Here is a 67,737-nt window from a genome sequence, read left to right on the forward strand (position 1 = left end):
AAAAAAAAACTATTGTTTTTTTTTTAAAAAAGCTAATTGTTAAGTCCATTCTTAGTTCCTGCAAAGTCGGGGACAGAAAGTCACTATGCTTTTTTGGTCCAGGCTGTTCCCCCCCCCCCCCCCCCGTCTTCAGATAGCAGATGCATGTAGCCAAACCCCATAGTGAATCTTGTGTGTACTTGCTCCAAATCCGTAGCCTAAAGGCAGAGGCGATGATCGGAAAACTCTTGGAGAGTGATATAGCGCTAGCTTTGCGCCCCGGGGGAAATCCCTGTGCAATCACCATACCCTGGCCCTTGCCCACATTGTGCAGCCTACCAGCCACCGCCACCCCCACATCCCCGAGGGATGGGTAGACCTGCTATGCGGGAAGGCGGGTTGCTGCAGGCATGGAAAGACAGTCTCAAAGTTGGACACTATTCTCTGACACATAGTTTCATAGAGAGCAGAGCTCACAGATTTCTAGACTGGCCGCGGGGCAGCAAGCCCAATGGAGCCTCCTGTCCGCAGCACTGGGATTACAGGCAGGCTATTCAGCACCTGGCTTTTATGTGGGTGCTGGGGACTCGAACTTGTGACCTCACACTTGTGTGGCAAGCACTGTACCAACAGAGTAATCTCCCTGGCCCTCTCTAGGTACATCTTACATAAGTTGAGTCCCAAGAAGCAAACCGGAAGCTTGCCCCAGAGCACGGCTCCTCACTGGAGTTCCACAGACGTCACCCCTGTGGGCTCCTTTTGCTCAGTAAGAAACATGATCACTCAGCCAGTCTGGGCCAGTCTGTGACCCTGGAGGACCTGTTCATGCTTTCTGAGTTTCAATTAGGAACACTAGAAAGGAATTAACCGTGTTATGTACATATGCACGCTTGCAAGCAAAGCGCGCACACGCATGTAGCCTGCAGAGCTCTCAGACAATACATTTCTGTAGGTTTAAGTTACTAACTCAAAAAGATTTGTTAAAGAGCTACATGAAACAAATGCACACCTAATTTTTACTTTCCATAGCTATGTCTGAATTATTGAAGTGTCTAGTTTAAAATTTCAAGCTATGATCAAGTACTTGCCTAGCATGTGCAAGATCCTGTCTGCAAGCCACAGAACTTCAAAGATGCTTGTGTTTGTTGTGGCTGCAACTTGGACATAGAACACTTTCCCAGCTTGTGCAAGGACCTGTGTTTGATCCCAGGACCACAAACAAAACAGAACACAACACAATAGGACACAATAAGACAGACAGGGCTCACCAGGCAGTGGTGGCGCATGAGGCAGAGGCAGGCAGATTTCTGAGTTCGAGGCCAGCCTGGTCTACAGAGTGAATTCCAGGACAGCCAGTACTGCAAAGAGAAACCCTGTCTCGAAAAACCAAAAAAAACAAAAAAAAAAAAAACAAAAACAAAAAAGACAGACAGGGCTCATAGCAAATGATTAGAACATGACCTAAACCTAGTGGGAGAGATAAAGAGCTTTAGTTTCTATGTGCCCAAAATAACATGCATGTACTTTTAGCCAAGTGTTGTGACACATACCTGTAATCATAGCATGCAGGAAGTTCCTCACAAGTCTGAGGCCCGTTTGATGTATATAGCAAATTTCATGCCAGGCAAGGCTAGATAATGAGATCCTGTCTCAAAGAAAGAAAATCCAGATGGTCACACACACACTCACATACACACACACACACACACACACACACACACACATACACACACACACGCGCGCGCATAATGAAAAAATTTAAGCTAGTGGGTATGTTAATTGTCTTGGGACCATTGATGGATTCATATGGTGTAACAATGCAGCCCGGTGTGTGCTGTAAAAACATCAAATTATGGCAACTAAAATATTAATTAAAATGGGGTAGTCCAATTTTTACTAGTACCAGAACTTGCACACAAAGTAGTTTTGTGGCTAAACCTATGAGAAAAATATGTCTGCATACAGACGATGTGTTGTGTTTGGCCTGTTCTCAGAGTCCCTGCTCAGCTCTCTACACTCCTCTCTTTTTTTTTTTTTTTACTTAAGAACTTTATCCTTTTATTTGTAGAATGTGTTTCTGTAAATTGTGGATTAGGCTTAAAGCTGGATAAGACAAGGAATTCTCTCAATGTTGGCAACAATTTTCTATCCCTAAATTACCAACAGCTTTACATAATGAATCCAATTGACAGAGAGGTTGGTTTTTTCCCTCTCTTTTTAATAGTGCTGTTAATTACCTCCTTTTTTATGTATTAATAAAACTTCTATTTCATTTATATAATAGTAATAGGTACCATAAAATCCTATAATCTCTTTTCCAAAATATTCTTTTTTTTAATATTTTTTATTAGGTACTTTCCTCAATTACATTTCCAATGCTATCCCAAAAGTCCCCCATACCCTCCCCCCTACTTCCCTACCCACCCATTCCCATTTTTTGGTCCTGGCGTTCCCCTGTACTGGGGCATATAAAGTTTGCATGTCCAATGGGCCTCTCTTTCTAGTGATGGCCGACTAGGCCATCTTTTGATACATATGCAGCTAGAGTCAAGAGCTCCGGGGTACTGGTAGTTCATAATGTTGTTCCACCTACAGGGTTGCAGACCCCTTTAGCTCCTTGGATACTTTCTCTAGCTCCTCCATTGGGGGCCCTGTGATCCATCCAATAGCTGACTGTGAGCATCCACTTCTGTCACACTCCTCTCTTACTGCTTTCTCTTTCCCTTCCCAGGGAATCATTTTCTTGAATTTTGAGGTTTTTTTTTTTTTTCAGTAGATTCACTAGACATATGTGTTTGCAAATAATTTTACAAATAGTCATATTGTGTTTCTGTTTAAATTCTCATAAACTCTTCAACTTATCTTTCACATATTTTTTCAAATGCATTCATGTTAGGCATGTGTTATTGATGTAGTTTTATTGAACCTATAGCTACATATCGCATAATAGATTTGCCTCCTAGGAAGAGATTGCATCTGTGAATTGTCTTACATGAACAGCTTTGTGCTTGGGAATAAATGTTGGACCTAAGGAGGAGTCTCTGGGCTTTCAAATCTATCTGAATGTCAAGCTGGATTTATGAGTTTGTACCAATTTATAATTTTAATAATATTTGATGTGAATTCTCATAGTCTACATATACTCCAGAACTGTGGTGTTATGAGATAGTTTCAGTTTGCTTATTTCTTGTTACCAATGAAGACCTATGAATTATGCATGTCCATAGTTTTGCTTTTGTAACTCTCATCTGTTTTCCAGTTGAAGCAGGGAACTAGACCTTAGTAGCCCCCCAGACCTTAGCACAACTGACTCCATGATAAAAGTTCCATTCAGGCTGTAAAACTCAGCACCACTTGCCAAAACTAAAACAAAGACCTCATCCACCAGAGGCCATAATTCTAAGAAAGTCACAAAATGTACTGGCCTTGCCTTTTGGCTTCTGTAGTTCTGCTTCTGGCTAAGAGTCCTTGCTAAAGTGCTGAAGTATGTTCGCCCGCTTGGAGTTCCACTGAGATCCCAGACACTCAGTGTACGTTGTAGGCTGACTAATAAGACTTTCTATTGGCTTAAACCCACGTCTGAGCAGTCCTCTCTTGGGGATACCCAGCAACATGATTGTTTATGCTACTTTGTTTTGTTTTGTTTTTGTTTTGCTTGTTTTTCTAGAAACGCTTTCTCTGTGTAGCCCTGGCTGTCCTGGAACTCACTCTGTAGATCAGGCTGGCCTCAAACTCAGAAATTCGCCTGCCACTGTCTCCCAAGTGCTGGGATTAAAGGCATGCGCCACCACGCCCGGCACATGTAAACATTCAGCTTCATGTTGCTATAATAAAATCTAAGAGACCAGCTGACATACAAAGAAAACAAGGTATGCTCAGCTCATGGGTTGGGAGGTTGACGGATGGAACAGTATGCTGCCAATTCTATGAAGACCTTGTGGTAAGAATGGTGGAGCGGTTGGGGGTGTATGTGAAAGGGTGTATGTGGAGAGGGAGTGAGCACATTACAAGACAGTAAACGGTAATGAGTTAAAATGCTGTTTCTGAGGAGCTCGGGAACACAAGCGCTGCATTTCTTGCTGTTAATGGTCCCAGCTAATGTTGTAAAACTCGCTAATCACCCCTGAGAAGTTTGTTAGACATCCGAGGAACTTTACCCATTATTTGTTGTCGTTTTGATTTTTCAGATAGGGTCTTACTCTGTAGCCCCAGCAATCTTTCTGTTTAATTCTCCCAAAGGCTGGAACTATAGGACTGGGTCACCACGCCCAGCTTCTCCTCCTCAGTTTTTTGTTTTTTGTTTTCCTCCCTCTCGCTCTCCTTAATTTATTTTTAATTATGCATACAAAGTAATGGATTTCATTGTGACGTTCTTTAATACATACCTTGTTTTGTTCCTTTATTTTCCACCATCCCTTCCCCCACCATGCCCCTCCCCTCTCCTTCTGTCCCGCCCCCTTGCTCTCTGAGCCCTCCCCTTTCCTGTTATGGGCACTCTATTATCCTTTTTTCCTCAACCTCCCTTCCCCGCCTTGAGACCACCTCTTCCCACCCCTGTCTTTTCACAGTGACTGGGAGGCCTTCCCAGCGACCCCACCGCCACCGCTGTTCATCCAGCTGTTTCTGTCACATAGCACTGGGCTGACTTTCTCCCTTTTCTTTCCTCTTTTCCTGAGATCCGCAGCACATCCACCATACCCCCGGTCTGAAACCAGGAAGAGATGCTCTGTGCCATGCTAGGGAAGCCGTGTAACAAGCGGCCTGGAGCAATGGCTGTTACAGCGTTCTGGAACTTAGATCTCCCACAATGCTGATCCGTTGCTAAGCTATCTCCTCACAACCAGGGAGGCAGGCCCCTGGGCCCACTGGAGTGTGAGTGGGAGAAACTGACGAGACACCGCTTTGCTCTTTTGGAGGCATCAGACAGTCGGCTGTTTCCATCGATAAAAATCTCCTTAAGTCAGAGATTTAAGGAAATAACAAAAACTCAGCCGAGACCCAATATGAGGCTGGAAGGCCATCGGCAGACCTGAGCTTCTATCAGTTAATTTATCTGCTTTAAAAACTGTTCTCAGGTATAATTTTCTATTCATCGTTAGAAACAATTGCTAACACTTCGGGTATGCTTACTTACGAGTCTCAAGTATGCTTTTTAAGGCGTACAAAAACCAAGTAAGCCATTTTGAGAAAAAAGGATGCTGTCTTTTAAAGTTAGTCACTTGGGCTGGTGAGATGGCTCAGTGGGTAAGAGCACCCGACTGCTCTTCCGAAGGTCCAGAGTTCAAATCCCAGCAACCACATGGTGGCTCACAACCATCCATAATGAGATCTGACTCCCTCTTCTGGAGTGTCTGAAGACAGCTACAGTGCACTTACATATAATAAAGTTAGTCACTTATTTTGAGGAGACCGTCCGTACTAACAGCACTGCCCTATTCATAGAAACATCCTGTGGGGAAAAATTGCTAGCCCATTTAACAGCAATTGCTGAGTTTATACCAGGTGTGTGTGCACAGCAGGAAAAATGAAACACCGGGGTAAATCAAGTTACACCTGATGATGACACCCTATTGAAAGGAGCCATGAAGAGGTGACATGTTTAAAAACAAAATGCAGGGAGAAGCAGGTGCTATGAAGAGTGCTTTGAAGAAGAAAGGGGGTTAGAAGGTGGTGAGGCTGGGGTGACAATGGGGATTGCTACAAGGGAGTGTTAGGACTCCTTTTGGAGAAAGTGCGTACCCAGAACAATACATCCTGTATGAGAAGAAGTCCCAGGAACAACCGTGGTGTGTTCTGGGCTGGAAGAGTGGGAGAGCAGTGTTCATGATTCCAGCAAGAGCTGTACAAGATGGCCACCGCACGTGACTTACAGTGCCTCCTTACTCGGTGTGTTCCCTTTGTAAGCCCGTGTGCTATGTGTGTACTATTTTGAACTTAAGGGTATTAATATTTTATGCAAATGGGCAGGGCATTTTTCTGAATAACATTAACTGGGTTTTTTTTTCCCCAACCTTCTCTTTGGAGGATTGTATTTCCCTTATTTTAAATAAAATTCGATAATTTACTGATACATGGGTAGATTCAAGAGACCACAAGAAAGGAAATTTTGCTTTCGGAAGTATCTTGAAACTTCTGTTAATTAATTTGTAATATATATGTAATATATGTATAGTTTTGCCTGAATGTATGGGTATGCATCACGTGCATGAAGAACTGTGGAAGCCAGAAGGCTTTAGATAAGCTGAAGTTGGCGTTATAGGCTGTTTTGAGCTGCCCAGTGTAGGTCCTGGGAAATGAGTCTGTGTGGTGCAAGAGCAGCAAGTGCTCTTAAGCGCTGAGTCATCTCCCCATTTTGTAGATTTTGGAACGACGAATGTGATGTGCAATTAAATTCTGCTCACAGTCTTCACATTTCCCTCCCAACGTGACAGCAGAGCACAAGCAGAACTCATGGATCTTCTCTCTCAGGAAATCTCCTGGTCTGCTGGCCTAGGGAAGAAGTCTTAGGCAGGTTTTATAACGTATAAATAGTAAGAGCCGGGATGTTTACTAAGAATAACTAAAGTCCTTGTGTGTTTACAAATGATCTTATTTTTAATAGAAGTTAATACAGAACAAGGTTAAGTTCTAGGCCACTCTCTCTTGCTTGTGCTAACTTGATTGGACTGGCTGGAACTACAGCCCATGCAAGCCATAGTCCCTGACGCCACAGTTGAGCTGGTAGTTTTTAGTATTTTGCTTCCCCATGACTTGAGATGTGTACTTATGTAATACAAACATGTCTTCTATGTGACCATCTGACGTAGGGAAAATAATCTGGGGATTGTTTTCTGTAGCATGCAGTAAGAACCTTTGAAATACTACGAATGAATATGTGGCTTCTCCCCCATCCCGTCTCTCTGTCTCTTGGTCTTTTTGTCTCTCTCCTCCCTCCCTCCCTCCCTCCCACAACCACCACCCCCCATTCCACTCACATTAAGCATCACAAGATTTTATATGTTACTTGCTAACTAATTCATGGCTTATGTGTAGAAGTGATCATAACTTTGTTTATAGAATTTGTCTATGGTACATGCCAGTCAGATTAGCACTAACAAATATCTCTAATATTGAGTTCAGCAAAAAGATTCACTGTCCTTACTGGAAATGAATGTCATTTCTCATTTTCCAGTAAAGATATTTATCCAATAATTAAGTAACTTATTTCTTGGCCCCTACTACCATTAATCTATTTTAAGATGTACACTCAGGACTGGAGCAATGGCTCAGCAGCTGAGCACACTGGCTGTTCTTCCAGAGGACCCAGGTTCTGTTCCCAGCCATCACATGGTGCCTTACAACCATCTGTAGCTCCAGTCCCAGGAATCTGATGCCCTCTTCTGGCCTCCAAGGCACTGCATGTACACGGGGCACACATACATGCAAGGAAAGCATAAAATAATCAATAAAAAACTAAGAGTGTTCTTTTTATGTTAAACTTGTTTTGTAAATGTACGTAGACATGAGGATTATCATACTTTCATTTCTTATGAGTTTATAGTTCTTAGGAAATTATCATTCAGACTTATCTGCTATACAGTAAAACTTTGAAAGGAAAATATGATTCTAAACCAATTCACAGACTCTAGAAAGACGTTTAATAAACACGGGAGGCAACGAGGATTCACAGCAGTGAAGTCAGCACGAGCGTGAGGTGGGGGAGAAAAGTGGGGGCCACTAGGACAAAGGTTTGCTTTGCTTCTTTTCGGGTTTAAGTTACATTTATTTTTATTTTCATTAAAGTACAACTTTAGTTTATTATTAATCAACTGCATTTCCAAAAGTGTAAATTTCTCTTGGACTTTCAGAGAACACAGTCCTTATCCATTTAAGTAGATATAACAAAATACCAGAGGCAGAGGTTGTTATCAACAACAGAAAGTTACTTTCTCATGCTTCTGGTGTCTAACATGAACGCACCAGCAGATTCTCAGACTGCTGAGAGCCAACTTCCTGACCACTGGGCAGTGTCTTGGCACATGTGTGGTCTGACCGCTGGGCGGCGTCTTCTTGGCACATATGTGGTGAGGTGGCTCTCTGGGACCTCTTCTAATCTCAGTCTTTGAGGACTCCACCTTCACGAACTAAATACCTTCCAGAAGCCCCATCTCCTAATGTTTGATACCAACCAAACTCCTAATATTAGACATCAACCAAACAATGTTGTGGTGCACAAGAATTCTGTGTATAGCTTAGATTCTGCAAAAATTTGATTGCTATATCTGAACAAAATATTTACACGCTGTCTCCACTCACTAAACACCACACAGAACATGGCATCTGGTTGACCTTCTCACACCAGGCATACAGCCTTCCTTTAGAAAGAGTGAGATGAATCCCGGAACTTTCCGTGGTTTTTCTGGTTTATCTGTCATGCCCAACTCTCGGACAGTGTCCCTTCAAACTGACCTACGAGAACTCGTGTGGAGCAGACACACCAAGGAGAAAAGCTAGACATCCCAGTTGACATTGAAGTCAGTTCCAATGGATTGTAAATGAACAAATGAGAGCCCAGAAAGTTGATTAACTGGTCTGTGTTGATCCCAACACATTTCATTCTTGGTTGTTGCCCCTCCCCCACAGGCTTGAATTCCTCTTCTGTACTATAGATTAAAAATGAATTTATTTGCTTGTTTGAACCAAAGGACCGACGCTGGGAAACTAAATGTAAAGTTTGGTTATAGTTCTGGTGTGGGAGACACTTACGATCCCATACTCAGAGGCTGAGGACGACTGTAAGATCTAGGCCATCCTGAGCTACTAGTGAGACTCTGTCTAAAAAAAAAAAAATCAACCGGTCAATAAAATAAACAGTTTGACTATACAGAGGGGTTTGAGTTACTCCTCCTTGTGATGTTGCCCTAACGGGTTATAACAAAATGTACTCTTTATGTTAAGTAAGGATACTTCCTAATTTACTATTTAAGTATAATTTATCTAACCTAAAATAATTTTAGAATGACATCCTAGTTTTGTCCTGTAGCTGTAACAAATGCCGTGGCTGAAAGCAACATGGGGGAAGGGAAGGTCTGTTCCAGCTTAGAGTTCAGAGTCTGTCCTTGAGGAAAGCCAGGTTAGGAGCTCAAGCAGGAACTTGGAGGCAGGCCTGCTTGCCATTCCAGACAGCATTCTCTCCAATCAAGAAACTCACTTCATAGACAAAATAACAGAGCCATGGAGGGTGTTGCTTACTGGCTTACTTGCAGACCTATTATGCTGGCTACTTTTTTTTTAATTTTTTTTATTGGGTATTTATTTCATTTACATTTCCAATGCTATCCCAAAAGTCCCCCACACGCTCCCCCACCCACTCCCACTTCTTGGCCCTGTCGTTCCCCTGTACTGAGGCAATGCTGGCTACTTTTATGCCAACTTTTATGACACAAGCTAGAATCATCTGGAAAAACAAAACAAAACAAAAACAAAAAACAAACAAACAAAAAACCTCAATTGAGAAAATGCCTCCTTAAGATCAGGCTGTGGGCAAGTCCCTAGGGTGTTTCCCAGTCACTGTGGGTGGTACCACCCCAGGGGCAGGTGATCCCAGGATGTATTTTTAAAAAGCCAAGCTGAGCAAGCCTGGAAGACCAAGCCTATAATTACCAAGTTGCATTTAGTCGCGGTGTTTTATTACAATGATAGAAAACTGAAAACACTCCTGTGCACTGGCTTTCTTATAGAGTCCGGGAAATGGTACCATCCGCAGAGGGCGGGGCCTTCTACAACATTAGCAATTGTGAATTTATTAATACTAAAATAAATACTAATCATGTAAATAATTTGCTCATAAGACAACCGTGATCTTAAACACAATGAAAAATAGAATACGGCTCATTTTTCATAAGGACTACGATTTTCCCTGCAGGGGGATTATGTTCTCTTCAGACCTAGAATGCTTATAAAAGTTTGATTTGACAACAAAACAAGTGCCCACTGTCCCTTTGTTCATTTGTTTATTTTTTTTATCCTTATGTTGTTTTGATATGAGAAATAATTTAATGCAAGGATGGAAAAACATTTAACAGGCAGGCGACTTGATGTCAAGGGTCTTTTCTCGGGATGTGATTGCAAGTCTGCAGCCCACCTGTGAGTGAGGCCAATCAAGTTAGATCCCAAGAAGTTTTGTGGCAATGACAGAGAGAGGAAAGCAAGAGGCCATGAACTCTATCCTAAAATCCTCAACATCTTCTCTTCACGCAGAGTACAAAGCCATACACGTGATGGAGAAAGACGGAGGCTGCTTTATAGTCAGGCACACGCCTCATCCCAGAAGAGTTTGCCACATCCAAGGTAACGGGGCCATGGCTACTCAGATGTTTGTTTCTTCTGTGCATAAACTGTAACTGTTACTTAAAACAGTTAGCCATTGGTAAAGGTAGGTGCTAAGATACTGGGAGCTAGATCCTACTGCCAGTAGTGTAGACAACTGTAGGCACCTTTAGTCCATAGATGGCTTGTGCTGGGATAGGGACCTGAAAAAATGACCAAAGTGCTCAGAGCTGGGGAAGCCATTCAGGGAGCTCAAGGTGGCAAGGACTTAAAAGTATTTTGATATCTTAACTACTTTTAGTCAGGATTCTCTAGAGTAACAGAACTTACAGAATGTATCAATCAATCTTTCTTCTACTATCTGCCTATCATCTGTCTGTCTGTCTGTCTGTCTGTCTGTCTGCCTGTCTGTCATCTAGCTGAAGGGAATTTATTAGATTTATTTACAGGCTATGGTCCAGCTAATCTAACAATGGATGTCTAACAATGGAAGTCCAGTCATTGTTCAGTTCATGAGGCTGCAGGTCCAGATTAGAAGGGGATCTTCACACTTTAAAAAGAAAAAAAGCTACAGCAAAACCAACAGACAAACAATCTTCACAGGGGTGCCCAGCCATTTTTGAGTTTTAGTTAATTCCAGATGTAGTCAAGTTGACAAACAAGAAAAGCCATCACAGCACCCATGCTTGTATTTAAACATCAGCCCTAGGGAACTACCTTTGTGTGTGTGTGTGTGTGTGTGTGTGTGTGTGTGTGTGTGTGTATACATATATATGCACATATGGTGGGTAAAGAGTTCAGGGCCATGCATATACTTTATTTACTTTATATCTCCTTCTTTTCTTCCTCTCTTCTCTTCCTCTTTGCCTGCTTCCATTCCCACCTCCCCTTTCTTTCCCATTTCCTTATTTAACTTTCTGTAGCAAGCCCCTTAGAGATTAGACATTGGTAGTATCTTCTCTTACACTGAAGAATATGTGCTTTGTACATATACGTGAGCTGTAGAGAGCAATGGTGTTTTGAGAGGTAGATGTCTCAAGTTCACAAAGTACATGGAAAACAAACAGAACTGTTGGTACTAGATTCAGTGAGCCAGTCAGTTCATCCCAGATGCTGTGACTGTGGGACACCGCCCACAAAAGCCACCTCAGCTGGTGGGTTAATCCTTAGTCTCTCCTATCCTTCCCTGAGATGCATCTTGCTTCCTCAGTAAGCATATTCAACAAATGTTGACCTGGAGTGACGATGCCGGCAGAGCCTGATAGCAATAGTACTATGTTGTGGCTAAGTATACCCACATGGGAGGTGAAGGGAACGGTGGCAACATGAAAAAGAGCATCCGGAAACTGAATGGAAGGAAGGCATGACCTTATTGAGGAAGACATACATTAACAGTGTATAATGGCCCTAATAGATGAAAATGAGTTGTATTCAAAAAAAAAAAAGTGAGAACATTTTCACAATAAAAATGAGCCATCTCTTGGTGGAAAGGGGCGGAGTCTGGGAATAAAGAGAATTAGAGGCTGCCAGTGCTATTAAACCACACGAGTATCCCTGCCATACAATGGTAACTAAGCAACACTAGAATGTGAGGCTGGAGAAGATGTTCAGGGGATAAAAAATGTCATGGTGACCAGCTGGAACAAACTATGAAGGAGCCATGACGTGAGCCTGTGCCGTGCTGCTGCGCCACCTAACGCTATCAGGTTAACCTGATATTACAACGTTGCAGGACAATGTGCTGCTTCTGGTGAAACAGGGGAGACGCTGGAGCCTTTTCACTCAGCAGCGGCTCCTGTCCCAGTACAGATTAACTTGTATTCTGGCTGTAGTAAATATATCAGCAAAACCCAACAACCTTACAAAGACCACATTCTAGTCAAATGCTGCCGTATTCCATCAGTGAGACAGACAGCACTGCCAGTACCCAGCAGTAGCTCTGCCTGAGCGGAAACCTGAGCTGGTCTCAAACAAGGTGCAAGTGTAGGATGCACACTGCGGAGTCATCAACAGAAACGTAGTGTTTTATGTTGCGGCCCGCCCGCGGTCCACAACACGAACGGTTCAACTGAGAATGGCAGTTCCCTGCAAAGAGAGGTAACTAGATAGGGCGGAAGAAAAGAATGAAGCCAGGACAACAAGTTCTGATCGAGGCTCAATTTAATATTTCCAAACACTCAGTTTATAAAGGAAGGGGGAGGGAACCCAATTTCCCGCCAAGTAATCCAGGGTCCAGTAGCAGGACGAACACGTGTGTGCCTCCAGGCAGCAAGGTCAGGTTCCAGCAGTGGGCGTGGCAGGACGAATGAGCCGGTAGCTCCACCCTAGAGCAGGCAGGTTCCAGGCTAGGGGAAGGGAGGCCACATTTCCCCCCATTAGATAACAAAAATAAAAATAAAAAAGGGGTGGCCTGTGGCAGCAAGATTATCTATGTTCAATAGTTCTGCCTAAGTTCCTAGGGCTAAAGAAAAACCTATTTCCGTGGGATTTCTTAACTATTCTAATGGTAAACTGTATCTGGCTAAGGCTGTAGGCTCTGACTTTATAATGCTAATTAGTGCTGAATAGGTAGCTACCTGTTTGCCTTTTAAGTAGGGCGTTGGAACCCTGGCTGAGTTTAGCTAAACAATTTTAGAATAACACTGAACTGATAATTATCCACAATTTTGGGTGACAGGCAGGGGAAACAGTGAGAAGCGATTAAGACTGGCTGGCTCCTAGTACAAGGCCAATTGGCTTTTTTATTTTTTGGGTGGGAGGCAGTGAAGGGCTTGCTCTTACAACAGCAAGGTCTCCAATCTCTCTCCCCCCTGTTAATTAAGTTTAAATAGGCAATGCTTAACAGAGGTGATCAAAAGATTTTCTCATCCGTAGATGAGTGGGCCTTTAACCTTGACTTGGGTGGACATTAACCTGATTCCTCCCGTGAGTATCGTAACAACTCACATCTGTGGCTCTTGGTATCTTTTGGGGAGGGGAGGCAGAGCCGTAAGTATTTTTAGTGTTTAGCTGGAGTCGGATACCAACCTCTTTCAAATCAGGTGTGTCGCACAGGGAACTCAGAAACGGTCAAACTGGACCTTCCCTCCGCAGTGATCTCCTGCGCCAAGCGGTACCCATACCGTATTCATATGATTATGAATCAGTATCGCAATTCTGAGTTATTGCGAGGTCTCTATGTGAGACTTGTCAACCTCAGATTTAGCAAGGCCTAGACAAGAATTATGTCAGTATTAACACCATTAATTTTGGTTAAAATAGGAGCTGAAAGTCTTTTCTCTTCATCTCTGTTATTCCCAGTAGCCTGAGGAACTAAGGACACCTTGCAGTAACAGCAAGGGTGAAAAGCCAGAGGCCAGTTAAGGGACTAAGCCTATATCTATCAAAATAAGAACTAATCTTTGTAAATATATATGAAATTTCTACTTCCCTAGCTCTCCTGGTAAATCTAAATCTTATCTTAGACTGAAAAGCCACATGCTGGGATGTCCCTGGAAGGGAGATTAGCAGAACCACCTGTTTGCTCTTAGGGGCTGGGCGGAGAACCGGAGAATGTAGATTGACCTGCTTGAGAGAAGGAAGAATACTAAACAATTAGAGTGTAGTAATGTAAATTTTCTGTTTGGAGAAGTCAAGGTACTTTACTTAGATGCAAATTGTAAAGCTAAAGTTTATCTCCGGCCTTTTGTAGGGGAATTGGCTCAGAGGAAACAGTGTTTTTTGAGAGCTTCCACTCCCAGCTCAAGAGGAATTTTAGTTCTCAAGGTGATACTTACGAGGAGAGACAGAATCTGTGTTTACCTGACGAATTAATCTCTCTGGTAGCCACCGTGCTTCATCTTCATCTCGTGAAAAAACACAAACCGACCCTCTTCCCCAAATTAGGACTGGATCTGGACCCTTCCATTTATTAGTCAGGGGGTCCTTCCATTTTACCAATGCATAAGAATTAGAAGTAACTGGGTGCCAGTGGCGTTCCGCTGCAGACTGACCTTTAATGTCAGTTTGCAAAAAGTTTAGGACAAATAAGGTAAAGGCAAGGTGAGCCTTTGGTGACCTTGGGGGATATAGATGCCCCTCTTTTGTTTTAAAAAGCCAATTTTTTAAGGTGCTATGAGCACGTTCAACTATTCCTTGTCCCATGGGGTTGTAAGGAATTCCAGTTTTATGTTTGATACCGAATTCTTTACAGAATGCAATAAAGTTTTTACTAGAATAAGATGGCCCGTTATCTGTCTTAATAAGCTTAGGCAACCCCATGGTATTAAAGGCTTGTAGGCAATGATCAATTACGTTTTTTGAAGCCTCCCCTGTATGCAGGGAAGCAAAGAGAAATCCTGAACAGGTATCAATGCAAACATGTATATATTTTAGTTTTCCAAATTCTGCATAATGGGTTATATCCATTTGCCAAATATGATTAGGCATAAGGCCTCTAGGATTGACTCCTAGATGTGGCACTGGGGATAATGTAATACATCTAGGACATTGTTTTACAATCATTCTTGCTTGCTCCTTAGTGATTTTATGTCGGAGCCTTAGGGTGTGGCTAGAGAGGTGAAACCTTTCATGATCACGTTGGGCCAGAGCCACAGGATTTGAAACTAAGGCTTCTCCTATTAGAGCCCTGTCAATGCGATCATTACCCTCGGCCAGAGGCCCAGGAAGACCAGAGTGAGACCGTATGTGGCCAATATAAAACGGATTTTTCCGGGCAAGAATGATGTTTTGCAATTCTGAAAATAAGGATCCTGATGGCGTATTGAAGTTAAACGTGCCACAGGTTTCTAATAAGGGTACTGATTGAGCAACATATAAACTGTCAGTAAAAATATTAAAAGCCTCATGTACAGACTGAAAGACCTTTAGCACTGCTGTTAATTCAGCTAGCTGAGCCGAGAGACCAGGAGTCTCTACAATAACCTGTTGATCATTAATAAGATATCCAGCTCGCCCTTTAGAGGAGCCATCAGTAAAAATCAATAGAGCATTATTTAAAGGCTGTAAAGAAGTCATCTTAGGAAATACCATATCATGTACATTTAAAAATTTTATTAACCTATCTTGAGGGTAGTGGTTGTCTATAATTCCACTAAACCCTATTTGTGCAAGCAACCAATCTGTACTATGCTGTTTCAGCCAAGTGTCTTGACTTACGCTGTAAGGCTGAACAATGATATCTGGCTCTTTTCCGAAATAAGTCAATGCCTGCCTTCTTCCAGTGATAATCATCTGAGCCACTGCTTCGTGATATGGCAAGATATTACGTTTGGGAGAAATCCTTGAATGTATCCACATTATAGGAAATTTTTGCCATAGCAGTCCCGTAGGCACATGAGTTGTATTAAAAATTAACAGGTGCAGCGGCAGGGAGTAATCTATATAGGTAACGAATTGCTCTTCAATAGACTTTTCCACTAGTTGTAAGGCCAGCAATCCTTCTGAGGTTAGGGATCTAGGGGAAGTGGGATCAGAACTCCCTTTAAGAATATCAAATAAAGGTTTTAACTCCCCTGTAGTAAGCTTTAAATAGGGGCGAAGCCAATTAATATCACCCAACAATTTTTGAAAATCATTTAAGGTCTTTAAGTTATCTCTACGAATAACGATCTTTTGGGGAAAAACAGCTTGATCAGTGAGTCTAAAACCCAAATAATTATAAGGATCTTGAGTTTGTACCTTTTCAGAAGCAATTTGCAATCCCTTATCAGCTAGGGCTTTTTGTAAACCTTTATAACACAAAAGCAATTCTTGGGGGTCCTTTCCCGCCATCAAGACATCGTCTGTGAAATGAACGATGTAAATATTTGGCCATTGTTGTCTAACAGGCTGAATTGCTTTCGCCACAAACCTTTGACATAATGTGGGACTATTAGCCATCCCCTGCGGAAGGACTGTCCATTGATATCTTTTCATGGGTTCCTTGAAATTTACAGAAGGAACACTAAAAGCAAACCTCTCACAATCCTTTGGATGCAAAGGGATGGTAAAGAAACAATCTTTCAAATCTATAACAATCTTATAATATCCCTTAGGAATGGCCACTGGGGAGGGGAGCCCTGGTTGTAAGGTTCCCATAAGTACCATGGTCTCATTAACTTTTCTTAAATCTTGTAACAGTCTCCATTTTCCAGATTTCTTTCTGATAATGAAAATGGGTGTATTCCAGGGAGAGTGAGACTCTACCAAATGTCCTGCTTCTAACTGCTCCTGCACTAGCAAAGAAGCGGCCTCTATTTTCTCTTTGGGTAAAGACCACTGATCTACCCACACCGGAATATCATTACGCCATTGAATTTTTTCCGCGTGGGATGCAGGCAAGATAGTGGTCGCTATTGAAAATACTTTAAACCTCTCATGTTAGAGTGGGGTTTAAGATCCTTAAAGGTCTTAATTCCCTGTCCTTTTTTTTACTAGTTCACGAGCAGGCAGGTGTCCCTGCCTGAATGTCTGTCCAGTCACCATCTCCTTAGAACTGCACAGAACAACACCCATCTGTGACAACAGATCTCTTCCCCACAGGGTCACAGGCAAATTTGACATAACATACGGCTGAATCTTTCCTGATTTCCCTTCCTCATCTCTCCAGGTTAGCAATTTGGAACTACGTTTTGGGTTACTGGCGTACCCAATTCCTTGAAGATGAGTCAAGGAAGCAGTCAAGGGCCAGTTTGAGGGCCAGTCCTGCCCTCTAGTAATTGTTACGTCGGCCCCGGTATCTATTAATCCTTCAAAGCCTTTTCCATCAAGAGTCAATTTAAGGTTAGGTCTCTGATTTGTGATGGATTTCACCCAATTTACGCCCGAGGAGTCAAAATTATTTTGTCCTTCCTCACTTTTAAGGAATCTATACAGTGACTGGCGTAAAGGGATCAAAGTAAGTTGAGCAATTTTTTGATTAGCAGGTATAGTTATAACACCACGAGAGCAAGCGGCTATGATTTTAAGTTCTCCCTCATAATCATTATTTATAACACCTGGAAAAATCTGCAGGCCTTCTACAATAGAACTGCTTCGTCCCAAGAGAAAGCCACAGGTTTCTGTGGGCAGTGGTCCAAAGACTCCGGTAGGCAGAGTTTGGACTCCCATTTCTGGGGTTAATACTGCGTGGACAGTGGAACAGAGGTCCAGTCTTGCATTTCCTGGGTTTGACCTGACAAGTTCAAGAACTGATCTTGTTGGCTGGGCAGCAGATTTATGGCCCCATAAGCTGTCCTCTTTGAGTAACTCGGGGCCTGGGGCTGACCCCTTTCCTCGTTTCCCGGCACCGGGCGGCTCAAAACCCTTGGTTTATGCTTACAATCTTTTGCCCAGTGGCGGCCTTTCCCACACTTGGGACAAATTCCTGGGGTACGGCCTGTTTGTCTACCCTTGGCGCCCTTGTTCTTAGGACAATTACTTCTAAAATGATCCAAACTTCCACAATTAAAGCATGCATTATTTTCTCGTTTCCTCGAGAACATTGCTTGCGCGTGGGTTCCCTGCGAGAACTCGCAGGAAGGCCCGATGTCTGCGCAAAGACGGACATATCCCGCCAAATCTGTCTGTCCCTTATGCGGTTGAATTGCAGCTCGGCAAGCTGCGTTAGCATTCTCATAAGCCAGCTGCATAACAAAGGGACTACCTGTGTCTGGATTTCCAAGGATTCTACTAGCGGAAATCAACAGCCTGTCCACAAAGTCCTGATATGGTTCATCAGAACCCTGCCGAATGCTAGCTAAACTTCCACTAGCATCTCCTTTAACTGGCAACTTTCCCCAAGCACGGCGTGCGGCTGTCGCAACTTGCACGTACACTGCAACGGGAAAATCAATCTGATTTGTCTGTCCCTCATATGGACCCTCTCCTAAAAGCATGTTGGTATCCCAGTCTGGGTTACCAGCGTGAGCATTAGAAGCAGCAGTTTTCTTACTGGCGTCTCGCCATTCAGAATCCCAAAGCAAGAAATCTCCTCCTGACAGGGTAGCCTTGGACAGAGTCTTCCAATCTGAGGGGGTTAAGTTTGACTCCGCCACTGTGTCCAGTAATGCTTGAGTGAATGGGGCTGAAGGACCATATTGCACAACAGCTGCCTTTAACTCTTTTAACAACTTGAAATCCAAGATCTGGTAATGTCTGGTCCTAGCATCTTGCTGATCAACTGCCTCGACCACAGGAAAGGCCAGCGTATTAGACGAATTCTGTCCTTTCCCACGAGTCTGACTAACAACTCTTTCTAGCGGCACCTGGTGAAGTACAGAAGAGTTACTCTTCTCCGCTTCTGAGATCTTTTTTAGTTCCCGAAGCTCATTAGTCAGCCTCTGAAGCTTAATTTCAAATTCTAACTCAATTAGCCGTGTGTCCCTATGCGTAGCACCTCCCGAAGTGGTGACTGTGGGTGGAGCGGGAGATTCGCAAGAGGACCAATTCTCATTAGGGTAATGGGCCATTCCTCTATCTGAGTGATTTTTGTTAAAATTCAGTCCATCATCAGAGTTTCCACAATTATCAATTTTTGAGTTAAGAAGATCTTTTCCTGAGGAGGCCTTCTCTGATAGGCACTCCTCCTGAGATACCACAAGCTCCGCCTGAGGGCAATTTAGCCCTGGGGAAGTTGCATTTTTCATAGCATCATTTACAAGCGCCCAGAGACCTAGGGTAAAATTATCTGTCTGAGCGATATTCAGGGCCTCACCAACTTTTTCCCAGGTTCCACAATCTATCGTTTCTTCTTCTTTGAACCATGGACAACAGCTATCTATCTTATCTAAAAAATTTCTTACTAATTGTACTTCAAGCCTTACTCCTTTTTCCTTAAGCAACTCCTGAAAACTAAACACAATTGCCTGATCCATGTTTTAGAACCCTTCTTTCTTCCACCTAAGCAGTTTTCTAAAAAAAACTGCGGCACACCGCCTGTCTCCGTATCTAGTTCCGATTTACGAACTGCTGACCCCAAGTAGAACCAGTGTTGGGTCAGCACTGCTTCAAACTTGCTTCGTATCCTACTGCATCCCCGCAACACTTTCAAAACTGAAATTTTTTTTGGGCTAGCGCTAGCATGTGTACCTGTCCGTTGCTCCGATGCTCCTCCTCCGATACGAAGATTCTTTCCTTTCTTGTGGAGCTCCACACAGCAATCGTTTCTCTTAGCATCTCTCTGCCATTCTTCAGGTCCCTGTTCGGGCGCCAACTGTTGCGGCCCGCCCGCGGTCCACAACACGAACGGTTCAACTGAGAATGGCAGTTCCCTGCAAAGAGAGGTAACTAGATAGGGCGGAAGAAAAGAATGAAGCCAGGACAACAAGTTCTGATCGAGGCTCAATTTAATATTTCCAAACACTCAGTTTATAAAGGAAGGGGGAGGGAACCCAATTTCCCGCCAAGTAATCCAGGGTCCAGTAGCAGGACGAACACGTGTGTGCCTCCAGGCAGCAAGGTCAGGTTCCAGCAGTGGGCGTGGCAGGACGAATGAGCCGGTAGCTCCACCCTAGAGCAGGCAGGTTCCAGGCTAGGGGAAGGGAGGCCACAGTTTTAATCACAGACACTGATCCTCCAGTTAATCACTCAGTCATAGAGCCATCTATTCATTTTTATCGACAAACACTTGGCCTGAGTCTACAGGCGGAGCGTGGTAGCAGCCATGCCTGTGCTGTGGTTACGGCATGGCTCCCGTGGACACAGGAGGAGAAGGGAAAGAGCATCAACAAACGGAGCAGAAGGTAGACTTGTCGAGGAGAGTACCTGTGGAGGAGGAAAGCCGTCCCTGGCTGCAGAGCACTTACGACGTGCTGTATAGCATGCTTAGAAACTGACATTGCATCCCAGCCGGAAGAGATGATGTGTGGACTCAGGGTTCTCACCCCCTCACCCCCGAGCCACTCTTCAGTGCCCTGTATTTTGGCTGCATCCCTCTCTCATGCAAATCATATTTGCTAACGTTATCACTATCCTTATTTTGACAAAACTGACAAGCATAATCAGGCAGGCTGTGAGGCTGATAACAGAAAAATCAACCAGTCTAGTCCGTTCTCCATGAGAGCACCACAAGAATCACACTTACCGTGTCAATTTGGCTAGGCAGGCATCCCACTAGAATCCCCCAGAAGTGTTTACGACAGTGATGTCTAATCCTGTGCTGTATCTCCCATCTCATCTCAACTCAACTCACATAGCCCCTCCCCCACATGCACGCACCTCGCAGGCTTTTCTGAGTTCCTTGAAGCTGTAACAATCCCTTGGCAAGTTCTGACTTTTCACACATACCTTCTCTAGACAGAAAACTCCCCCACTAATCGCTGTTTCTCATCTTTCATATATTGGTTTAAACATCATTTCAAAAGACTTCCTAGGCCCCATATCCTTAGTCTAGACTGTCACGTGACACTTTGGCACAGTGCCCTATATTTTCCTCCAGAGACGTTTTCTTAAAGTAGGTTCTCTGAAGACACTCATCTCTGAGGACACTCATCTGGGGATTTGGGTCAAGACACTTTATGTGGAAGTGCTTGGCGGAGCAACATCTACGAAGAAAACAAAGGAGGCAAAATTAAGCAGGAAGGCAAGGGTACACATGCCACACGGGTGTCACAGAGACCGCAAGGAAGAGCACAAGGGAGTGCTTTGAGAGCTCCCTTCAGCTAAAAGGAAATCCCCAGACAGAGAAGACTGAGAAGACAGGGTAGCCTGAGCCTTAGGAATCAGCAGTTGGTAGAGAACCCCTGCTTCAGTTCCTGCCTCTAGATTCCTTTCCTGAGCTCCTGCTGTGACTTCCCTACATGATGCCCTGGGGTGTGGCTGTTTAAGCCAAAAAGTGTTTGGTTATGATGTTTTATTCACAGCAACAGAAAAAGCAAAGCAGGATAAATAGTATGCATTTTCTTAATGATTCCTGTCACTTTAAATCTCCAAATTATTAAGGGACAGCCATCCATTAAGGAAACAGTTAGCCTGTATCAAACAAAACAAAACAACACTCTCATTAGAGACTGAGTATCAAGCAGAGACTAAGCTGTGAGTGTGAGGACAGAGCCTTTGCCTGACTCTCAGACAAGGGAGCCATTACAACCTCCACAGCAGAAACGTGACTCCCCATAGTGGGCATGATCCCTCTGCAGCTCAGTTCTCGAACTCTCCTCCACTGAGCTGCAGGGTGGGGCAGAATTCACTGTTCTTCCACACCCTGTCAGCCATGCCCTGCCTCATCGGACCCTCCAACCACTCTCCTGTGGTTCCAGTTGTTCCTTTATACCTTCTAGAAGCAGCTCTTTCCTAACTCTTGAATCGATGGAATGTGAGCCTTTCCATATCATTTCTGTCTGGTGTGAGATTACCGTGTATGCACATTTGTGTGTGACTATGGAAAAAGGTGGGAACCAATAATACAAAAGAAACAAAGTACAGCAGGGGCAGAGAGGGCTGTTCTCCTGTGAAGGTCCTCTGGCATGCACAATACATGTACTGCATGGTTTTTCTTTCAAAAACAAATTAAAGAGAAGTTAGGGGTTTCAATGGACATGTGTGTGTAAGCTTGCCTATATTTAATTTGGTATCCAATTTTTTACTGTGTGCCTGGGCTAGTCACTACACCAGTGTTTAAAATATAATGATAGCATATGATAATGTCTGTAAAATTGACAGTGACTGTTAGGAAAGTTTGAAGTATGTAACCAGATAAAATGGCTGCTAGTGTTAGCCAGCCATTCATTCAACCATCAAAGACCCCGGCTTTTTGCCAAGCACTGGAGTAGGTACTAGCCACAGAGAGTAAAAACCAGGGGGGGGGGGTGTGCACCAAGGCTCACCACCTAGCACAGCTCTGACAGGGAGTTTACAAACATTTAATAAGACTAGTGGGAAGTGCTGGGGAAGACATGAGAACATTAGGAGACAGTGTGTTCAGGACACGTGTGTTCTGAACAGATTTGTCAGCAAACAAATAAATGGTTGCCCCTATTCTTCCAGGTCTGAACAACATCCCAATCTGCACCGTGAATGATGATGACACAGGTCCCAGATCGCTGTGCATCTCTGACCAGTTTAGCCCTTCAGAGAGGAATGAGACCTCATTAACAAAATTCACTAACCCTCCGAGCACCGCATCCCCAGAAAGCCTGAGTGTGCGAGGACTGTCACCAGCCCCAGCCAAACTGCCTGCCAGGCCTCAGTCCGGTGAGTCTCTCTAAAGAGATGGAATGTGTTCGTAGGCCTCTTGCAAGTGGCTGGAGGAAATCTGCTTGCTTAAATAGCTGTCACAACTTATGAACTAAGCCATTATTCACTATAAACAATTTTCATTCCTCTAACCACAGTTCAGTAAGACATTGTTGTTAACAAATACTATTGTTCTTATTAGTTATTTTTATTACGGCGTCTAGGCCAGATATGGTACGGGTGTAGTGCCCAATCTGTAGGAGGGTCAGGGTGACGCCTGCCTTCAAGGGTCAGCTCTCAACTGGCTTTGGAAGGCACACCTCTGGGTGTTTCTGGAGAATGTGGGCGAGTAGGGACTGTGGATGACAACACTGCACACACTGGACATCCCAGGCTGAATAGAGAAATGGGGGAAGAAGAAAGAAGCCAGCAGAGCATGGTCCTCCATCTTCTCTGCTTCCAGACTCCATGTCTGTCTCATACTCCCTCTGTTCCAACGAGGATGGATGTATAACCTCAAACCATGAGCCAGAATAGTCTGCCCTCCTCTAATAGGCCTCTGACAGAGTGATGGGAGAAATAACAAACTGCCCAAGAGGTATCGGATATGAGTGTGCCGCCAGCACTGATTTAAAAACCCAACAGACAAAGGGTAGTCTCAGTAAACCCATCAGGGATGGGCACACGCATACAGCTTCCCACAGGACTCCCATCTCCACACATTCATGCCCTGATGACACTGCCTTTTGTTCTCATGATACCCTTGTCTTTCCCTCTGGACCACATGCACTGCCTGGTCTTTGGTGGATGGTTTAATAAATTCATAGATGTTTACTGTCTCCCAAACTCCCGCTAGGCTGTGCTGCGCCATCAGGCTGTTTCCAGCATGCAATGGCTTTCCTCGATCAACGCTATCAGAAGCTTCCACAGTCTTCCCACAAATTAATCCGAAAGTATAACAGCAACATGCTCAGTCGAAACTTTTTGTTTTTTTGGATTTATTTTGTTTTATGTGTATGAACGTTTTGCCTGCATGCACCCCTGTGTGCCTGGTCCAGAAGAGGGTCAAAAGAGGGCATCAAATCCCCTGGAACTGGAATTACAGAGAGTTGTGAGCCACCACTGCGTGCTGGAACTGAATCCAGGTCCTCTGTAAGAGGATCCAGGGTTCTTCCACACAGCTGCCATCGCTCCAGCCTTTAACCCACGCAGTTTTACCACAGCGATAACCTCACTTCCTTGGTGCTAGTTTCTGTCCTACTTTTGTTTGTTGATGTGACTGAATACTCTGAGAAAAAGCAGCTTAGGGGAGAAAGAGTTTGCTTTAGGTCACAGTCCATCCCTGCCAGGGAGGTCAGAGAAGGACGAGCTTCAGATGGCTGGTCACATGGCATCTAGTCACATGACATCTAGTCATATGGCATCTAGTCAGGAGCAGAAAGAGAATACACTGCTGCTGCTCAGCTAGCCTATTATTATTATTATATCATTATTATTATTATTTACAGTCTAGTCATTGCCCCCATCCTGGTCTGCCCTCCCACAGTTCCTCATCCCATTCCTCCTCCCCCCTGTCTCCTCTAGACAATGTCCCCTCTACCCTGCCAGACCTCCCCATTCCCCACGGCCTCAAGTCTCTCAAGGGTTATCTTCTCTGACTGAGGCAAGACCAGGCAGTTCTCTGCTGTATATGTGTCAAAGGGCTTGAACTAGCTTGTGTATGCTGCCTGGTTGGTGGCTCAGTGTCTGAGAGATCTCATGGGTCCGGGTTAGTTGAGACTGCTGGTCTTCCAATGAGGTAACCCTCCTCCTCAGCTTCTTCCAGCCTTTTCATGGTGGTTGAAATTACCAGAGACCTGGGAAGAGATCTTAGGACTCAGAGGGAGGGGTCTTAGATGAAATGCCCAACAGTGGAGAGAGGGAACTTGTAGAGTCCACCTCCAGTAGAAAGTGGAGGGATGGGGTTGCCATCCCACAGTCAAAAACTCTGACCCAGAATTGTTTCTGTCTAAAAGAACTTCAGGGACAAAAATGGAGAAAAGAATGAGCTTGTGGCTGCGCACTCCCTCCATATTTATTCAATATAGTACTCAAAGTTCTAGCTAGAGCAATAAAACAACAAAAGGAGATCAAGGAGATACAAACTGGCAAAGAAGTGAAGGTATCACAATTTGCTGATGATATGATGTATACATAAGTGACCCCAAAAATTCTGCCAAAGAACTGATAAACAACTTCAGCAAAGTGGCTGGATATAAAACTAACTCAAACAAATCAGTAGCCTTCCTTTATACAAGTAGTGTAACTCTAACTAAACAAGTGAAAGATCTATACGACAAGACCTTCAAGTCTCTCAAGAAAGAAATTGAAGACAACCTCAGAAAATGGAGAGAACTCCCATGCTCACAGATTGGTAGGATTAACATAGTAAAAATGGCCATCTTACCAAAAGCAATCTACAGATTCAATGCAACCCCCATCAAAATTCCAACACAATTCCTCACAGATGTGAAAAGAGCAATTCTCAATTTCATCTGGAAAAACAAAAATCCCAGGATAGCAAAAACAATTCTTAACAATAAAAGAACAGCTGGGGGAAATCACCATCCCTGACCGACCTCAAGCTGTACTACAGAGCAATAGTGATAAAAGCTGATATTGGTACAGAGACAGACAGGTTGGTCAATGGAATAGAAATAAATCAGTTAGTCTTCTTAATATGATAGAATTGAATGACCAAACCAGGAAATGGTTCTACCCACTTTCAGGCTTTGTCATCCCACATCCACTAAGACAGTTAAGGCGCTGCCTCATAGACATGCTCACAGGCCAACCTGCTCTAGAGAATTCCTTCCTGCGACTCTTCCTAGGTGATTCTAGGTTGGGTCAGGCTGTCAATCTGACTTCTAGATCTCAGGACAGAAGTTTATACCCCAGTCCTTCCAATGTAATTACACATGGTCAGTTCCTTATATTAAATTTTTTTCTTAAAACAGAGTAGGTTCTGTTTCCAGCAAGGGAGCACTAACTGAACACACTCACCAACCAGAACGCTGTTCATTACCAGAAGGTAACAATCTTTCTTCAGACAGAACTGATAAATTTAGTTACTCTGGGGACTGTGCACAAAAAGTTTACTTTTTAAAAAAAATGGTGCATAACTATGACTTTGCTTAGAAAAGACATCATCTTCATGTCAGTAGACAGGAGGCTAAGCAAAGCTGTGGATGGTTTCAGGCTGAGAGGGATTTAGTTAGATCACAATGAGCAATAGGGTTGGAAGATGAGAGACAAAGAATACAACTATAGCCCAGAGCAAATCTTCTGTCTTCGGGGCAAACAAAACATATGCATTGTCTGTGAAACATAAGTGACAGGGACATGCATAAGAAACATACAGTAAGGTTCTGCTTTTACAGTCAGTTTAACTGAAACCTTGGGGTAGCCAGGGCTGCTGGAAGAGACCTGCAACTCTAGTCACTTGGGAAGTTGAGCAGGAGGTTCTCAGGTCAGCCTGGGTAGTGGTGTGAGGTGGGACAGGAGGAAGAAAGGGTGGGAGGGAAGGAAGAGGAAGGAACGTTAATTTGCAGTCTATTTTCATCTTATGCTGGCAACAGAATCAGGTATCCTTTTAAAAAAAAAGGTAAATGAACTTGTATAACATTCATTTTTTTAAGAATTATTTATTTATTTTAGGTTTATGTAGCTGTCTTCACACACACCGAAACAGGGCATCGGATCCCATTACAGATGGTTATGAGCCACCATGTGGTTGCTGGGAATCGAACTCAGGACCTCTGGAAGAGCAGTCAGTGCTCTTAACCACTGAGCCATCTCTCCAGCCCAAATGAACTTGTATAATGTTATTATACACAGTTTTACATCACAAGTTTCCTCACATGCACACATAGGTCAGGGCTGACCTTAATTTAAGTTTAGATAGACTAGGCTATTTTAGCAACTAATTCATAAAGCATTTTTGTGAATAAAAAGGCAGTTTGACTTAATTTAAATATATTTTCCCAATTTCTTTCAGAGCCATGTAGAAAATCCAGCCAGTGCTTCAAGACTTCCAGAGACAATCCCTTGGTGACAAATAAGGTAAAGAACTGGCTGCCCACAGCAAGCTTTGTAGTTTACTCTGACTTCTGACTTCTGGCATTCCATCTTCCTCATGGCGCTTCTCAGAAGTCTCTTTCCTACCATTTTACAGCTCTATTAAAGTACAGCTAAAGAGATACCAAGTGTTTACATCCCCAATACACAATTTGATGCACACTGACAAATACACATATACAACTCCCCCCTCCCCCCGGGAAGCAGCACCCAAAACTGAAGTGTGCAGGTGTCTACCAACTCCATAGGTTTCCTCATGTGCGTCCCCAAATGTCACTAAGGTGGCACAGACTTTTAATTGTTATGTAAATGAGACCATGTGCAAGTTCTCTTTCAAGAGTAAGTTTCACTCAGCAAGATTATTCAAAAATCTACTGAAGTTGCTATGTTGGTTCTTAATGCTGAGGGACTCGGTTGCCTCTGGGGTTGAAGTCGCCTGTTGACGGGCACTTGGTCATGCCCATCTTTTTACCAAGCTGCGATGAACACACACACACAGCCTTTATAAGCTTTTGTCCTTGCTCCCCCTCCCGGTCCATACCTGCAGGTACACTTACAGTGGTTTTGTGGCTGCATTTTCAAGAACGGCCAAGTGGTTTTCCTTGTCCATTCCCTTAGCAGCGTCCAGAGTTTCATTTCCTCCACTTCCTCCTTAAATGTAGTCTGATGGGTTTTAGATTTTAGCTAATGGGAGTGAAGTGTTCTTGCAGTATGCCATCCTAGCACGAGGAGGCTGAAGTATGGCTGCTGCCTTAAAACCAAAACCCAAAATCCAAGCCTGCTAATCCAGGGACTGGTGTGTGTTACTTGTATGGTTTTAGCTTTGATTGCAAATTTTAGCTTTTGATGTTCAAAGCTTTTGCCTGTCTTTATAGTTGAGTTGTTGGCCTTTCTGTGATTGTGGTATGAAAGCTTCCTACACAGTCATCTAAGTCCTCTCCCACGAGTGTTTTGCAGATGTTTTCTTTAATTCTGAATCTTGCCTTTGTTTCAATGTCTCCTCCAAAAATTGTTACTTTTGGTAAGGCCTAAATTTCTAATTTTTCTGTAATATTTTCAAATGTGCACACGGCACATCTCTGTTGTGCTTTACTGTGATGGCTGAACCCCTGGGGTATGTTAAACAGAAACAACAGGAGCTGATGCCCAAGCCTTGTGTCTCTTGTCTGCTCAGACGCTTGTGAGGCCCTCTCGTTTCCACACTTTACCACACATGGAGGATGAATCTTGCCAATTGATTTTTCCGAGTTTGAGATACCAGGTTATGAATATGGTGCATTGTGTAGGCCTGTTTTCCAATATTAATCCTCCCTTGCATTCTGGGTTACAAGAGTTGGCTTAGTACTGAGTGTTGTCTATAAAATACTGCTGAATATTCTTCAATCCTTGTTTGTGAAAAGTTGTGGTTTCTGGTTAGCTCTCAGGACAATGCAGGCACCATGCAATTGGTGGGAGCCTCTCTTTAATCTTCTAGATAACCTGAGGTGATGGCTAAAATCCTCCTGGAAAGTGAGCTAGGCTTGGACCTTTCCTCTAGGCAAAAGTTTTAAACTAAAAACTCTGTTTCTTTTGTTTCCTAGATAGAGGTTGGCTTTTTATGCTGTCTTTAGTAAGCGTAGGCAACTTGCTTTTTTTTTTTCCCCAAGAAATTTGTCTATTTCATTTAACTTTTAGGATTTACTGATGCATTTGTTCACAAAATATATTTTTTCATGATTTCACCTCTGTACAATTGTTTGTCTTCTGGTCCCGAATAAAACCACTTTGTGCCTTTTCTCCCTTGACGTGTGTCCTAGTTAGGATCCTCACGGCTGTGACGAAACACCAGGAGCAAAAACAAGGTGGGGAGTAAAGGGTTTATTTCACTCGCTGCTGACCTGCATAACAAACAGTTCATCATCAAAAGGCGTGAAGGCAGGACTCCAAGGCAGCAGGAAGCTGGAGTCAGGCGCTGGTGCAGAGTCCATGGAGGAGTGCTGCTTACTGACTTGTTCCTTGTGGATTTTTATAGAATCCAGAACCGTTAGCCTAAGGAAGTCACTTATTAGGAAAATGCCTTACAGCTGGATCTTACAGAGGCATTTTCTCACTTGATATTTCTTCCTTGCAGATAACTATAGCTTGTTTCAAATTGACATAAAGCTAGCTGGAATAGTGTGTGTGCCTCCAGGCTTACAAGTTTTGTTCATCTTCCCCAAGGATAAATGTTAAATTTTCATCAGTTGTCATCAATATCCTGACCTTTTTATATCTCATTGATCTTATTCAGAGACAGAACATAGATCTTGCTTTCCTGGTGATAAAAGAAATCTTCTCAACTCAAAACATATCTCGCTAGGGTAGGGATTCATTGTTCCCTGGAAAGCAACATACAAAAAGATTTCACACTAAACATTTAAACTGTAATCGCCAAGTCTCATCAAGAGCTTTAAGAGATTTCAACCAAAGTTAATAATATGTTTCCAAGTGCTTTGTCTCCAGACACAAATGTTTGGTAGAATTTAAAGGACCCTCTAAATTATTAACCTTGTTTTGCTTTTGTGGTTCTCTTCTTAAAGAAAAATGTTTCTCTGGCATGTGAGATGGGTTCATGTGTAAAGGCACTTGCTGCCAATCCTGGTGACCTGTGGTAGACACCCAGGACTCCCTGAAAAGTTGTTCTGTGACCACACATGTAACCGTGCCATGTTCCTATGCAAGCAGACTCTCAAATACACACACACACACACACACACATATACACAGAGACAGAGAGAGTTAAATATAAGTAATTTTAAAAATTTAAGCAAAGCTAAAAGCTTATTAGTTTTGCATTTAATTTATGTAGAAATTGCCAATGTAAAACTGCATGCCAATCATACAGTATCTTTGATTTAGGCTGAACATAAAGCTAAAAAGCCACTCACATCCGCAAGGATGTGCTCTGCGGCTGCCTTCCAGTCCTCAGACGTGACAAGCAACAGGATGGATGGGAATGAGAACACCGTGCACATTCCCAACTACCTGGATCAGGAGATAAAGGTGAGAGGCGGGGCTCTCCAATCCTCGGTTTGGAAACTGCATGAACTCAAGCACACGCACGCACACATGCACACGCATGTGCACATGCACTCATGCATGCACACTACTCGTACGCACACACTGCTCATGCATGCACACACTCGTGCGTGCACACATGCACACATGCACCGCAGACTAGTGAACAGCAGTGTCACAGGGGTATGACACCGGTTACAAGATGATAGATTCACTCAGGACAGCCCCCACTGTAAATCATGGCAGAAACAGGTACTTGGCAACTGACAGTACAGTTTCATGACCATGCAACTAGGGCAATTACTGTATTCAACTCAGACTTCTGCTGGGGCACATTCATGGTACAGAGACGAGGCGCCCACAATGCAGAGGGCTCCACTGCAATGGGAAAGGGTTTAGAGTTTGAGAGCACTGAGGTATCTGGAATTAGAAGGAACAAGCTCCATAAATATCCAATAGTGTCTTTGGGACCATAGTGACCTTTACATGCACAGAGCCAACTGCAGAGAAGGAATGAAGGAACAGCTCCTGGGAACTGCTGCCTGTCAATCACACATCCCAGAGTGCAGAGGTGCTTCGGTCACCAGAAGTCAGATGAGACCCAGAAACTTCACACCAGAGGAATGAGTTGCTGTAAGACTATAACTGGGGACAGTGAGCAAGACACACAAGGTCAACCTCTGGCTTCCACAAGCATGTGCGCACATGCCTGCACCCCCTCTCTCCATATACATAAACATTAACACATTTAAACACAGAGCAGCTAAAAGCTATCCAAACTAAAGTAGACACAAATATAAACAAGCCCTATTGAGCCATCAGAATATATTGAGTATTCTAATATTTGTGTAACGGAAGTCTCAGAAGAAGGACAGATTAGAGCATATAATTTATGGGGAGAGTTAGCGGCTAATATTCGCCTAAAGTTGACAGAAACCTGAAGAAAGATAAACTCAAGGTAGATCACTTCTATGTGCTGTGATCCAACTGCTGAAAACTAGAGGAAGGAGACACATTGCCCTGGGTGCTGCTGGGACTTCTGACTTCTCAGTGGAGACCTGCACAGTGGTGACAGTGGAATGCCATCTGTAAAATGCTCTCCTCTCCGGAGTTCTGTTCTTCAAAAGGGAAGGACAGTGTGACAGGGAAAGCCCTTAGCTGCAGGGAAGTTTGGGGGGGAGGGGGGGAGGTGAGTAAACAAAATCCCCTTCCAGAACCTCAAGCCAGGTTTCTCGCTAACTGAAGGGATTTCGATTCCTGTCTCACTTGGCCAACACTGAATTCATAGAACTGAGACACCTCTAGCTCGATTCACATCCTTCTTAGCCATACGAAGGGAGAGTAGCAGCCAAATGGGTGATGTCTGTGACCAACCGATTCCTGCTAGAGCCTCCCCAGCCCGACCTCATCTCAAGCCTCCATAAGGGACCTACTTCCTGAAATGAGTTTCTCCTAGCAGTCATTAGAACCGCACAGACCCAGCACGACACACAGCAAACATCCCTTGTACTGGTGATGGCTTCTGTGACCCCCTTTGCACTGTGTGAAATATGGCTCTCAAACTGGGTCCCAGAATAGCATGTACACAGAGTGACTTTGGGGGAGATGAGCTTCTAAGGAAGGACAAGGAAACCGTGTGAGCCTGGTACCGGGTACTTCCTCAGATGTGACTCTAATGTTCCCTGTCAGATTCTGGCGAAGCTCTCTGAAATTTTACATACCGACTCTCTGGCGGAGGTTCTGAACTGGCTGCTTCAAGCAAGCAACAAAGGTAAGGTTAAGACAAGCATGGGTGGGCACCGACCGACCTCAGGTTATTGGCAGATGATGAATATGCCAAACTGAAGCTTTCTACTTGCCATTTGCAAGTAAATATTGCAAACATTATTTGCCCAGAGCTCCTTACCAGAGACCTTGTATGCCTGTGTGCTGGCTATTCAGGTAATCGATGGAGTGTATCTCAAACTGAATTAATTAGAGGAACAGAACCGTGTGTGCTCAGCTAAGGCTGCTTCTGCATCTCCTCCATGCTGTGTGAGATCCCCGGGCTCTCCATGAACACATCCTCAGGCCGCTGTGAGTCTGAATGCAGGCTCATTTCCTTCCTTTGCTGTGGACGGCAGCAGCATGGCCTTCCATGCTGCAGGCTCCTAATAGCTATGAGCACTTATCTTAGCTAGTGACACAGTTGTCTCTTGGCCTCCCTTGGGCTTCCCTCGTATATGTCAAGAAAACACCAGTCCCACGCAAGGCAATTCACTCAGCACACAGCAGATCTCCTGAAACTAGCTGATCATCAAACTGAGTCAAAACCTCCTCCAGGGGCTCCAAGAATCCCTTTTGTAACAAGATCTGGGGTGATACTGATGGGTGGTGTTGGTCTGGAGCACATGCTTTGAAAATGGGGAGCATTTTGGAAAAATAGCACCTTGCTTAGAGTTCCAGACCACCTTTTAATTGGAAAATACTTGGGGGCAATTTTCTACTTTGGGTGGGGGGAGGAGGAGGGAGGCTTTTAAAAGAATGTGACATTTAATAAATTACCCAAATAACAACTCCTTCTTTAAAAAAAAATATGTATGTGTGTATATTTGTGTGGCTGTGTATGTGTGAGGGGGTGCAGATTTGTGTGCATTCCTGGGGCACAGTGAACACTGAAACAACATCAATGTGTGCCGATGACGCGCTTCCAGTCAATGTAACAATCACAGCGGTAACCCATACTCTCCAACCTTTTCCTTTTTCCAAATCAGAAAAGGAATGGGTATCAGCTCTGGTTCATTCTGAGGTAGCTGAGATAAACCTGCTGACTCGCCACAGAACAAACACCCCAACAGAACCAGCCGCAGAGTCCAGGAAGCCGTACACCTCCGGAACACCCACAACCAAACTGCTGCAAAACTCACGTGCAAAACTGAAAGCGCTGACTGGATCTAGAGAGCGTCAGCTACACAGGTGATTAAACACAGAAACCACCAGGTGATTTAACACAGAGGCCACCCAGGTGATTACATCGAGAGGCCACCAGGGGACCTCTGTGACATGAAGTCTTCAGGCTTCCTTGTTTTCTCTTTCAACCTCTGAGGTTTTAAGTCTCAGCTCTACCTAGCAAGTGACTGCACATATGTAATAGTTTTCCTTCGTTTTCACACATAGTAACAAAGTTGTTCTCAGTTCCACTGTTTAGAACATTTTGGCAATGGCTGTGTTCTCTAGCTAATAATCTTTCTTTTTTGAGAAAAATTCCCTTTCCACTAAGTAAGACTAGAGATCTAGAAATCTAGGGAAAAAATAAGGCGTTTTAAGGTTATTTTTAAATCTGCACCCACGCCCCCTCCCCTCATGTGAGATGTCGAACTCTCAGCTCTGCCTGTGCCATGCCTGCCTGGATGCTGCCATGCTTGATGATAATGGACTGAACCTCTGAACCTGTAAGCCAGCCCCAATGAAATGTTGTTTTTATAAGACTTGTCTTGGTCATGGTGTCTGTTCACAGCAGTAAAACCCTAACTAAGACAGAAGTTGGTACCAGGGACCGGGGTAGTGCTGTGATAGGCCTGATCATGCTTTCATTTGAAAGAATGTGGATTTGGGGACTTTGGATTGCGTGCACACGAACATGAGTGCAGTGTCCACAGAGGCCAGAAGAGGGCATCAGATTACCCTATAGCTGAGTCATAGAAGGTTGTGAGCCTCTTGCTGTGGGTGCTGAGAACCAAACCTGGGTCCTCTATAAGTCTGTGAGCTTTCTTAACCATTGAACTATCTTTCCAGCCCCAAGGGCTTTAAAAAGGTTTAAATATGCAAACCATAACAGAAATTGAAAATATTAATAGTTCTTTGCATATTTTTTTGGGGGGGGGGTTTCGAGACAGGGTTTCTCTGTGTAGCCCTGGCTGTCCTGGAACTCACTTTGTAGACCAGGCTGGCCTCGAACTCAGAAATCCACCTGCCTCTGCCTCCCAAGTGCTGGGATTAAAGGCGTGCGCCACCACCGCCTGGCTGCATATTTTGTTAAATGTAACTATTATATAGGAATGATTTTAATATAAAGCACTGAAGATAAAAAAATAAATTGCTTCAACTGATTGTCACTGATATATTCCTGGGAAGTTCCAGAGAGGGGAAAATAACTAAGCCATTTGGAAACTATTTTAAAAGAAATATATCTTAAACCTTGCAGTGGTAATAGAAGAAGAAACAGAGATGGGTGTGGTGGTACACAGCTGTGATTTCAGCTCCGAGATGATGAAGCAAGAGGTTTACAAATTTAAAGCTAGCCTGGACTACATAGCAAGACCCTGTCTTGAAAACAACACAAACAACAAACCAAAGAAACACATATCTATTTATGTATAACATGTTGAAGGGATAGGTGTCAGGCTAGGAGAGACAATTTTGTTGGTTTAAAATTAAACGTCTAAGAGTTGGGTTAAATGTAAAGTTACAGAAATAATCTGATAAAAACAGTATGTTACTTTGAAAAGTATACATTCTAACTTGTCTGCACCACTACGTTTCCATAGAGTCAGAAAGTAGGATATGGTAAGAGCTGACCTCTTCAGTGAGTGGCTTATTATAGGCCTGCTAGATATTTGCTCAAAGTAAGCTGTCACTGGTTAAGTATTTAAAGCAAGCATTGAGGATAGTGTGTTTGAGACAGCCCTTATTAGCTTGGTGACGCTATAAGTCTGTTGCTATCTCTCACATTCTTTTTCTTTCTCCAACTGGTTTAGAACGTCAAGTCAAGGATCCGAAGGGAACAAGCCGGTGTCACGCGGTTAAGTACAGTTTGTGGTTACTGCAGATGGCATAAGGAAATCAGTGTGTGCTAAAGGTCGATGCTTTTCAAGGACAGTCAGTAAGGTTTAGGAGTGCTTTCCGGCTCCAGCTCCTCAGAATGCACCTGCTCAGTTTTACATTGAGATAAAGTTGACAGAAATGTGTCCCTGGGGACAAAACACCCTAAGGACATAGATGTAGGAGGTGCAAGTGGTTCCTCCATGCACTGGACAGGATCGCCAACCCACACAGACTCAGCATTTCACAGGCTAACTCTGCACAGCTTAGCTGGCATGGACCTTAACGGTTTCATTGTAAAGAAGATCAGCCAGAGAAAAGAATACAGCCGCAGCAATGCCAAACAGGTACCCGTGAGGCAGCTGGAGAACAATGTGACCCATCAGAAGCCCTGCAGCAGCCTGCACTTTAGATAAGGGAGACTCAACGGGCCCTAGGAAGCCCTGCATTGGTCCTGAGTAGCCAACAGTGAGCGCTCTGGAGGGTAACAGCAACTGTCAAGTATATCCACAGGCCTCTAATTTAAAAAAAAAAAATTGTCTTGTTTCTCCAAGTTTCTCTTGACCAGGAATGAGAGGTCTATCCAAGTAGAGTTCCCTAGGGTCCTTCTACACCCTGGCACTTGCCTACAGAGTTCACCAAACAGCGAAGCGGCTCTTTACCTTAGCAGCAAGTATAGTTAGAATTGGAAGGCAAATCCTGCCTTTTTCGACCTGACCTCTCCTCCGATTCCTCACTCATAGTTATCATAGGACCATAGTTATTACATGATAGTCTCTATTCAACCGTAAGTCTCCCTGGCAGCCCACACAGGTTTACCCCGCCTAGATACATAAACTCTTAAACAAGGACCTCCAAGATCCTGCTACTTCTGTCTGCTGGCATTCAGCATCTCCAAAACTGCACCGGGTCGGGGATGGCTGTGCAGCTCCGAGGTCTAAGGAGTGCCGTTAGATTGCTCTAAGATGCATGTGTGTTCTCTCGTTTCACCTGTCGGAACAACAGGTCCTCTTTATCTCACTGGTCCAATCCTTGCCCCAACACCCTCCTCACACATCACCAACTCTAAATTATTCCCATCAGCATCTCTAAGAAGGATCTCACGGAAGGAGAACTTAGTAAAGACGAATAGACTGTTAGGACTCCTGAGTGGTTCTGACTCATCTGACCTCCGTGCTTGTTTTGTTGTTAACCCTTGCCATTCAATGTTACAACAAGGCAGAAGTTATATTCAGCCTTTTGACTATGATCTTATTTGGATTTTTTTTTCTATTTTAGGGGCGGAGACCCCACTGTTTATAAGAAGAAACAAGAAGCAAATACCTGTTACAGAGTATCTCAATCCAAAGTCTCCTCTTGGGTCCAACAGTGTGGTGAGCAGATCACCAAAATCGGGGTCAGCCAGGAGTGCAAAAGGCCACAGCCCTCAAAGAGTTTTCTATCCTTAACACAGCAAACCGGGGTCAGCCAGGAGTGCAAAAGGCCACAGCCCTCAAAGAGTTTTCTATCATTAACACAGCAAAGGTAGAGAGGAGTGCTGGGTGGTTCTTTAACAAAGATGGGCTTCACACTGACAGAACATCAAAGTAATTTTAAAAATAACCAACCCGTCCTCTATATGGTGGCACATGTAAGTCTCAAAAACAATTACATATAATGCTAGAAATAAATATTAAAGAAGACTATTTCTATTTGTAGTTAGTTTGAATACTTGTAGAATAAATGTTTATTTAAATTCCATTTCCTCTCCTGTAATAATAGTGTTTGTACTTAATCGCAGGGCCAAAACCAGAAAATCATCCATAATCAGAATTAAGTGCCGAATCCAAACTCAGACTGAGGGGAAAACTGCTCAGGAATTTTAACATTTGAGCCAATTTTGGCAACCTACACTGTTTCCATGTTTGGGGATCATTATGGAGAAATTCACATTTCCTCTTCAAAAAGAAAAAAATGTAAAAGTTATCCTTAATTCATGAGCCAGAAAGGAGTATATTTTCACTCGGTGCCAATGGTGGATGTTAATTTAATATAGATGTGTGTGTGTGTGTGTGTGTGTGTGTGTAATTAACTATTCTTGGGCCACAACTATTATTCTTTTAGTATAAAGTGTGTGTGTGTGTGTGTGTGTGTGTGTGTGTAATTAACTATTCTTGGGCCACAACTATTATTCTTTTAGTATAAGGTTCTAACATGTTGTGGTTCAAGTGTAATGGGGTTTATTTCTTAATATAAGAGTCCAAGGCTCATGTTCATACTTAGTGGATACTGATGTGTTTATAAAAAGAGAGAGAGAGAGGGAATATGTTTTGGCGGATATGTAGTCAAGTAAGAGGGAGAAGGAGAGGGGAGGGGAATGGGGAGGGGAGAGGGAGGGGAGGGGGGAGGGGAGAGGGGAAAGGGGGAGAGGGGGAGAAGAAGAGGAGAAGAGGAGAAGAGGAGAAGAGAGGAGAAGAGGAGAGGAGAGGAGAGGAGAGGAGAGGAGAGGAGAGGAGAGGAGAGGAGAGGAGAGGAGAGGAGTGGAGGGGAGGAGGAGGGGAGGAGGAGGGGAGGACGGGGGAGGGGAGGAGGAGGGGGGAGAAGAGAAAGAAGAGAAGAGAAGAGAAGAGAAGAGAAGAGAAGAGAAGAGAAGAGAAGAGAAGAGAAGAGAAGAGAAGAGAAGAGAAGAGAAGAGAAGAGGAGAAGAGAAGAAGAGAGAGGCCAGCCATGTTGGCTCCACACCCACAGTTGCCTGGCAACAGCCAGGTGTGCCTGACTATAAAGGGAGCTGCTTGCTGCCTCCTCTGTCTCTTGCTCTCTTACTCTTGCTCTGTCCTCTTGCTCCTTACCCTCCCTCCAATTCCTCCCCCTCTCCAAGTGCTCTTGCATGGCTTCTACTTTCTCCCAACTCCCCTCCCCATGCCCTGAATGAACTCCATTCTATACCATACCATCATGTGGCTGGTTCCTGGGGTGGGGTGGAAGGGGTGTCTCAGCATGGGCCCGCAGAGGCACCCCCCCACACACACACCTTACTGCACATCCATCCACTAGACGTATCCTTTCTTCTCTTTCTTTTTATAAAACACAACAGGTAGTGAGGATTTTATCTCAGTAAGTTTTCTTTGTGTTTGGGACTGTGTGAGCAAACATGTGCATGTGTGTGTACAGCATCTATGTACATGAGCGTTCATGTGAATGAAGGCACTTTCTGCCACTTGTGTTGGGAAACCCCGGCTATTTGAGGTTGCAGTCTACCACGAGTGGACAGCTCCTCTGAGCTCGATGCAAAATAGGGGACTCCCTTTCCTAGGGGGCTTCCTCTTACCTGTTTGACCTTATCTGGGGAGTCCAACTCCCACATCCTCTACTTGAGAAATGTCATGTAGTTCTAGGCAAGATTACACATGCAACTTCCTTTCTCCCTATAAGAGCCTGTCCTGTAAGCACCTGGAGTTCCTGGAATGTCTCTCCATGCCAATGAGACATTCCTACTACCTTCAGCTCCAGTCAAAGATACATACACAACCTGGAAATATCCCTACCCATCTCCCCCAAAACTATATTGCCCTTGTTTACTCTGAATAAAGTTGAGCTCCCTCGTTGAAGCTGATTCCTGAAGGAAGTTGGTCCCGGAAGTCGGTCATTCCATCGTACTCATATGGCGTCTGAACCCTGCCTTCGAATCTGCTCCCTTTGTCCTTGTGGGTCGGTGGCCAACAGCCCCGGGGAGGAAGGGAGGCCCACAGCTGGCACCTGAACAGGGGTCCAGGAATGTGCGGAGTGTGTGAGCCTCCCTCTCCCCCCAGAGGGACAGACTGTCCCGACCTGAGGATCAGTTTCCTATTTCAGTCACTATGCTTTACTTTCAGTGTGTGCCTAAGAGAAGGACCAGACATGGTTCATTGACAACTGAAGCCTCTCAGTCAGGTCAACTCCCCAACATTAGCTGAAGGTCCTCCCACCTTCTTTCTGGACCCCAGCATCCCAACTAGGCATGGCAACAACCTTTTGTCTCTCGTGTGCAAAAATCTGGTAACACAGCAACCATGTTAAAGTCTCTAGGACTGTTAAACTGCGCACAGGCTTGTATTTGTTGGGGTGTTTTCACGGGCAGCACTTCTCTATTTTGGGGAATTCAGAATTGCACCAAAACCCATTCCCTTACAGCCTTACTTAAATCAAGGGGGCTTAAAATCTCTCAAAGGGAAGGTCTAGAATTTTGGAACAAGGTGCTTGAATTTGTGCCATAGGTCCTGTCAGCAAACATCACTGACCCCATGTCTGGACCCAGGTTGCCTACCTGGCTCATAAAAAGTAAGTCCAGAAAGGCTATCTTTTGCCTCTCCTCTTCCTCCCTGTAATAGCTGCCACTAAGCAATGTAGAGGAAAAACCCCAGAGTCCCAAAATGACCCATTAGAAACCAAAGCACAGGGAGACAAAGGAGAGGACTCAAATGAAGAGGAAGACCCTCGGGATTACCCTGGGGCTGATTTAGCTGCTCAGGAGAAGGCAATCTAATTAGGCAAGTTACTCCCCAACCCACAACACCTCTTCCCTCTTTCACCTCCTCTCTCCCCTAACTTCCCATGATCTCTTGCTTGTTCCAGACAACAGAGACCAGGAACCCTCACTGATCACTAAGAACAACAACTCCCAAAGTCACAAACACCATGAGCAATCACGTGAGCCTTCCCCTCAGCCACTATGTCTCCATTAATGGTGCCACCCTCTTCGGTCATTGAACAACTGCAATCTCAGGGACTCCAGGAATAACCAACCCCAGCCACCCCAGCCACCCCAGCCACCCCAGCCACCCCAGCCACCCCAGCCACAATGGCAGCAGCCTTAGCAACAATGGTCTAGGACCTGATGCTTCCACCTGTAGAGACTTTTCCCATGACTCTCCAAGTACAAGGCAAAGACCACTGGCATGGTAGCCGCTTCCAGTAACAGATCTAAAAGAATTGTGCCAGACCATCTGTGAGGACAGATTCCAGTCCCCATACAAAGTCTATTTCACAAAGCCTCAGGAATACAATCCCCCAAGGTCTAGAAAGACAGATGTCCATCCACTCTCCCGAATCCTTTGCTCGTACAATGGGAAGACCTGCTTAAAGATGAATGCCAGATGCAAGATAGAAAACAAAACAAAAAAACAAAAAAATTCATAACAAAAATTCACAACCAAAAGGGCAAGACCTTCCCATTCAGTTAGTAACTTGGAATTATGACCAGCTCTTCAGTCAGGGTAAATTCTTCCTATGAGTTCCACAGGCTGTACTTCCCGCTGGCTGCTTTAAATAGGTCCCTCTCTGTGTGCTGCTGGTCTAGGACAGGTCTAGCCCCCTTGACCTGGAGATGCCTCCTCATTAACTTTGCTAAAACAAAAACATACCGAGGCCCACCCAGATTTTATAACGAAAGTATGAGTCAGCTTAGACAGAAAAATAACAGATCCTACAGCCAAGTTGCTACTTTTAAACAATGTTGTCTGGGTAGGAATGACCCAGAACACAGACAGGCATGTCAGGGGCTAAAGCATGAACATTGTGATGCATGGATTGTGGCTACCCATGACACTGGGACTTCTTCCTACCAGGATTCCTCTCTTTCTCAAGTCTTTGTGGCCACAACATGGTCCAATTCAAAGTGTGTTAAATAAATGTGGGGAAAACAGACACCTCAGAAATGAGACTGCCTCTAAAATTATCCAACTGCCCTTAAAATGCCTAAGTCTGTCTGCTCGCAATGCAGGAAGGGCTTCCACTGGGAAAAGGACCACAGATTTAAATATGGTACAGATAAACTAGTCAGTATTTTCTTTTCTGTCCTCACACGTACAATCAGTTGTCCATTCCCAGTTTATGACCTTTAGTTATCAGATAACGGCTTCACAGCTAACCTAGAAGGAAGGTTTTCCCTGATTGTAAATTTGTCCTGAGCCTGCTTTCTATCCTACTGCAATTAGCCAGTGACATGAGAAGGTTTACAGAACTCTATCTGTCGTCTCTCCAGCCTGGTTCCTCCCTTTCTAAGTCATCTGATTATATTTCATTTTTATGCTTGTACCCTGCCTCGTCTAATTTCTAAACCAGCATAAGTGGCCTTGCAAAAATTCACTGCCAGTCAGGCTCTGGAGGCCTCCCTTTCCCAGTCAGACTTCCCAGCCCAACCTCCACATCCTCTACCTGAGCAAGGTCTTGGTGAGATTACAGGTTCACTTTCCTTTCTCCCAGTAAGAGCTTGCCAGAAAGCACCTGGAATGCCTATCCATGCAAAGGAGTCATTCCTACTACCTTAAGCGCCAGCCAATGAATGATACACACTCACCCTGAAAATCCCTTCCCTCTCCCTCAAAACTGTATAGCCCTCCGAGCTGCCCCACTGGAGCTGATCCTGGAAGTCAGTAATCCCACTGTACTCCAAGGTCCTCCAAAGCGTCCTTCCATCAACTCTGTTCTCTCTGTGCTCCTGGAGAAGGGACAACCACACCTTGGCTATCAGCCCTATTCTACATTTGTGAGACATGGTCTCTTTGCTGACTTCCTGCTTTCGGTGCCAGGCTAGCTGCCCTGCAAGTTCCTGGGGACTCTGTTTCCATTTCCCATCTCGGAGTAGAAGCACTGGGATTATAGGTGCTCACACTAACGTGTCATATGTCTTACTTTTCACGTGGAGCCTGAGGATCTGAACTGAGGGATTTGAACTTCATGCTTACATGACAAGCGCTTCTACCCACCCAGCCATCTCTCCAGCCTCCAAGTTTTGTTTTCATTGTAATGCTTTGTTACAATCCAAGAACCTGCCTTTAGAGTTTAGGTTTTCATTTTCCTTGGCAGTCCAATATAGACACTTTTTAAGAAATGTTCCACAGATGATGGAAAAGAAATTCAATTTTGTTTCTATTTTCAACATGTGGATCTTGGTCTAGATGGACCTGTTATTAATTAAACAGTCTCTACTTGCTGCATTTACTTTTTCTGCATTTACAGTCATGGCACAGGGAACGTGATTTAAAATTTCTCAAACCGATGCGTTTCCAGTCCTTCCAGTCCTCATAAAGTTGTGTCTCAGTTTGTGCAGTGATTGGAGCAGCTCTGGTCATGACTGACGACTAGTGTCTGCCCTCTTTACTGCAGCAGCCCTCTTTCCCACGCTTATGTGTGATGCTAGAGTTTCTCAACTTTTAGGTCTTTGTTATTAGCTTGGGATGCTCTTTTCCTTATTTTTAATTTTTTTTTAAATTTATTTATTTATTATATGTAAGTACACTGTAGCTGTCTTCAGACACTCCAGAATAGGGCGCCAGATCTCATTACGGATGGTTATGAGCCATCATGTGGTTGCCGGGAATTGAACTCAGGACCTTCGGAAGAACAGTCAGTGCTCTTAACCGCTGAGCCATCTCTCCAGCCCTTATTTTTAAATTTTATTATTACTATTTTTTAAAGTAGACATTAACATTTTATGTAGTCATGAAAATGTAAGCATATTAATATTAATAACATTAACATTAGCTGACAGGATTTGGTCTTCCATGGTTGTGTTTTATTTTAGCATTGTTTTTACTGTTGTAATAAAGCCTTCATGAAATGCTCTGCATTTATTTCTTTGCCCCTGTTCTGACAGAAAGCAGATTTTTAAAATCTTGTCAAGGCTTGTATTCCAAAGGAACAAAAAGTCTGAAGCAGGTTTACTGCTATTTTAGAGCTGGCAAGGTCAAGAGAGAAGAGAAACAAGGAGAGGAAGAAAGTCACCACCAAGTCCCCATTGCCTACCTCACACGCCGCTGACAGGACCAATATGTAACAGTCACATTTTCAATAGGGCCACTGAGTCCTAACATGCCCAGTTTCACAATGCAAACATAAGAGTACAAGGCTTACGCCTCATCTATTTCCCTGATCTCCCCAGCAACAATCCTGACTCTTGAGGCTACCATCACTGTCTTCTTCACATACATTAAGCTCACGGCACATGCCCTCGAAATGAACTAGAAAGAGGGAGAAAGACCTCCATGAGCCAGCTCACTCACTGAGCTCAGGGTCTCTGCTGCCATTAATTCAAATCATTGTTACCTATTTTCTCCTTTTCATCTGCTGCTGTACTGGGGAAAAAAAAAAAGAAAGAAAGTTCACAGAAAAAAATACATTAAGGTTAAAAACAACGTCTTGTGAGCCAGAGGGAGCATGACTCTACCAGGCTTGATTCTGAACTTGCAACCTCTGAGACTGTAGAAAATAAGTTGTGGTTATTTTAGCCCACTAGGTCTGTAGTGTTTCCTTATAGCATGCCAGGAAATCAACAGAGCCTTTGCAATGAATGAGCTGAAACCATATGGTACTTAAAATGATTTCCTTCACTTTTATATGGTCTTATCCCATATTTTATATGGGATATGTGTTAGTTACTTTTATGTTACTTCATGACAAAACACCCTGACAAAAGACCAATAAGGAAGGGAGGGTTATTTTGGTCTAGAGCTCTGAGGGGAGGCCTGGCAGTGGGATTGTCAGGTTGGCCTGGATGTCAGGAAGAGGTGATCTCATTTGCCTGTATAAAGGAAAGATGACACAAGAAACAGGACTGGCTATAGAGTTGAAAAGCCCGCCAGGCAGTGGTGGCGCACGCCTTTGATCCCAGCACTTGGGAGGCAGAGGCAGGCGGATCTCTGAGTTCGAGCCCAGTCTGGTCTACAGAGTGAGTTCCAGGACAGCCAGGGATACACAGAGAAACCCTGTCTTGGAAAACCAAAAAAAAAAAGAAAAGCCCACCCTAAGTGACATGCTCCCTCCAGCAAAGCTTCCCCTTCGAAAGGCCCCTCGAAAATGGTACCATCAGCTGGAGACCAAGTATCCAAACACACGGGCCCATGGGGGATACCTCACAAAACCTGAATCTTAGAAAAGTACAGTAACAACATGAACTTTATTCATTTAGAACTATACTACGACTGTTTACATACTTCATTTATAGACTTTGAAAGAGTTAGCTACAATAGGTAACTAAGAATAAAGCAACAGAAATAGGCACTGACCATCAACACCAAATGTAATGAGCTTCTGTCTAAGTGTGATGCCAACACAGCACATACATTGTATCATAAAGAGAAAAGACCAGAAACTGATTTTGTCGCAATCCAGTGAGAGCCCCTGGAGTTCCACTGCACTTGTGGGAAGGGCATGTGATCTGCACACTACTCGGCAAATTCTCTGCAGAAGCCAACAGTGCAGTGTCCCTCTGCTCTGTCTCCATCACTCTCCAAACCACTGTTCAATTCCCATTTAGCGAAATCAAAGTAGTGAATTCAACACAACCATTCCACAAAGAATACATCAATCCTGTCATTGTAGATTAAGGCATGAAGGCTAAATGTGATATGGACAGATGTAAACATTATTACATGCACATTTTCCTACATGCATATGTTATTTACAGAAACACGTTTATATTAGTTGGAGGCAGATGTATAATATTCACATTAAAAGATAACATTATGGAAATATATGGTATATATATGGAAAATATATGAGAAGGATAACTTTTTTGTTTTGTTTTAAACTGAGGTAAAGACAAATTGATCCTTCAAAAAAAGCTTATATAATAGTCTAGCCAGCAAAACTTAGCTGTGTAATTGAATAAGTTATTGTCATTACAGGATTTAAGATTATTCTTGTGACTATTTCAGAAGCATAAGAAGGTATCACAAGGGAGGCACAGGAATGGACTCCATTGTCCAAAAGGAATGAATTGTCGAGCCCAGCAAACAACTGGTAGTTCTCCTAGAATTAATGTATTTCTTAGACAAAACACCAAAGCTACAGAAAAAAGCGTAGCTTTCAAAGTTCAACATTCTAGAAGACACACAGGTCAGTTATGAATATCTGCTCCACCAAATAGACATCGGACTAAAAAGATACAGGTAGGAACGTAAAAAACCAAGCTCAAGGGTCAGAAGGCACGTCCTGAAGGATATGCTCCAGTGAATGACGAACCGAGGCAGACTCGTATACCACATCCTCCATGACTGATTTGAGGCTTAAAGCAATTTTGAAATCATATCTTTAAGTCTTCTTACACAAACCAAACGATCCTTTCTTAGTGTTTAAAGGGTTTTTTTGTTATTATTTAACTCTTAAAACAGATTTAAAATTCCACAACATAGACTAGAGAAAATTTTCTTGCAGTCTGAGCATTCTGTAAAGCACCGCACTGCCTGGTTTCTCTTAAGCGAGAGGAAGACAGGGGAAGGTTACTGTGGGACCGGGCTCACTGCAGAACCGGGCTGCTCTGCTGGCCCTGCTCGTCTTTCTGTGGTGAGTCAGGATTATCCCTGCAACGCTCTCCCTCGCTGGCACTGTCCCATCCTTCTGGCAGGGACTGGTGGTCCTGAGGAGAGCTTTCGCCGGCCTTGTGAGCAGGAACGGCCCCTTTCCGTTGGGGTAAGATTGTAAAGAATGCCTCTTGCCAGTCTCTTGTTTCCAAGAACTCCAGGATAATTTCAAACACTGCAACACGGGCAAATGCAGACACTTGTTAGTCACGGGCACCACAATGCTGCACACTGGAGTGTAATTCAAGCTGTGCTGCGTGCTCACTTGTCCTAATTACTGCAGTTCTTACCTCTCTCCTTTTGGCTATCTATCAGGCACAAACAGCCCCATGGCTCTCCAGCCCTTATGTCCTTTTCAACTTTTCCTCCGTCAGTTCTCGAGCCCCAGAAACTTCCTAGAGTCAAGTGTGTGTTATAATCAAGAGAGGCCTCCGTCATCTTCTTCATCTCTATGTACTAGCTCATGACTAGGGCGCACACGGTTAACATTCGGTCCGTCTGTTCTATCGTCACTACAAAGAGCCACTGTGAGGAGCTTTTGCCTGCTGTCTGCTCTTGCTTTCATAGTAGTAGAAAGGAACCCAATGCTGTCCCTAGGTTCTCCACACTATGGAAGGGCGTTCTAGGTTATTTTCCAGAAAAGGAATTTCCACTAGGTATCAAAGGTTTCAGGAGAAATTTGTTCCTGGAATAGTTAATTTCATTTCTTTAACTCCATATAGGATGCTATATAAAAGTATTTAGGATTACATAAATTATTGTGTACCAACTAAAATTAATTAATGAAAAGCACCAGAGAGATGCATCAGTGGTTAAGAGGACTGGCTGCTCTTACAGAGGACTGGGGTTCAGTGCCTAATATCCACATGGTTGCTTACAATGCCTGTAACTCCAGTTCCAGGGATATAATTTCCTCTTCTGACCTCCATAGGCACCAAACATGCACCAGGTGCACCTACATACATGCAGGCAAAACACTCAGACACAAAACATAAGAATAAATGAATCTCAAAAAATTAAAGCTCAATGGCTTGGTGGTATATGCCTTTTTTTTTTCCAGTAAATGATTATTTATTTATTTCTTTTAAAGCCTAGATTGGCCTCAAACTCTTGACCTACTTCCTGAGTCTCCTGAGTGCTGGGATTAGAAGGATGAAAAAGGTTTGATATAAATTAAGTGGTGGTATAGATCTGTAATCCCAACATTTAAGAAGGAGGCAGAGGCAGGTAAGATTTCTCAGAGTTCAAGAAGTCTAGTCAACACAGTGAAATCCTGTCTCAAAAATTTTTTATCATAATTTGAATAAATAATACTTAAGGCAATTAATTATATCTAAGCATACCACAATGTCATTCATGATGGCTGTTAATCTTGAGATTCATTAGAGAAAAACAAATTCTACCATTTGAGGCCAAATTTAAGGCAAGCTTTACTACATATTAAATACTGAGCAAGAGACGGGCTTTGGTGAGAACTATTCCCTGGAATTTCCCAGCTGAGAATGTTGAACGAAGGACATTTAAGGACACGAGGCTTCATTAAGGAATGAAGGCTTTATAAGAATAAACCTATAGGCCACCATCCTTTCCCATGAGGCTTTGTTATTTTCCAAGAACTACAATTCCCAGCATTCCATGATGTTACCTGGTTCCTGGGCAGGTGGAGACTATAGGTTAATTTGGGGCATTAAATAGCAAAAAATAAAATATAATTAAATTTATATTTTATATTATGAAACAAATTAAAAATATTCATGGGAGAATGATTATCTACTTAGAGGATGGAGTATCGCATAGTCACTAAAAATCAATGCCATGGACACGACAATGAAGTGAGAGATAAGTATGCCAGATGAGTAAAGCTGAGAGACCACAGTTAGAGAAAAAGAGGTGGGAGGGACACACCCTAAAGTGAGTCACAGTTTATAGCTAGCTGTTTTTATACTTTGTAAATTCTCAAAAATGTCTCAAGTATTCCCTTTTATTTCTAATGAACACATGACTTCTTTTTATTTATCCAAATCTGAAATGTACCTTCTCAGTGTTCACTTAGGTCCGCTTTAGGGCACCTTAGCAGCTTACCATGGTTAACTGCCAGGACTTTTCGACTATTCATCTTCACAAAATCTGCAAGAGGGAGCTGTGCATGTTCGATTCCGTAATTGGATGCTTGTTTAAATGTGACTCCCTGAAAATAAAGACACTGGGACTTAGGTGTTGTGCAGTCTAGGAAAAAGTAGACCTTTTTCAGAAAGGTCTCCAGTGCGGAAAACCTCTGAGCAGCCTGTGTTTAAGACGGTAGGCGTGCTTACAGCCTTTGTTTAAGCACCCCACTGTGAAGGAGTGAAGAGAAGATGTTTCCAGCAGGTAGGAAACTTCTCAGTGGTAGAACAAGGAAATCCCGGTGGGTCTGCTCTCTGATTGTCCCCTTTCTAGTCCCTGCCCCGTTCCTCTCAGGGAAACACTCCATGGGAACTGGAGATGAGCACCACCATCCTTTCTGTCAGGGTAAACTATGTCAGTGTTCTAGGTTATACTGGATGTGATCACACACACAGAGGCACCACTACAAGATGAGTTTCGGCTCCTCAGCGCACAGGAATCCGCCCCTCCAGGACTGGACAACACCAGCTTAGCACAAGTACTTTTTATTTAACATAAAAGGCACTGTTAGCAGGTCAATTTCCAAATACCAGAACCTCTAATACACTAGGGGCTGTCTGAAGGAAACCATACCTAAGCAATTCTCAGCCATAGGAGACTCCCAGACTGTTATGTAAAGGCTCTGAGAATCCTTCAAATGCACAACCCCATAAGATCTCAGATATCAATCACTGACTATTTATAAAAGGTTACGTCAAAGCCTAGATGCCACTACTCAGAATCCAGGCCACATACAATGGCTCTGCTAAAATTCTGCTACAAAAAAATTTAAAGGAAATTCAGTTTCAATTATACACCTAGACACAAATATGTCAATGAAATAAAACCCTGAGTGAAGAGTATTTCATTTTTTTCTTACATTTTATTTTTCCCTTTCTACCAACTAACTGTTAGATAAGGATTTTATATTTTCTCAAACTTGAAATGCTGGAAATCTGTGTCTATCCCAGATAAAAAGACGGTCCAGGAAGTGTAAGCTGAATTTCTCAACAAGTACTTAGCCTATGTAGGGGCAAAAAAATTAGAGGAGCCAGGGGCTTTTTGAATAGGAATAGTTTATTAGAGAAACAGACACAACTGAAGCAGAGAGTCTGCTTATAAATCAGAATTTCCCACTGACAAGAGAAAGGCTAATGACCATTCTGACGAGGCCCCTGGGATATTCTAGATTTGTTTACCCAATGCCTAGCAATACCTGACAATTTCAAATTTACAATTAAAAAAAAATCCAGTTTCTCAGCCATATTACACCTAGGAGCTCCCCAGCCATGCAGTCACCACTGGACAGGCAGATATGACCATGTGTGACATGGGAGGAATTCTCCATACACACTGCTGCTGAAGTGTACAGTTACTTCATATACTATGCTGATCTTCACTTAGGAAAAATACATTTTCTTTAGAAAACTGAGATGAATTGAGCATGTTGCAAAGTACATAATAATGTACTCTTTAGAAAGTAGCTTCTTATCTATATAAAAACATGAGGTGAGAAAAGAAAACTAGGTGAGAAAAAAATGATTTGAGAAATCATATATTTAAAAACTAGTATAGGAGATATGAATCTGTAGTTAGCAAACTACTCTTCCAGAGGACCTGGGTTCAGTTCCCAGCACCCACATGGTGGCTCACAACTGTCTGTAACTCCAGTTCCAGAGGATCTGACAGTATTTCCTGACCTTCAAGGACACCAGACAAGCACTAGAGCAGACATACATGCAGGCAAAACACTCATACACATCAAAATTAACTATTTTAAAAATTACTATCAACTTCAGTGGCTCAGCAATCGCAGTATCAGAGCTTCCAGCAACACAGCACAGCTTAACCATACAGACCCTGCAGCTATCTGGTCACTTCTAATAATCCACTTTGCTACCTGTCACCGTTGACTTTAGGCGTAATCTCTTTGTTCCTCAGACCCCGCAATGCTGAAATGTAGACAATAACTACAGTGACCTCCCTGAGCTGTAGGAGGGTCAGGTAAGTTAAGGTGAAGCCTTTGCTTAGCTTAGGTCACCACCACATCACTAGGCACTCAAGAAAGACTGTTCACTCTTAGGATTTTGTCAGGTTCTAGGGAGGAGCAAAGCACAGTACCTTGTGATGGTTGTGGTCCACTAGCCCTCCAATCACGTAGGCCTTTGACTCATCTAAGTCCTTCAGTACATTAGGTGAGTCTGACGTCAGATAAACCAGGTCTTCTTTTTTTATGAGTTCACTATAGTGCTCTGATTTGATGTGAATATCCTTCAACAACAAAAGGAGAGTGAGTGTATCATTAGCAGGACTCTGAAAGCTGGCTGATATCCTCTTTTCTCAAAACAAACTTGTCCAAAAACACCTGATATCAAGCTTGAGAGGCTACTGCTAGAGTAGTAGTGTAAAACCCATAACCAGCTCCTTACCTCATATCTCTACCAACCTCACTCCCTCAGCTGGGGCCCCAGTTCCAAATCTAACCCCGCACACTAATGGCAGGCCGAGTCTCTACAACCTCACTTGGATTCTCTAGCCTTTCCTGTAGGGTCAACTCCAACTCCTCAACTCAGGACTGAATACGGCATCAGTCTACCTTTCTGACTTAACCTCTATTCCAAAAATAAAAATAAAAACGCATTTTCCTGCCTTCTTCATCACACTGTTTTCCAGACAAGAAATGTCTTTTCCAATTATGGATCCCACGTGACCATCAAAAAGAAACTGTGTCAATTTAATTAATAGAATGTGTCTGTTTCTGCAAGGAGACACATCTGAGAGCTGCTTTGCCAACACTTTCAGCTCAGAGACACAGGACTGAGTAAGAGCTGTAAGACTCTTCAAGTCACACTAACTGCCTGAATGATATGCTTCCAGACTCTGACTCTTATACAATAATCTTCAAGAAAATCAAATAAAGCTGACACTTAGATAATACAATTACTTTTCTGAAAAAGAATATGCTATAAATCTGACTCTTATACTTAATAACGGCCTCAAGAAGGCTCTGAGTAGCTCAAAGCCAGTGAGTCTGTATTTCTCTAGAAACCCAAGGATGTAAACAAGCTTGGAAAGACACAAACTGCACAGTACGCTTGTCTAACACATTTGTTAGTTCTTAGAAAGAGACCTGAATCTGAAGACTTGCTAAGGATGCTTTGCTTGCAAATGTATGCACACAGGCTCTTAATGTATGCAGCTAGTAGATTAGTAGGCACTAGTGGGGAAAGCCGGACACTGTGGGAACTGAACACCAACAGTAAACAACACGGACAGGCATAATACAGCTGTCTGCTGAACACGAGTCCTGTGCCAAGCTGGCCACATCTATGCCTAGCCAAGCTGGCCATATCTATACATAGCCAAATTGGCCATATCTGCAAATAGCCAAGGTGGTCACACTGGCACAGAGTCAAGCTGAGTGCATCTTTACATATACCTAGACACAGAAATTTATCTCATAAATACATTTGAAATCTGCTAGAAGCTTCACTAAAAAAGTAAAAACTAAATGAATGACCTTCAGTATCTTTTACCATAATATACCCATGTTATAGCCCCACCCCTTTTAAGTCAGCATATCTCACATTTACAACCTATGTCAACTCACAGTCCAGATTTTCACATCTCAGGAACGTACAACCACATTCAGCTAGTGGTCACAGAATGGATAGTATGGATTTAGAAGAAACAAATGTACAGAGTTTCAAATTTTAGAGTGAGTTTGAAGCAAAAGGTCTTATCAAGGCTTTTAGAGACTTCGTTTTTAAACAAGTGGCTTAAGACAGCAGACAAGACTTATGAGAGGAAATACAAATGAGCAGATATGCCGGTCTCTTCTTTAGCTTCTATCCTTGTAACTTTAGGCATAGTATAGTGATACGCAGAGTTTTGTAGCACACCAAGACCGACCAGAGCTTAGGTCAAAAAACAAAGGCCCTTAGGAGCTTAGAAGAATGTGCCTGTCTGTCTCCTACCTTCCAGTTGACCCATCCTTGGTCGTTCTCATCCATGTTCTTCTTCAGTTGACCTCCATGGCTTGTCAAGTAAAACTGATGAGCAATTGGTAAGCAGAGAAAAAGGAGAAATCTGGTCAGTTAAGTTCACTGTTTTATCCCCTCAGCACCAGGGAAACACAAAGTAGTTTTCACTGAGCTAGAAATGAAGAACTGTGATCAACTCAGTGCCTGACTCATCGGGAGAAAGGGCCCGTGTTAAGGTGGGGTTTCCTCAACCCACCAGCTCCAGCCATGCATTTCCACCCCACCTCTTGGCTGATCAGGTATGACCTGTCTGTCTGCCACTGATGGGCACCCTGCAGACTCCCTGGTTTTCACCAAGCTCTCATCCACCTCCCTGGGAAAGCTGTTTAACTGTCACTATTATTCTTGCTGCTGCTGAGCCTTCCCTGACATCTCTATAGCTCAACCAAGGAAGTTAAGGGCCTCAGTAAAATTTTTAAAAAGATGTAAAGAATGTCACAAAGGTAGGGTATAAAATTATATAAGCGCTCAGTTCCACGTTGCTTCCACTTGGTCAACATCCACGGGAGTTCCTGGCTCTCCACGTCACGAGGTAGAGTTCACAGAAGCAGTCGGCTAGCATCTACACTCAATCTCTAAGTTAAAAAACCCTTCCTTCTCAGAAATGTCAGTGGCTCAAAGGAAATATAAACCAGACATGTCTAAGAGGGTCTGCGGTACAAACAGGCAGTGGTAGCCTACTTCCCCTCTCTCCCCACTTCCCACAGTGGAAGGAGTCAAAGCTGAGGAACTGGAGTGAAAATGTGCACATATCCTAAAAGACACGCAACACTGCACAGTGGGGTGTAAGGCTGGTGAGGGGGAGTCTGGGAGCACACTCATGTCCAACATAGTCCTGTAGGAAAGGGCATCAAAGAAGCATGCAGGAGCCTAAGACCGTCAGGGGCGGGCCGCTGGGCCGAAGGGAAAGGAGCCCGGAACCCACACACACCTGCACGGGATGAGAGGCTCGGCGGTTTTCTGCATAACATCGTTGAATCTGTTTATGAAGTTTCTTAATATCCTATAAAATAGCACAATTTTAACAACAGAGAGTTATCAAAAGCATCTGAGGCCTTCTATGGTATTACAGGAACAGAGTAAGCAGAAGGGACGGCCAGGCAGGCAAAAGTCTTTCTTTTAAAATGCAACGCCGTTGTGATAAGTTTCATTTGATTTTCCTGAACACTAACAAAACGACACATATAAAGACAACACTCCGTAATTCACCCGTCCTGTTGAAGTTTTTATCTATTCAAAATGCTAATTATGCTGGTTTAACAGACAACAGCAAAAAACTTTCTTTTAAAATCATGCTATTTCCACACTTTACCCGAGTGGCACTGGTAAAATGCCAGATTTAAAACATGTGTGTGTGTGTGTGTGTGTGTGTGTGTACCTGGATATACATATGTACACCATGTTCATACAGTGCCTGTGGAGGCCAGAAGAGGGGGTCAGATACCCTGAAACTGGAGTTATAGATGTTTGTGAGTCACTATGTCACACTGGGGACCAATCCCGAGTCCTCTGCAAGACCAAAATGTCTTAACTTGAGTTCCATCTCTCGAGCCATGCTACAGATTTTTTTTTTTTTTAATTTGAGATAGGATCTGACTAAGTGTGCAGGCTTGCTTTAAATGTCCTATATCCTAGGTTGGCCTAAATCTCTGAGATCCCTCTGCCTCAGTCATCTAAGTGGTAGGATTACAGACATATGCCATCGTGCAACTCCCTAATCTTTATAACCAATATGTGATCACTGGGCTCTATTACCTAATTGTGGAGGAAATGTCTGTCTACGCATATATAAACATATACATAAATATGCTATGCATATCAAAGCACTTCATTTAGGAGTAATAGAGTTTGAAAAACTTATGATGTAGTCTAGTATATAAACACTGTCTGTAATATTACTCAAGAAAATAAAAGTGGCTTAACCTAGTTCACACACAGGGACCTCATGATACCTTTAACACCATCAAGTCATCAAAGCTACAGTCGATGACCAGGCGGAGGCTGCTGCGAGCAACATCTCTCCGAATGCGCTTCCTGTCGTTGCCATCTGAGGTGGACTCCAGCTGGCGTCGTTCTAATTTCTTTCTCTTGCGTTTTTCTTTTCGTTTTTCCCTAAAACATCAAATGACATTTTTTTCATTATTTGTACATTTAGACATTCACAAAACTCTAATTAAACAAAAAATTACATTTTAAAGTAGTCATGGCTGTGACATCTTTCTTCTGTGGGGAGAAAAGGGTCAGACCTTAGTAACTTGATTTACTCCATACAACATCTTCACACATGAAGAGAAGGACTTTGCAAAGCTAATAGAACTTTCTTTAATGTATAACTGCAGTATTCAGTAGTTTCATCACTAGTATCATATAGGACTAAGAGATTTATAAAGATGATTTATAAAGAATTTATTCACAACTCATCCACTAAAGGATTTTCTAGTTCAGTATCATAGGGAATACTAAAAAGAATATTTGACTAAATTTACTAAAAGAACAGAAACAAAAGTCCAAGTTTTTCTAATCTCTTATAAATGTTGGCATTCGACAATGGCTATAAGAGAAATGCTTTCATGAAATCCTGTCTTAGGCACACCCGGGTCAGGCCAAAGCTGACCTTCCTGCGTGGCTGCTTTACGCAGATCTAGGACACCCATACCAGAGCCCATCATAGCAGGTCTGCCCTCCTCAGGCAGTCTGAGGTGAGAAAAGGGGCTGAGTCTAAGTTCATTAGTATTGCAAAAAGCAAAGTAACAATTCAGAAGGCATATGGTTTTAATTATAACTGAGCGTTAGCTAATAACACGCATATCCTTATTTTTCATGACTTCTGTTTCAGGACAGACAGCTTTTAACAGGACTTGAAGCCCCATTTCTCAGTAAAACAGCAGCGCATGCTCTGTGTACACACTTGCGCTGTTCCCGTTGCTCTTCCCACTGTTTTTGTTTCATCAGCTTCTTCAGTTGCCGTTTAGATATTGGCTCAGCCCCTGCATCCACTCTCGACTCCTGTCTCTCCTCTTCACCGTCACTCGTACCCAGCTTTTTCTCCACATTAGGAGACTCGATGGATGCTGGCAGCATTTCAGATGACATATTGTCTCTGAAAAATGTGAAAAGCAAAAATTTTTTTACATGAACTGGCAACTTACTAAGTAAAATAGCCCAAATGATCAATAGAGACCACTACATGCTAAGCACTATCATTGATAAAAATACACATTTAGATAGTTAAATGTCATTTATTGGCAAAGATCTTTAACTCTCACTTGACATGAATTAAATACCATTCATTGACTGTACTAGAAGGACTGAAGAAATAGTGTTTACATATACTATAGACGGTCTTCATGTTCTTTCCAGAGTGCAAATGTTTTGAGAGTTATAAAAGCACCAACACTAGTTAGCTTCCGCTGTCAAGGTGGCATTGACCAAGACCAGAGTTATGTGAGAAAGGCCCAATTGGGGATTGGGGGGTGGCGGGTAGGTAACAACACTGGCTCTGCCCAGATGGTCTGTGGCCATGTCTGTGAGGAGGAGCTGTCCTTATTAGTGTGGGCAGTGCCATCCCTAGGCTGGTGGTCCTGGTCACTAAGCGTGATTGATGCAGCAAGCTGAAAGGCAGACACCATGGTCTTTGCTTTGCCCTGACTGCCCTCAGTGATGAACTGTGGTCTAGAAGCATCAGCCAGATACCATTCCTTTAACTTGCTTTTGATCATGGTATTTTATCACAGCCTCAGAGAACTGAACTACTGCAGACACTTTCTGACCTAGCAATGGTTTCTTAGAATAAATTCCTGTAACCAAGTCAGAAATGTACAGTAAAAGTTGCATCATAATTTATTCATTCTAACATTATTTTTAACTGTGAAAAGTAAGAACTTATTTGAGTGTCAGCATAAAGAGTAAACAAATGGTTCTTCTATAATATAGGTTAGTTACTCATGCTAAGCAGCCAGGAAAAATGGTATTTCCAAAATTACTTACTGATGAGAGGTAATGGTTATATTTTAAATCTGAGAGACAATGCAAATACTAATATTCCTTGTATATTATTTATTAAAGCACATATTCATACATACCTTCCACTTCTGTTCATGGGTATCTGGATTTTCTAACTTGAATGATACAGACAAGTTTTCTCTCTCTCTCTAATAAATGTCACTATATATCTGTAAATGCTTTAGTTATGGCTATAAACAAAATATAAAAATTGATTCTGTAATCAGTCTGCAAAATTCTTAGCATTGACCAAAATCAATCTTCATTTAAATCCAACCACACACATCTTTATCCATAACAGCTAGAACTCAACTTGCTGACTGGGGGAAGGCTAACTACACTGAAATATCTTTTCTCTTTAATATGTTATTAATAACAAGGCTTACAAGTGTTTGCCTGTTTGTCCCTGCCTCAGACTAAGCATAATCTGCTAAACAGTACGTGGCCTTAAGAAACATTCTGAGATTCTTCATTCTTACAGAGCTAGCTAGTTAATCTAAGTCAAACAAACGATAATCTAAGCCAAAACAAAAACAAACAACACAATTACACTCTGCGATGTAATAATGAGGACACTTTTGCAGAACTTAAACAGTAGCTTTACTTGATGCTTCTCGCTTTCTTTGAAAGTGCAGTATCACGTTACTTGAAACTCAGTTGACATATTCCAAACTGAGAGGATAACTGAGTGAGTAGATATGGGATTTCATAGGATTCTAAAAGAAAACGAAGAGACTAATTTCAAAGTTACTAACTCCTCTGGTCTCTAGTACTAAATTCCTATGAAAGAAGGCATCTCAAACAAATCTAGCAGAGAGAATATACTGATTAAAGGGATGAAATTGTATATTATGACTCAAACCCAGATCCAACACCAACACTTCCCAGTAACCTAAAACCCTGAGGATGGGGGAATTCTGAAGAGAGAGTGCTACTGAACACTGTTGATAGATGGCTCTAAAGGCATTAAATAAAACTCAAAAATGTATATGCCCAAAGCCATGAATAGTAGAAAAAACAAGACTCATTAATGCAAACTTAAAAGCAAAATTGAAATTAACAGGAAAACATTTTATGAAACATATTTTCAAGAGAGCACAGCTCTGAAACTTGAAACTCAGTTGACTTATTCCAAACCGAGAGGATAACTTGAGTGAGTAGATATGGGATTTCATAGAATTCTAAAAGAAAACGAAGAGAGTAATTTCAAAGTTACTAACTCCTCTGGTCTCTAGTACTAAATTCCTATGAAACAAGGCAATATTTATCCGTGGCAATATTTTTCAGTAGTTCTCTATGTTCAAAATTCTGAAGTGTTGAGCTGGCTTAACTGTGAGAATTACAAAAGCCGTGTTTTACAGCTCTCTTACACCAGGGGGAGCCTTTGTCTTTCACATCTAAAATGTCTCCAGTTAAATTTAACTTGACCTATCACAGAATAGTAACATCTTTGAGCAGCCTATCGTGAGCTAGTCCTAACATTAATGTGTTTTATCAATTCTTGAGACACTGTACTGGGTGTTTTCTAAGCTTTAATTAAATAAGCCAGACTACTGAACAACACATGAAATATGTTTCATTTTATAAAATACATGAATGCAGATAAAATACTAGTTGGCTGTCTTGTTTTGGCTAGACTTCACCAAGATAGCTTCCGCTCCGACTGTCTACTAAGTAATAGAGTAAGAATTTGATGCATTATGTAAAACACGGCACTTTTGAACACATGGTTTTAGTTTGGGTCACGAGGTAAATCTCTATGGCAGCGAGTCTGGGGCTTCTCCCCGACCAGCAGCGATACTAACAGCAGCACATTTTAATCCACTAATCCAAGTTTAACAAGTATTTAAGACCATTTTACAGAAAGATAAAACAACTGTGAGACTTTTCTTTAGCATATCTTAAAAAGAAAAAACCTGGATGGTTAATTCTTGAATATAAATTATCAGATAGGATTACAAAACTCAAAACTGAGTAATACTGACAAAGACTATCTGGTGTGGGGAGAGCATACGTCACTTAATGCCAAAGACAAAAGCCGGGCTGTTATCAAATCGACTAAAACGGCCCTCGTAGTCTTTAAGCTTTCTTTTCGGTAACTGCTAAAATCAATACATGCCTACTTCAGGGTATTTTTATGTTATTTTATTATGTATATTTTTAACGCGTTAGTCAGTACCGCAGTAGCAATAGCCCTTTGTTCAGTTGTCAAAGTCCCTTTGGCTTGAGTGGGAATCTCAGGAGAGCTTTTTTTTTTTTAATGAGTAATTTTACATCTCCAGACACGCAACCACATTTTAAACGCAAAATATTTCATTGGCAACCGGTAACGCGTCCATCTTAACCTCATCCTCAGCTCACCACGAGGCCGAGCCGCCTGGGCAGCAACTGCCCCTCGGCGCCCTACATGCGACGGCCTGACCCAGGGAAGGGAAAACGGCTCGCCTGCCCTCTAAGCGCAACGCAGCGTGGCGACCAGCTACCCTGAGACTGCACATGGCCCCTTTCTGCCACACTTCCGGTAGGGACTCTCCCAAACAACAGAAACTCGGAGCACACACCGCGGCGACAACCGGGCGCGCGCACGCGCAGACACGGGCCTGCCGCACACGCCCCGAGCGGAGCCCTGCGCCCGCGAACGAACCGCAGCTGACCAATCACGACTCTGGAAGACAGCACGTGAGTGGTCAAGGGGCGTGGAAAACGCGCCACCTGACGCCACTTCCTCCGCGAACCCGCAACTACTTCCCAGGCCCTCACCCTCTACTCCGGAAGCCCTGATTGCAGCGGAGGATAGGGTAGCTCACGCTCCTTTGGCATCCGAAAGGATACCAACGGGCAGGGGCGCGACAGCCGCAGTGCCATATTTACCGAGCCGCGGGGCCGGTGGGGAACGCCGGGGTGCGGTCAGAAAGCCTTTCTGAAGTGTTCTCGGCTCCACGCGTTCGTCCTCCTTCAGAAACTTCAACTCCCAGAGGCAGAGGCGGTGGTTGCGCGCCCGGTTACGGCACTTACGGCTTACGTCATCGGACTGCGCTAACTCAAAACCAGAGAAAGAGGAGGAGTCTGTAGGGGGCGGGGTCTGGGCCTGGGTTTTGCGGGAATGGTTAGTGGCTACTGCGAGGCGTTTTTTCCCGGTCAAGCGTTGCATTTCTACCCACAGGCCTGTGTAAGCTCGGGTCTCGAGGCGAAAATAGCCCCACTGAAAGAAATTGAAATGCAGAACAGACGAAATGCTCTTATTTTTTTCTGCGTTGAGAGGATGATCTAGTATTGCCCAACGTACTTCTAACTTATGTAAGAAAGTTACCAATGGTCTTTCATAAGTGAAAAAATTTTAAACTGAAATTTTTAATAGAAATTCATCGAAGTTGGGAATTTTAAAGATTTCTTTTTATGTCCTTAGTAAAACATAATACTTTACAGTCCATCCTTTGAGGGTTTTTTTTTTATGCTGTTTTGCAAAACACTAGTGATATTTCATCGTTTGTAAATACTTGACCTTATATAATCTTTTTGCTAAATATAGACCAAGTCAACCGAGGAGGGGCGGGGAAAAACCAAACAGTTGGGTAGGTTGGTCTTTTTGTAGTTGTTTTGTTTTAATTTGGCTTTTCTGATGGATGAATCTGTAGAATTTGCAGATAAAAAATATTTTTCAAGGACCCATCATTAGATTTTTCTTGTTGCTTGACCTTTTGAACTTGTTACAGGCTCTTAAATGAACTGAATCGTCTCTGAATTTAGTGTGTGTGGGTGGGGGGGGGGGGGGAAGAGATCTTTTTTCAACTCTGTTTTTATTTGGAAAAACATGTGAATCACATGTTATGTGTCGTGGATCTCTCAAATCTAAGAGATTTCTGTTAACTGAACATTGGCAGTAAAGTGTGAATCCACTTATGATCTGTTAGTAGGGCATCTTTTTTCAGCTACCTCCGTATCAGGGCAGAGAGTAGCTGAGGGAGGGTTAGTAACTGGATATGGAGCCCTTCACATGTAGGTCATTATATTCAGGCTGGCAGAGTGGTGCGCCAGATCTTTCAGCAGCTGTTCCGTTGCCCTTATGGGATCTGTCTTAAAAATAACGGTACAGTTTTAGAGGTAATGCCTAGCATCCTTGATATCTAAAAGTTTTTAAGTTATGAGAAAATCCTCATTTTTATGATGTCACCAAATTTGATTTGGTTATTTGATCTCATGGTTGCAGAATCAATCCAAAGTATGAAAAAAAAAAAAAAGGTACGAGTAAAAACTGCAGTTTAGCCAAAGAAGCATATAAAAGTTTAAGATAAAGTCCTGTGATGTGAGGAAGTCATTGATTTATAAAACTCAGGCTTGTTTAACACAGTTGACAGTTCATTGTCTTTGACTTAGAATTTTGTACAACAATGACTAAATGATTGTCTCCGTCAAAGAAGTAGAGTATCCAGAAGTGAATACATACTTAAGATGCCTGTAGATAGAAAGGAAGAAATGAATGTTTCTTGAGCACATAGTGTTGGAGATTTTGTAATTTTGCTCCATCTTGGAAAGTAAACATTTTTTTAAATGAAGAATTTCAAAGCTGGGGGCAGTGAAAGCAAAGAGCCAAACGTGAAGGTTTTACACAGTGATTGATGAGCAGTGGTGGAGTAAGGAAGAAGGGCTCTACACAGCTTTCTAATGTGAACAGTGGTAGAAATATAATTCTATTAATTGGGTAATTTAGAGAATACTAGAAGAAAACTGGATTTTAAGCAAATATAGCAAGCTTGGATTTGAATATATGGGGAGTCTGCCTAAGTGTGGATGGGCTTAGGAGATGCTGTGCTGTGAAATGAGTTAGACACAGGTTTGGGTTTAGGGGATAAAGCAGCAGTTATCAGGAAGAGGAGTGAAAGTAACGTGTAAGATAAACACAAGAGAGAGTAAATGTGTAACCTACAAACCATATATTATTTTCATACTAATGAAGTAGGTTTTAGGTGATTTCATCACAAAGGAAACAGTAGTAGTTGGCTGTCTGTGAGCGATGTGACATGTTAAGTGGCTTCACCATAGTGGGCTTTCTCCTGGTCATGTGTAGCTCACAGTGTCATGTCCTATGCCTTTGTATGCAGTAACATTTATAGAAAAATTAAGGTTTATGCAATTTAATCACGAATAAACATTGGACATCCTACACAAATCATATCTGTGTGCCAATTTCATAGAGCTGGCAGCCAGCTCTGTGACTGCAGACTGTACAGTAGGAAGAGGGCTACTGGCAGATCAGAGTTCTAGGACACAGCACATGGTCGTTGTGTGAACATTGCACAAACACTCGAAGTTCCAAGTCAAGATTGTGAAGTCTGAGTAGCCTTTAGCAAGTTGAGAGTGGTAGGTGTGTGTGTGTGTAGGGGCAGAGTAACACTTATGATTAAACAGAAAAGAGAGGGAAGAATCCCAGATGCAAAAAGGAAGGGCAGGCATGAAGGTTTCAACACCAGTACCTGGATGCCATTTTGTGATAGTGACAGAAAAGATATTTGTAGTCTCGAAATTAGAAAAGTGGTTTTATCCTCCTCTTAAAAGTAATATCCAGCCAGCAAGATGGCTTAGTGGATAAGAGTGCTTGCTGCCAAGTCCTAAGGGCCTAAGTTCAATCCTCAGAACCCGTAAGGTGGAAGGAAAGGACTTGACTCCTTAAAGTTGCTCTCTGACCTCCTCAAAATTACCATGGCATAAGCTCACCCACAGTAAATACGTTTTTGTTGCCATAATTCTCCAACCCAAATATGTCCGAGCAATGAAAACACAATTCAATGAATACAAATTCATGCTCTGGGGCTATTTGTAATTCATTTTAAATTTTTTTGTTGACTCTTTGTGAATTTCACATCATGCACCCCAACCCCACTCATCTCTCCCCCGCCTTTGTGCTGCCCACAGACCTTGAATCGGTACCCCCCAACAAGGAAAATAAAAAATAAAAACAAAAAACAAAATTAAACCAAAGCAAAATCAAAAACAACAATATCTTGTCATGGAAGCTGTAGTGTGTCACACAGTATACCGGTTTGTTCACACAGTTACTTGCAAATGTTTGTTGCAATGAGTCATTGGTCTGGTTTGAGGCCTCTGGCTTCTGTTACACTATCAATACTGAATCCTCACTGGAGCTTCTAGGATAGCTCATTGTTATCCTGTGTCATGGAGATCCTGCAGCTTTGGATCTCCAGGACCAGCCCTGTCACAGGCTCTAGTAGTTTATAGATGGGGTAGATGTTGGGGTAGGCCAACTCAAAGCCCTGGATCTGGGCCTGGGTATAGCTGAGTTGGTAAGCCTGCCAGCTCTCCAGCACTGCCCTTGTTAGCTCACCCAATGCCCCAACTGGCAAACGTTGCAGCCAGATTTTTTCCTTATCACGACCTTGGGGCTGTCTCACATGCCTTTGCCACTTGGGCCAGCTCTACCGTGCTGCCCAGTTGAGGTGCAGGGCCCCTCTCCCAAACTGCTGGTGAGGGGCCAGGCCAACCCTGCACAGGCCATGGACATCATAGTCCAGGCAGCAGCCCAGCCCAGAGATGTTTGCATGTCCTTTGGTGGTAATACAAGTCAAGGACATCGACACAGACCACTGATGCTGCATGGCTGTGGACATGACCCTCCATGGGTGCACAGGCTGGGACTTCATCATGGCCTCCTGTGGCAGGGCAGGCTACTCACATCAGGCTATTCCTCTCTGTCTTGGTGACTCCAGTTATGCCCTTTATAATGCTCAAACCACACAAGTTCTCTTCCTTTCCCCTTTCCCCACCGTATACTTGCATGTAGTAGTGGCTCCTGTAGTGGCCAGCCACTTGACTGGTGCTCTAGGTGTCTTCTGCCCTCCCACAACCACAGTGAATATTTAAAAAAAAAAAACCACACGAGAAGATTATGGTTTAATACAGATTGCCCTTACTTAGGTTTTTATGCTTATCAAGAGTAAAAGGAACCAGAAAGCAGTGGAAAATACCTGATTCCAGGAACTGAAGAAAACCACACAGGGTGAGCTAGTAACCTAGTAACAGAAAAGATAAAACCCAAATCTAAACACATCAGTATGGGGTATGTCAAAGGACAAGGACGACAACAACATTGGGAGACCTCATGAGTGGAACTTGGAGTAGGTAGGGATGGGGGTTTGTGGATGTTCTTATGTATGTGTGGGTGTTTGTGATTTCACGTGCACGCATGCGTGTGCATGTGCGTGCGTGTGCAAGTGTGTGTGTGTGTAGAAGTCAGAGGTCAACATCAGGTGTCTTGCTCAATTGCTCACTACCTTACTTTTTGAGAAAGGGTCTCACTGAATCTGGAGAGGAACTACTGGCTAGACGTGTTGGCCAGCAAGTCCCCAGGACCTCACTGCTTCTACATATTCATCTGGTTTGCAGGTGAGTAGAGCTGTGCCCCCAACTCCCTGAATGGACTCTGAATGAGTAAAAAAACCAAAAACCAATTATAGAAAGATTAAGGAAAGTAGTATTGGGTTATACTTCAATGTATTAAGTTTATGTGAGTAATGATGCATGGAATTATATCAATGGGCAAGAGAAGAGAGAAACAAACGTCAAAGAATCCACGTTAATTCATATCACTGCTCCACGGCTCGGGAGAAATGAGACTCCTTTTAAAGAGGTGGTCGAGCGTTGCACTTCCTTCCAAAGAGTCTAGAGAGAAAAGAAGGAGAAAACAAGAGAGTGAAAAATAAGAATAACTTTACATGGAGAACTCTGACAATACCAATTAGCCAAGGACTCATCATAACCACCCCACTGACCAATCACATTGACCTTCTCAAGCATCGCGATGAAAGCAGACCTTGAGCTCTGCGGTCTTCTACTGGAATAACCGTGGGTGCTATTCCTAAGTTTCCAATTGAAGAACACTGTACAAAATATACCAGGCAGGATTCCTGTAGATAATAGATGCACAGCCAAAAAAGAACCCAAAGGGACATGGCCATCAAATGTAACATACCCTGGATAGGATACTGGAACAAGGGGAAAGGACTAATTAAAAACATATGTAGTCGAGGGCCTTGGAGAGATGGCTCAGCAGTGAAGAGTGCTTTCTGCTCTCATAGAAGAACCAGTTTTGATTCCCAGGACCCACACGGTAGCTCACAGCTGTGTGTAATTCCAGTTTGTTCTGAAAGCTACTGCATATATGGTATACTCAAGTGTAGACATATACACATGAAATAAATATCTAAACAAATGGAATCTTGAGTAACCATGGTTTTTAGTTAACAACTTATAAATATGTGTTTATTAGTGTTAAATATACCACATGGATATAAAATGTTAGCTAGGTGGAATTGGATAAAGGCTATATGAAAAATCATTTATTATTGTAATTATATTTTGTGACTATAAACCAAGTAAAGTAGTAGAATAGAATATACAGACTGTAACATATATAAGGTATATAACATATAAGGTATATAACATATATAAGGTATAAGAAGGAAGATACAAATTATAATAATCAGTAATAATTACTAGTTTTGGTGAATTTTCTTTTAATGCTTTTTTGCTCACATCTATTTCTACATTTAAACAAGAAATTATCTCAAAGTATCTGCACCTGCTATTTAGTAGTTTTTTTTTATTTTTTTAATTATATATAAGTACACTGTAGCTGTCTTCAGATGCACCAGAAGAAGGCATCAGGTCTCATTATGGATGGTTGTGAGCCACCATGTGGTTTGAACTCAGGACCTTCAGAACAGCAGTCAGTGCTCTTACTTGCTGAGCCATCTTACCAGCCCATAGAAGTCTACTTCTAAAATACAGTAGATCTATGAATAAACATATTTGCATAGTATTTTAGATGGCTTTATGTTGACTTGATCAGCATTAATTTATTGAGCTAATTCTTGCCATTGAATAAACATCTAAATTTTTGCTATACCAAAAAATGATGTGACATATTTTATGTATGTTTTTTTGTATACCTTAAGATCAGTTTAATTACATAAAATATTAACATTTAAAGAGTGAATTTCCTCAAATACCACTTCTTTGTTCTTCATCCTAGTTTGCAACTTTGGGTTAGGGTCACTATATTTTGCTGGAGTAGATTTCATTTTCTTTTGAGACAGGGTCTCTCAATGAATAGCCTTGGCTGGCCTAGAACTTTCTAGGTAGACATAGCTAGCCTCTGACTCAAATAGAATCTCCTGCCTCTGCCTCCAGACAGCAGGGATTAAAGGTGGGTGCCACCACGTCTTTTGTGAAATAGATTATTAAAGGATCTTTTAGTTATATTTTTTTTCTGGAAACATATTTACTTCTATTTTAGGATCAAAACATTCACACATTATAGAATGCTATGTTGATAATTGTTGACTGGTATCAAATTACAAATTAATATTATTTACTCTGCACATTGAAAACATCATTTTAGAGCAGTGACTCTCAACCTTCCTAATGCTGCGATTATCTAATACAGGTCCTCCCGCTATGGTGACTCCCAACCATAAACGCATTTTCATTGATACTTCATGACTGTAATTTTGCTACTGCTATGAATTGTAATGTAAACATCGGATGTGCAAGACCCACAGGTTGAGGTAGCTTTGAGATAGCTGTTTTAAGGCCTGATTTTCCTTTGTGGTGTTAATAATTATACAGTTGTCTGTTTGTTTCCATTAAGGTGATCTGTCTTCTCTGGCTCATGTGACACCCTTTTCTATTGTTCTATTGTTAGTCTGTAGTTCATGTTGTTTCTCTCTCTCTCTCTCTCTCTCTCTCTCTCTCTCTCCTCTCTCTGACTCCCTCTCTCCCTCTCTCTCTGTCTCCCTTCCTCTCTCTCTCACTCTTTCTCCCTTTCTTTCTCAGTCTCCTTTCCTCCCCTCCTCTAAGTCTCCCTCCCTCCCTCTTTCCCTTAGTCTCTCTCTCTCCTCTCCCACCTCAGACTCTCCCTCCTCCTCCCCTCCCTCTCTTTATTCTATGTGAAGTTTGCATTTTGCAGAGCCCCTTAAATCTGTTTGATGACTGTATCTGTGATAGGAAGAAAAAAATAGCTCCGCAAAGGTTGTAGAATTTCTTTTCTTTTAATTTTATTTATTTATTTTATTAGGTATTTATTTCATTTACATTTCCAATGCTATCCCAAAAGTCCCCCACCCACTCCCCCACCCACCCACTCCCACTTCTTGGCCCTGGCGTTCCCCTGTACTGAGGCAGATAAAGTTTGGTAACCCAATCACAAAAGAACTCACACAATATGTACTCACTGATAAGTGGATATTAGCCCAGAAACTTAGAATACCCAAGATATAAGATACAATTTGCTAAACACATGAAACTCAAGAAGAATGAAGACCAAAGTGTGGACACTTTGCCCCTTCTTAGAATTGGGAACAAAACACCCATGGAAGGAGTTACAGAGACTCAGTTTGGAGCTGAGACGAAAGGATGGACCATCTAGAGACTGCCATATCCAGGGATCCATCCCAAAATCAGCCTCCATACGCTGACATCATTGCATACACTAGCAAGATTTTGCTGAAAGGACCCAGATATAGCTGTCTCTTGTGAGACTATGCAGGGGCCTAGCAAACACAGAAGTGGATGTTCACAGTCAGCTATTGGATGGATCACAGGACCCCCAATGGAGGAGCTATAGAAAGTAACCAAGCAGCTAAAGAGATCTGCAACCCTATAGGTGGAACAACAATATGAACTACCCAGTACCCCCGGGAGCTCGTGTCTCTAGCTGCATATGTATCAGAAGATGGCCTAGTTTGCCATCAGTGGAAAGAGAGGCCCATTGGTTGTAGAATTTCTGACTTCCAGGACTGGAGGAGAGAATTCTATTGCTCTAAGCTAATAACTCGTTATGACAGCTGAAAGAGTTAACTCAGTGCTCTTCCACGTGTTCTGGAAAATTCTTCAAATATAATCTGAAAATACTGTCTTTTACTTGGCCTCTACCCTCCCTTCCTTGACCAATCTTAAATATTTTGTATCTTTTTTTAATTTTAGTGGTTTCTTAAAACTATTGGCTTCTGATTCGGCCGTAAAATAACTCATGTTTATCCCTATAAATAATTTGAATATAAATATAATTGAGTTATGTTATATACACTTTTAAAAGAAATCTGTACTTCTACTCTATATTGTATTTTAGGCTTGGAACTTCCATTTTAAGAAGTGCAATAAAATTATTTTATCAAAATTAAATTTTTATTTTCTTTATATTCACTGGTTGAAAATCACTTTTGCTAGTTCTCTTCAGTCTGTCAAGCCAGTTCTAAGTGACCAGACACAATGTTAGAATTCTCTTAGTAGTGCACAATGTTTTTCTGATTATTGATAAGTATGCGTATACATGTTTATATATGTTTACTGAATTCTGTTTTGAAAAACAATGACTACATTTTATCTTAGATTCCAAATGTGTCAGGCTTAGGCTTTAATTCTATTTGCATTAAAGTTAATAATTTAACATTTCTCTATCTTAACAAAGAAAATCTTTTACAATATTTGTTGGAATATATTCTGCCATGCCATGAAAGACGTCACCAATCCATAAAAATGTTCTGTTCAAATATGTTTCTCGGGATTTTGTCAAAATGCTAAGTCCCTTAGTAAATTACAAATGCCATGACACTTTAAAACATATGAGCTTCCGAGATGTTTTAAAGTGTCTAAGATCTTCCTCCCTCCCTCCCCACCTTCCCTTCCTTCCTTCTTTCCCTCTCTGCTTCCTTCCTTCCTTCCTTCCTTCCTTCCTTCCTTCCTTCCTTCCTTCCTTCCTTCCTTCCTTTCTTCCTTCCTACATGTCATCATTTCTAAGAACAGAGCAAAATGTTCTGATGACTCTGACAGACCTTACTTCTCAGGACTCTCATACATCCTGGCTTGCCACATCGATATGTGATAGGACAACTCATTTCCTTCCAACCTTCAGTGGGCTAAAGTTCATTTATCTTCTAATCTCAGGAAATAAGTTAACTCCTAACAACCTATGATACTCTCAGAGCACAGCTGTACTTTGGAATCTGTTCGCCATCATTAATTTCAGTTTCCTCACTTATCTAGGCAGTGTGGTAGCACTGGGTGGTATTGCCTACCACCAAAGGGCTTTGTGGTAGCAGTGTTGTGTTACACTGTATTGTCTGTTTGTGCTGATCACGATTGATCTATGTGCCCTGTACTGTCAGCTTGGAGTACCTGTCAAAAAAAAAAAAAAAGTGTTCTGCTAGATGTTCCATATTAAATTGTCATAGTCCTATGAAAGACCTGTCCTAATTAAGAACAATTTCATCCCAGGATCAAAAATTCTGTAATCCCAACTTTAATATTTTTTTAAGCAAGCTCTCTTCTCTCTCTTCCTCTCTCTCTCTCTCTCTCTCTCTCTCTCTCTCTCTCTCTCTCTCTCTCTCTCTCTCTCTCCAGTGTTTCTCTGTGTAGCCCTGACTGTCCTGGAACTCACTCTGTAGACCAGGCTAGCCTCAAACTCAGATATCCGCCCGCCTCTGCTTTCCAGGTGCTGGGATTAAAGGTGTGCTCCACCACTGCCTGCCTGGCTTATATCTCTCATGTTAAGGTTCCTTTTCTTTGTTCCCTCAAGTAGTGTTAACACATTAACCTGGGTCAAGAGGAAATGACAGTTGTGATGGGGAAATGTCAAGTATCGGATGGACGCCAGCTTTTGTTATTTTATGCCGTGCTGTTACTATTTCCTACTTCATGTGCCATGCAAAATAGCGGTAAGTTTAGGAGACACAAATATTGTTTGCTTTGTGTGCTAGAGCAACACAGGACAATGCTTTGTGCTATCCAGAGTTCTCTGAATGTGGAAGTGTTTGGCATTCTTATTTCGTCTCTGCGAAACAATGACAAGG

General features: G+C 42.8%; 2 protein-coding genes across 6 annotated transcripts; one reads left to right on the top strand and one right to left on the bottom strand.

Moving 5' to 3' along the window:
• The first annotated feature begins 4,836 nt into the window (after window positions 1-4,836).
• CUNH4orf17 (chromosome unknown C4orf17 homolog) lies at window positions 4,837-36,193 on the top strand. Of its 4 annotated transcripts, none has more exons than XM_085835495.1 (9): window positions 4,837-5,054; window positions 10,219-10,308; window positions 22,231-22,437; window positions 26,456-26,520; window positions 29,413-29,556; window positions 31,261-31,342; window positions 32,325-32,526; window positions 34,308-34,351; window positions 35,650-36,043. In XM_085835495.1, the coding sequence occupies exons 2-9, from the start codon at window positions 10,239-10,241 to the stop codon at window positions 35,817-35,819; spliced, it is 984 nt and encodes a 327-aa protein (XP_085691621.1). In that variant the 5' UTR covers window positions 4,837-5,054; window positions 10,219-10,238; the 3' UTR covers window positions 35,820-36,043. The 4 variants fall into 4 exon arrangements, with proteins under 4 accessions (XP_085691621.1, XP_085691620.1, XP_085691619.1 ...); XM_085835494.1 differs by lacking the exon at window positions 4,837-5,054 and adding an exon at window positions 36,152-36,193 and having other exon boundaries at window positions 10,176-10,308; window positions 35,650-35,744; XM_085835493.1 differs by lacking the exon at window positions 4,837-5,054 and having other exon boundaries at window positions 10,176-10,308.
• A 7,070-nt stretch (window positions 36,194-43,263) lies between these two features.
• Trmt10a (tRNA methyltransferase 10A) lies at window positions 43,264-57,426 on the bottom strand. Of its 2 annotated transcripts, XM_021157356.3 has the most exons (9): window positions 57,236-57,426; window positions 54,955-55,065; window positions 53,781-53,972; window positions 52,825-52,984; window positions 51,804-51,875; window positions 50,807-50,881; window positions 48,951-49,100; window positions 46,770-46,875; window positions 43,264-44,862 (listed from the first exon to the last, which is right to left on the bottom strand). In XM_021157356.3, exons 2-9 carry the CDS (start codon window positions 54,969-54,971, stop codon window positions 44,624-44,626), a joined length of 1,011 nt encoding a protein of 336 aa, XP_021013015.1. In that variant the 5' UTR covers window positions 54,972-55,065; window positions 57,236-57,426; the 3' UTR covers window positions 43,264-44,623. The 2 variants fall into 2 exon arrangements, with proteins under 2 accessions (XP_021013015.1, XP_085691622.1); XM_085835496.1 differs by lacking the exon at window positions 46,770-46,875.
• Window positions 57,427-67,737: the final 10,311 nt, after the last annotated feature.

Source organism: Mus caroli, unplaced genomic scaffold, assembly GCF_978045245.1.
Source record: "Mus caroli unplaced genomic scaffold, Mus_caroli_1 scaffold_3, whole genome shotgun sequence".
Taxonomy (NCBI): Eukaryota; Metazoa; Chordata; class Mammalia; order Rodentia; family Muridae; genus Mus; species Mus caroli.

What these genes read in the sequence shown, in the direction of transcription:
- CUNH4orf17 (XM_085835493.1), top strand. Translation starts at nt 10,176, where the DNA reads ATGAACTCTATCCTAAAATCCTCAACATCTTCTCTTCACGCAGAGTAC. An exon ending in ACCTGGATCAGGAGATAAAG is followed by an intron (nt 29,557 to 31,260) that starts GTGAGAGGCGGG and finishes GTTCCCTGTCAG; the next exon opens with ATTCTGGCGAAGCTCTCTGA. An exon ending in GAACAAGCCGGTGTCACGCG is followed by an intron (nt 34,352 to 35,649) that starts GTTAAGTACAGT and finishes TTTCTATTTTAG; the next exon opens with GGGCGGAGACCCCACTGTTT.
- Trmt10a (XM_021157356.3), bottom strand. An exon ending in GAGCAACGGGAACAGCGCAA is followed by an intron (nt 52,985 to 53,780) that starts GTGTGTACACAG and finishes TTGATGTTTTAG; the next exon opens with GGAAAAACGAAAAGAAAAAC. An exon ending in AGTCCTGGCAGTTAACCATG is followed by an intron (nt 44,863 to 46,769) that starts GTAAGCTGCTAA and finishes CCCGTGTTGCAG; the next exon opens with TGTTTGAAATTATCCTGGAG.